The sequence below is a fragment of the Mercenaria mercenaria genome, chromosome 1 (genome assembly GCF_021730395.1).
Source record: "Mercenaria mercenaria strain notata chromosome 1, MADL_Memer_1, whole genome shotgun sequence".
Classification (NCBI taxonomy): domain Eukaryota; kingdom Metazoa; phylum Mollusca; class Bivalvia; order Venerida; family Veneridae; genus Mercenaria; species Mercenaria mercenaria.
In genome coordinates, this window is record NC_069361.1 from 53,417,688 (window position 1) to 53,489,776 (window position 72,089).

Consider the following 72,089-nt stretch of genomic DNA (forward strand, 5'->3'; position numbering starts at 1 on the left):
AAAAAGGAAGCTATTTTTTCTTGTAGAGGGCGTAATATATTTGAATAATGGAAACAAGGAAAATAAACAATTTTTGCAGGTTGTTATTTTTTATATTTTATCTTCCTCAATCTAAAAATGAGAGTCACAAAAGGGGTGTTTCATAAGAGTTTCTGGTAATCATAAAACAGTAAAAGAAACACTATAGGAACGAAAACTACATACGTTTTTTTTTAGGCAAATCATAAGCAAATATACTCACCACTCATCATTGTATAACATGCAATGTTTGCACGGTTTAGCTTGGTCTTTGTTTGAGCTGATTTTAAACTGCTTCTTTGACTTATTCATAATTATAACGGTTAACTTTATTTCTTAAATCTAACATAACACCAATTTTTCTTTTGATTTCATTTACCACTTATAATTAACATTGCAAGTTTAGGTTTTAAACGTTTAAAATGGTCCTACTGTGTACTCCATTTCTTGAAAGATTTTCTTCGTTTCTTTTGGAATTGAAAAGGCCAGCTAATTAACATTTTAATTTAGGTCATTGTATCTGTAACTCACAGAACACGGTGTCAAATAAGAAATGATACGCTTTTTTCACCAATGATATTTTATAAAGCTTTATACGCCACATTTAATTTGACCATGTTGATAATTTTATCTATTCAGCCAAAACATGCTTTTATGACATTTGGATGAAAGGCATGTTTCAGTTCTATGGTTTATGTTTGTTATTTCTCAATATGTGCAACAATTATTGATAAAGCCAGATTATTGATAAAGACATTTCGATACGCCGCTTATACATATATTTCCATTCGTTGAAGTTTGTTATTTACAGCCTCTTACGCATTACCTAAACTTTGATATCCGAGTATAAATGTTAATCTGACATCCACTACCGCATTTTGTTCTTTCCTTGTTTAAGGATATGACACGTCCAAACTCAGCAGCGTCGTTTGCAACGGTCTTGATGTTGATAGCCGTGTGTAAGGGTAATCATTTTCGCGGCGGAACTATAAGCTGGAAGCCAACAGAAAACAATTTAGAGGTTTGTTTACGGAGACAGTACTTTTGTCTTATTTCATTTCAATCAAATTGATTTGCTGTATGAATTTCAAGTTACTATGTAACTGTGTATGTATCAGAACACTACATTTCTAAATACCAAAAATACATTTGATGAACTAGTACTTAAAATATTATCACTAACTGCACATTTTCGTATACTTGAATTGACAACATTATTTGTCTATTTGGTAGGTCGAATTTACATACAAGTTGGGTTGGAGGGAGGGTCGCGGTGCTGGATGCACAAACGCATTAGTGGGCCAGTATGTTAACGGAGACACCTATGAATGGGTCTGTACAGCAGGATGTGGCCGTAGCACCACTATCTCCTCGGCTGGTTACATTTGTAGTTCAGCAAGTATAACACATCGCTGGGAGTACGGAGAATATACGTTCACATACACGTTTCCAAACACCGGAAAATTTACAGTACAGTAAGTGTGTTTATTTTCGTACATTTAAGGTTGAAATATCACATATCCCGATAAGTCAGTAAGATAACTGACTGAATATTGGAATAATTAATCAATCACTTAAAGGCGACTTGAGTAAACGTGTTTTATATTTTACTTATCTTTAAATTACTTAAATAAATCTTGCTTGCAGGAGATGCTGATTGTGAATTATGTTATTTTAGATTCAGTGATTGCTGCTGGATAAGTCTAGATTATGGTTCAGGAGGAAATGATGATTGGAATATTGCAACCGAGGTGGATTTAAGAACAAGGTCAGATACAGGAAGACCAAATACAAGTCCAATTTACACCGGATTTCCGCTATACAGGTATCGAATTGTTCATGTCAGACTCGACGAATATATAAGATAGCGAAGCGTAAAATTCATTTTTTTTATTATCTTGATATACATATAGATTGATTTAACACAATCTTCCTGAGGCTGATCACCGTTTACATCATACATAATAATTTGAACAAACTAATGGCATTCCACGACTAAAATGAAAAAAGCAATATATTCGGAAGTTTTCAATACCCATAAAACGTACTGACACATAAATAGGATATTATAATTTACATGAGGAGAAAAAATTCTCTGTTGTACTTGTCATGAAGTGTAAAGACAAACTGAAATATGTCGACATGCTAATCCTTAAAACATTCAACAACATGATTGCAACAATCGAACTGAACCTTCTATTCTTTGCTTGGTCACATTCTATGTTTCCAAAGTATCTTCATACAGAGTTTATAAAAATAAGTTTTCGTAAGGCGTAAAAAAAATTGTTTGTTTCCGGTATCCCGACCCACCCTAAAGTTTTGGCCCGACCCTAAATGTTTTTATGGCCTTGGAGAATATTTTTTTCAACTTTTTAACAAAAAGATGCAAAACTGCACTTTTTATGCTTTAAACATGGCCAGTGATGTTAGAAATCAACTTACTGATGCTCTAAAGGCATAACCCCCTTATTTGTAATCATTTTTTGACAAAAAAATAATTTCCGAAAAGTCTCCCTTAATAAAAAAAAATTCCAAAAAAAAAAAAATTTCCGACCTACCTACCCTAAATTTTTTGAGCATGTTACCGGAAACAAAGAATTTTTTTTTAGGCCTAATATCAATAAGTCGTTAAGAATATTATACACAATTTTATAGTATCAAATCTGGATGTACTACAACGATAAAACTTCAAGTGTCTGATGCGGACGGTGACAACATACGTTGTAGATGGGCAAACGGCATTGAGTGTGATTCCGCTTGCAATGCAATTCCTTATGCTGTATTAAATGAGGTAACTGGTGCCTTTAATGTATAGAGAGCACACTGTCAGTCTTTAAAAAATGCTACATGATACTTGTCATCAAGTTTATGTTAAAATAATTCTATTTAAATATCTTAAAGATTTATTGTGAACAAGTCATGGATAAATTGTTCTGTGAAGATAAAAAAGAGTGGACATTAGTCTCTAAAGTCTATATACAACGTTTCGTTTTTGCTTTTAGCTATCACTTTAAATCATCTTTTGAACAATGCCATCAAATAAATTAATCGTCAGATCGGTAGACTATATTTGATTCTGAGAATTTGTTTTAAGAGTGCGTGTACGTTGACATTAAATGCAATTCACAAAGCAGGAGGAATATATGCAGTAGCTATTATGATCGAAGACAGACCTCTCTCGACAATCAGACTGGATGGAAGCACATACACATCTACAGATGTTTTGTCCAGTGTACCTGTTCAGGTAGACTTTTTTACTTAAATGTTTTCAATTACAATGAAAAGAAAATAAAACTGTAAGATCAATTGATCTTCAGTAAACGTGTACTTTCTTTATCGATTAAATTTCGTAGGCATGTTTTAAAGAACATCGTTAAAATTCGGTCATTTGGCTAGATACATCTGTGAAGTAGACTTTACACATTGCATTAAAATTATGTTCGTTTGGTTACCTGAAGTATTTTCCAGGAGAAATAACATACAGTTCTTTTGTTTACTTCTTTTCTATTTTATAGTTTTTGGTCGAAACTCCAGACATCCCTTCACGACAGTGTAATGACAGACCCCTATTCGTTGTTCCAACACCTTCAGGAACTGTTGATATAGATGTTCAAGCTGGAAGTCAATCCGTAGTCGCCTACTTTGTAGAATCACGCGGTGCTACGTAATAAGCATTTTAAGATATCTTTGTTTTGTTTGTTTGGTTTTGGGTTTAACGCCGTTTTTCAACAGTATTTCAGTCATGTGACGGCGGGCAGTTAACCTAACAAGTGTTCCTGGATTCTGTACCAGTGCAAACCTGTTCTCCGCAAGTAACTGCCAATTTCCCCACATGAATTATCAAAGATGGAGGACGAATGATTTCAGACACAATGTCTTTCCTCAAATCGTCACGGAGAACATACGCCCCGCCCGAGGATCGAACTCACGACCCCGCGATCCGTAGACCAACACTCTCCCTACTGAGCTAAGCGGGCGGGTGTTTTAAGATATCTATCTATTAATAACGTGTTATTATGGGTGGTGTCTTTTGTGTTAAGTTTATTTGAAAATAGTATAAAAAAAAAGATACGTAAACCATGCAGGACCTCTATCTTCCATGCATACACTTATTCATATGCATATTTATAAATATTTCAGCTTAGAATCATTTGATTTAGCTGGACCTCCTGGAGTCCAAAAATCTACAATCAGTTCTGTAGCCGGACAGTCGGATATGTATACATTTACTGTCACATGGACTCCTTCTAATACTCAAACTGGACGACACGCATTTTGCGCGGTCGCAACTGATTCTTATGGGTAACTGAACCTAATCATTTTACCAATAGTGTTTCTTTTTACTTGCCTTTATATTTTAAATGGCAAACATTCCGTCAACACAATGGGCAAAATTGATGAAGTTTGTCCATAGTTAGCTGTTTTCTTGTAATTTCAGCTGAAAGAAATGAAAACTTGATATTATTAGTAATCAGATAGAATTGGGAAACACATAGGTTGTTAACTAAAATTTCTATCTTGACGGTGCGTATGACCCGTAGCTCACTAACGAGAAGTAAGCATGAAATAAGTAAACTGATAAATGTAACAACCTGAATTACTTTAGAGAAGCATTAAACAAACCTTCAGTATTTTTATAAATACTGATATCTTTGCTTTGCTTGTTTGTGTTGATACTTTAAGTCACATAAACAGCGAATCTGGTGATCTCTAAGTGTAAACCGACTTTGATTTGCATTACATGAACGGATGGATGATGCGAAACTAATATAAGTTACATATATTGGCGAACTTATTTGAATAGATCCTGTTGCTTATAAATTGCTCATCTTCCTTTTACTTCCAGCATTGATACCGGCTCGCACTGTATCCAGATGAATGTATTAGGTATATTGATTTTCGGCATTTGCTTTAAAGATAATGATTCTAGTATGATAGCCTAACACTATGTACAAAGAAAACATATATCTACTTATTTTTAGAATAACATTACGCAAGGTAAAACACACAAATATAGATTGAATCTACAACTCTTTTCCTATATTTTTATGAAATGTTAACATGACAAAATAATGTCTTTATTTCATTGGCGGTATTTGGAATTACATAAAGCGGCATATTCGTAGACATTTCTCTTGATACATTGCTTGATAATTAGCATCAGGAATTATGTATGTTGATAACACATCTGCTTTACTATGAATTAATTAGTTTTAATCATAATTTAAAAAAATGTTAATTTAGCTATTATAATTTCCAATAGTCACACTACTTTATTGTACTTCTTTATGTCTTCATGGAAATTTCGTGATTTTAGATGTGAATCCATGTGATAGTGATCCATGTCAGAATTGTGGCACTTGTACACGTGTCGGTACTACATCTGCTTTCACATGCGCTTGTGCTGACGGTTACACCGGGGTATTATGTGAAACTGGTAATTTATTGCGTTATCTTTCTCCCACGGCTGTATTTTAAGCCTTCAATTGACATTGTATGCAATATTGACCCGAGAAAATGATTAAAACAAGCATGTGCTTCTATCAATTTTTGAATTATCCGTTTTTTTCAAAGTTATGTTCTGAACCAACATGCAATTATACCTAAAAAGTCTTTTAATTATCAATTTCTATCACCGGTTAAGAATACCATTAGCTTTTCTTGTTAACAAGGAGACTAATTAAAATTGCAATAACGAGATAGACAGAACAAGCTGGTATGCAATTCAATTTTTCAAGCAGCGGTGCAGAATGCAATATTCTTTGGAACATGCGAGTGGATAAATATTACACATTAGTACTTCAAAATAGTGCTCTCTAAGAATTATTTTGCCTTCCGTTGAATATTGAAATCTGACTTTTATTGAATTTCAGAATTGAATGAATGTTTGAGTAAACCATGTCAGAACAATGCTACTTGTACAACTATTGTAAATGGTTTCTACTGCACTTGTTCTGCTGGCTTTGAGGGTATACTCTGTGAGAAAGGTAATAATAATAGCTTGCGTTATCCTAGATCGATATCATCTACTGTTGATGTACTAATCACGTTATGTCTATCAGTTTATTATAAAATATTGCAGTTGGGGCCTCCGTTGCCGAGTGGTTAAGGTCGCTGACTTCAAATCACTTGCCCCTCATCGACGTGGGTTCGAGCCTCACTCGGGGCGTTGAATTCTTAATGTGAGGAAGCCATTCAGCTGGCTTACGGAAGGTCGGTGGTTCTACCCAGGTGCCCGCTCGTGATGAAATAATGCACGGAGGGGCACCTGGGGTCTTCCTCCACCATTAAAGCTGGAAAGTCGCCATATGACCTATCATGTGTCGGTGCGACGTTAAATCTACAAAACAAACAAAAATATTGCAGTGTACATCAATGGAATATGTATTCTAACATCGATTGTGAAGAAAAGACTTACATATTGTGTAATTTTTTCTCAGTTACCACTTTTCTTTTGTTTTTCATGTATCGTCTTACGAAAATCATTATATATTATTCAGACATGAAACAGATTGCATCCTTTTTTCATTTTCCATGAATTGTTTACATTCTTTTTTTACCAATTCAGATGTGGATGAATGCAAAGATAGGCCTTGCAAAAATAACGGGAAATGTTTTGATCACGTGAATAAATTCACATGTTCATGCCCACCAGGTTTTACCGGTTCTATCTGCGAAATAGGTAGGTTTTCAGACCTTGTGGACCATCTATGGAGAAACACTGTCGAGGTAAAAAATTCAAACACGACTGGTTTTCGAATGAGGGTTTGTTAGCTGAACTTGCAAAAAAGAGCATGCCAATTCTTTGATGCGAATATGATATTAAGTTAAATCAAGAAATAATATCATAAATGAATGGACCATTCTTACTCCAAAGCAATTCACTTACGTTAATGAAAACCGAGTAAATTATGTGTAATGTATAGCTACAGCATACGAACAGCCTTTCAATTACTTTACTGATAAAACCATGGACCTTGTCAAACGATATTTTGAATATTGGTGATATTTGATAAAATATCAAATTTGTTTAAATATACTTAAGCTAAGTCTTTCTTTGTGTGTAGATTTCATTTCAGTTCAAAATATTTAAATTGTAATTCTGCTGTCGAGTGAACCAAGAATAAAGAAATGCATGTTTAAGAAATAATTCCATGATTATTGTTTTGCAGATATAGACGAGTGTATAAGCAGACCGTGTTTAAACAATGGAACTTGCAATGATGCAGTTAATGGTTACAGTTGTACCTGCAGCCCAGGTTTTACCGGATCTGCTTGTGAGATTGGTAAGACATTCATTAAAGATACAATAAAGTATTATATATGTTGCTTTTCGTCATACTTCCAAAGACTTGCAATGCTGTTGTCTCCTTTTAAACATTAATACGTAACAGGATGAGGCTTTAAAACGAAGTTGGTTTTTTTTTGTTTGTTTACGACTACTTTGGACGTGCACATTTTTAAACTAAAGAATTAATACATTTTCACCTTTTTAGTCTGTTAACAAGTCGTCTTAATTCCACGGTAAATGCTGCAAATTAATTAGTTATCATTATATCGTTCTGAAACGACAATATTATACAGATTTGAAAATAATTTCGCTGTTAAGCCGTAACATGTAACATATTACACAATATTTTCTGTAACATCACAGACATAGATGAATGTCAAAGTACGCCATGTTTGAACAATGGAACATGCCATGATCTAGTAAACGGTTATACTTGTAAATGCGTGCCAGGATACTCTGGGATTGTTTGTCAAACAGGTAGGGCAATTGGTGGCAGTTCTCTTTATACAACAACTAATTTTGCATCTGCATTTAAAAATAATATTGTTGTGAATTTAAATATTTTTAGTTTCATTGAAACAAATTATACGCGAATTTAAAGTACATATGACATACAAGATGGAAGAAAGACATGCATCTGTTTGATATTTATTTGATAAAAATTATTTGAATTGCTAGATAAAGAATTAAGTATAAAGTGATACAGATCAAAAGGGAAAATCAGATATAACCATTCTTCAATGATTGCAAATTTAAGACATAGATGAATGCAAGAGTGGACCTTGTTTTCACAATGGGACATGCTTTGATCTGATCAACAGCTTCTTTTGTGGTTGTGTCCACGGCTACAGTGGAGATCAGTGTGAAATAGGTAATAAATATTTTGTATTGTAAGCTAAATCTAATCTAGAACATTTGCCACCCTTATCTTAGTTCAAAAAAGAAACTGGTGCAAAAACCGTAATTTTTAGAAAACAGAAAAACCTAACATATAGTGTCGGGGAAAAAAGTCTACGAAGAAAATATTGAGTAATATTCATTCTTTAAATAACGTGTAAGATGTTCTTACATTAAAGAAATTAAGTACTTTCACAAGATCCTTTGTTCAATTACCACTTCAATTGCAAAATCAAGCTTTCTCTGCTCTACTCCGTCATAAATGGTTTAATTTGATATTGAACTTCGTTGTATGTTTATCTGTGATACCATCTGAAATAATAAACTGACCACGGCTTTATCTTGTGACATTTCTTCATTCCTGCGCATAAAAAACAAAACCTTCTATTGTAAGAGTACCTTTTCAGATACCGATGAGTGCGTACACGGTCCTTGTTTAAACGGTGGGAATTGTACTGACCAACTGGGCTCATTTAGTTGTACATGCCTACCAGGATTCACAGGAGAAATTTGCCAAACAGGTATATAGTACATTTCTTGCAGAAACATGATTAATGGAGTTATTCTCTTCTTAAATGTTTAGAGGTATATTTTGTTGAATGATTAGCATATAATTCAAATATAGTTATTAGCTTTTAACAAAACAATTAGAAACATTAAACAAATGCTAGGTATGCAGATATATGATCGGTGAGGTTGTTTTCTTCATAAATATTTATAGATGTCTTTAAAAATTTGTTGAATAATTGTCATATGTTACTACAATTAGTTTAATTTGTTTATCAAACTAAGAAGAAATAGAAATATACATTTGTTTATTTAAGGCATAGATCCGTGCAAGTCTACACCTTGTAAGAACAATGGGATATGTGAGAATCATAATGGTACATACTACACGTGCACATGTGTCGATGGGTGGGAAGGGGTGAACTGTGCATACAGGAAGCAAGACGAATCCTTTGTCAATTCGTCTTACATTGTAAGTGACTATAAAGATATGTTAATGATGTCAGCCTCTTGAATAACAAATATTTTGTGCTTGATATTTTACGCTGCATGAAAGGTTTTTAATAATTATACGCTGATTTACAATATTTGAGATCCAACAATAGTACAGGCAAAAGAACCACAAAGAAAAAATCCAAATTTACGGATGATTTCGAAAATAACCCCGGTTAACGTATATATTCGTAACAGAAACATTTTGTCTTTATAAATAGTAAAACGTTAAGGCAGAATCTACGAAAGCATCGGCATATTGAACGCAACCAATATGGAGCCACTTCTAACGTGAAAGCATGAGATGTAATTGACGTGAGTACTGGTACACCAACCAATCTAGAAAGCTAAAATCAAACTAAATATGCCTTTGTAATACACAAACTACTTGTATATTGCATTACATATGACAGACAAGTAGAAACTTGAGTTCTAAGCAAAAACGTTAACATTACTATTGATTAATGTATCTAACACACTGTGCTGTAGTTACATTATATGTGTGAGGAAACAGTATTTAAATTATAGCAGTTGATAATGTGTTTCCTTGAAATGTTGTTTTCTATGTTTTAGGCCAGTTCACATATGCGTTATTCTGAATGTGACTGTTTCCTTGGGCGAGCAAAACAACAGCTATGTTACAAATACAAGATCGGAAACAGCATCGGCTTTGGTGCACTGGGAACAGTTCTTGGCATTCTGACTGTCGTTGGACTTTATGCTTTATCCGAGTTTGTACTCAGTAAAAAATTGATATGTTGTCATGAGAAAGGAACAGATACGGAAGCACCAAAGGTTGATAAAAACTTTAGTAAAGACTCTGTAGATGAACCCAGCGAAGATATTCCAGATGTTCAAGAAATTCCAATTGTTAAAGAAAAGAAAGATAATGGATTAAAGCCGCATGTAGGTGGTCATAAACACAGGAAATGTTGGGCTTGTGAAATAAAATACAATAATGCACCTCCTCCAAGGTTTTGGTAAAATGTTGAAGAACAAAACCTACATGAATAACTATTTTGTTTAAATGTTGTACACAGAATTCAAGATATTTTATTTTCTTTCTTTATACAATAATTATGCTTCAGGGCAAACACAGTGAACAGATCGTCTACAGTTTTAGTTTCGTGTTTTACAAATAAATACTGCATAATGGAAGACAAAATATATTATGTGTAATTTATCTTTTATCAAATCTATACTATATTGTTCTTCTGTATCTTTTTCCGCCAAAGTACATATTATCTATACATACAATTGATTGTGTTCTATGAAGTACATAAACATGAAGTATGCCTTATGTCACTATAACATACAATAAACGGTTGAGTATTGCTATATTTTCTGGCCCGTTGTAATCATGGAGTCCATTCGACGTTTGTGTGAGAATAGAATTAAGCTAGTGTTAGATGACATTTGGACTGTTGTAAATTTCATCATCTCAAATTAACGGACTCAGTCAAACTGAGTCTAATATGTTTTGCTGGCTTGGATGTTATGCTTGCTTCATTTTTACTTTATTACCATAATATTTGCTATGCATGTTCTCACTGTCTTTTAGAACCAGCCCAAAACAATATTAGCATTATAAAAATAAAACACACGATAGTTCAATTAAATAAAACTAAGAAATCAATGATATACATCTATTGTGCACTATAATCATGATACAATAAGTAGAACTGCAAATTAACAGATTAATGTAAGTCCTGATGAATTGCCGGACAATGATGAGCATGCATATTATACACATATTTCTACCTAAAATAACTTATCATTTGACTTGGGCAAAGTCACATTTACAACATATCATGCGCTATTGCAATTCTTTGTAGTATTATCCTGAAAATGAATAATCATCGTATTTTGAATCTCTTTCAGCAGTTAGAGTCAACTGAAGAAGTTTTGATTAGGCACAACTCGTCCCGCATTATATACAGCCTAGATACATTTAAGGAAGCAATTTCATTTCCAACATGTTGGCTTGATGTTATACATCCTATTTAATTTGTTTTCCGAAAGGGTTTAGCGTCACATACTTTAGGTCATATGGCTTTAGGGGTGTAGGAAGACATAAAGAGCCCATCCAAGATTATTTCATCACGGACATTTGGGTAGAACTACCGACCTTTCGTAGGCCAGCTGCATGCCTTTCTCCCTGAAGAATTCTACTACACTCCTGCTTAGTATCGAACCTACAACGGTGAGGGGCAAGGGATTTGCAGTCAGCGTTCATAACTACTCGGCAACCTTACATCCATATTTAAAGAATTCTTTGTTTGTTTGTTTTGCGTTTAACGACGTTTTTCAACAGTATTTCAGGCAGTTAACCTAACCAGTGTTCCTGGATTCTGTACCAATACAAACCTGTTCTCCGCAAGTAACTGCCAACTTCCCCACATGAATCAGAGGTAGAGGACTAATGATTTCAGACACAATGTCGTTTATCATATAGTCACGGAGAACATACGCCGCGCCCGAGGATCGAGCTCGCGACCCAGCGATCCGTAGACCGACGCTCTACCTACTGAGCTAAGCGGGCGGGGTTTTAAAGAATACAGTCGTGCTCTATTGATAATAGTGGGAAGAAGAAGACAGTCGTGTTCTATTGATAATAGTGTGAAGAAGAAGATATGATGCCAAAGCAAGTAAAACAGATTCATTCCCTCAAATATTCTAGAAAATGATAACTTTTCATAACTTACCTAATTTACGAACAAAAATTACGAACGAAAAGACAAAATCATAAAAAATAAATGTATCTGACGGTATACTTACAGGTACGATATGTGACTTATTCACTATGTTTTATGAATTTATTATTGAGTCATTATGACTTCCTGTTTTACAAATAGCAACACTTATATCTCTCTATATAAGTACCTGAATATTTACTATGGTACGGCAGAAATTTGAAAATTCAAACCAGATTTATGATATTAATTCATTTTATCCATGTCAATATTTAATCAAATTTGAAGGCAATAAACTGAGCTGAAAAATACCTGACCAATCAATGTAATACGCTAATCTCATTGATCCTGAAAAGGGAAGTGTCATTCATTTTTTGAGTGTACTTGTAAAACTATATTTTACACAATGATAGTAAAGAAGGAAATGATACAATGACTGCAGTGGCAGATATATTGTATCTTCCTGATTTAAAAATTATTTACATTTGAAGGAAATCTCTAAATATGTATTGTAAATTCACGCATGTCGTTTCATTACATAGTAATAAAATATGATATTAAAATCTGACTATCTTTTCTGAATTGAATCATGTTTAAAATATATCGCCAGTTTCAATTAAGGTTAGGACGACCATTAAATTTATATTGCCAAAACTGTTTGAACAATTCTCATGTAACGCATTTTCTTTCATAATCATTGGGTTGTTCAAGCCATTTGCATAGTACCTTACCATTTATACATCGGTAGAAATGTAGCCTTGATAATGATAGGAACAATGCATTACAAGATCACCACCAAAGACATGTCATATTGACTCTTAAACGTCATCATTTGCAGCTGCCTTTAATATAATGGCTTTTCAAGTTCTTAACTAACAAGTTATATTGACGCTACATTATAGCATCACCAAAACAAAATTATGTAGGTCAAGGCGTTATATAAGTTGGTTTTATGTAGCGAACAATTTGCCTGCTTTTTTGTTAATGTTTAGTAAGTCACCGAAATACTTGCTTTATGCTTCCCTCAGTTAGCGAATTCATAACCGCGCTGACTTTCCATTTTTTTGTGTTGTTCTTTTTTTTTCACACAAAATATGGAATGAAATATTGCAGGTTTCCTTCCAGTTAATGAAGTTGTCCGACAATAATAATAATAATACCTAGTATCTATTTTAAGAGTTGTTGCTGTGATGATTCTATGCTACAGACATTTGATTTGGTGGGTCTTTCCTGAATTCCAAAATCTGCTATCAGTTAAGTAGCTTTGAGATCGTATGTGTATACTTTTTCTGTCATTTGGACGCTTACTATATCTTAAACAGGACGACACGCATTATGCGCTTATGCAACTGATTCTTTTGGGTAACCGATCCTAGGTATTTACCAATTTCGCAGCGTTTCATTTTTTTTGCCGTGTTTCTCTTATTAATGGGAAGTCAAAGATTATGTCAGACCAATTGTTAAAATTGATATTATATATTTTTTTTTTGCCTTTCATCCGAATTAAAGTAAATTTCCTGCATTTGTGTCTGACCAAATACTTTTCGTGTCTGAAACGTCTTGTAGTCAGCCAGATGCCGGAAACATCGTATTTATGCACATATTTCTGTTGTTCTGCATGGCCGATAGGTCCCCGAATTAAAATAGTAACAAGAATTGAAAATCAAGTTGACGACAAAATGAGTTGTAACAAGTACCATAAATCAGACATTTAATATTCACTTCTTAAATTATTGCTTGTTGTTTTGCTATTTAAAATCAGATCGAACACACAGCAAAGCCAGTGCCATTATGTATATCTGGGAATAATTGTATGTACCGGCGTAACTATTTTATAATCATAGAAGCTTTTATTTAGTACTCGTATACGTTCTGTTTACTTACAGCGTTAGCACTGAGCCACACTGTATCCAGACGAATGTATTAGGTATTACTAAATTGATTTCGTTTGATTAAAAGAAATTCACCTCTAAACATACAAAATGTATCTGTATCTGCGTACTTTATAAATGTTTATACGACAGTACTACGGATACATATCGATATATCTAAATCAAAAAGCATAAAACTTTCATAAACGTAGATGTAAATAAATGTAAATAATCACATTCCCCTTGTATATTCTTGACACTAGAATTCTATCATCAATTTTGTATGGTCCATCACACTAAATTTATCTCTAAATTGTTTAGTATTTAATTGATCATTGATTTTTGGTATTAAAAGCGATTCACTTCATTGAAGGCTCAGATTTTAGCCCTATTATTTTGTACAGGTATGACGTTATTAAAGTTTGTTGTCCTGTGAAGTGACCCATGCCTGATTTGCTGCATCTGTTCAGGTCTGGGTAACACGGATGCCTTCGCAAGTTCTTGTACTACTGACGGTTACACTGGAGTATTATGTGAGACTGGTAATGTACATTAGTATTTATCTGCGTTGTGTGCCATTGCGAAAATTGAATTTCAGTCATTATAATGTAAGAATAATGTAACATTCTAAAATTCATTATATAATAAACAGTTTCAGTAATCTGCAAGTCAAGAACAGCTTTAATTAAGAGGTAATGAAGAAAAGCGTAAGCCTAGTCAAAACCATAGAATGGAGGTTAACAGTTACCTTAAATTCAGAATGTGATGTGTTTTGCAACATGGGTTTGGAAAGACACAAGATTATGAGAGCCTTATACTCGTGAGATTGTCCTAGACTTTTCATTTCGCTTAGCGCCAAATAAAAGATGTCCACGTGTATCTGCTTCTGTTGCCATTCCAACGAGACTTCAAAATAAAATGCACTTTTGCGATCGTAAGCAATTTCACATACACAGGGTGTCTGGCCTGGGTATGTTTTCAGATTAAAAAATGTTGGTGTACTTTTTAGGGATTTATATTTGTTTGTTTATCGAAATATTTATAGATCCTAGTGATTATCTCTAATAAGATATTGTTGAGTAAAACCAATGTATGCTTAGGTCGATTTCCCAAACTGTTTTAAGCCAGACAAGTCTGAAATATTACATGAGGTATTCAAAGCTAGTTTAAACAGAAATCGTCATCTATCCATCTAGGACTGACGGTACGTGTACAAAAATCAAAGTTTACGCTGAGATTTCAACTTTTTAACAGCATTGTATAGATTTAAGTCTTATGCTGTCATATTATAATTAAATATATCAAATCATTTTTTAGGAATTTTCAAGTTTTCAACCCCTTGCCCGCCATGACTTGCAATAATATACTATTTCCTACATGCTTGATTATAAGTGTCCTTCCTAAATTCAAACATTGTGTTCGTAATAATTGTCTCTATTTAGTCTGTCTGTAACCTCTCCTTTATTTAGGCCTTAAAATGTTTTGTTTTTAATAAGGCCGAATTCCATTATTTATAAAAAGATTGCAGTTATCAATTTACGGCCATGGTTATGATAACCTTATATTCATAAGACTGTCCTGGAATTTTTTTTTTGGCTAGAGCCAAATCAAAGTGTCATTTGGCAGTGGTTGACAGCTTCTGGTAAATGGGCATGAACAGCTTCAGTTTGGCTATTATAGTTAAAATTTCTTTTATTTCAGAAACATTTTAAACCATTTTTTACCAAATCAAGGGGGGAACTCTTCTTTTACCCAGTCAAGAGGGATAAAATAATATAAAGGTATGAGGAATGCCGATTGGTCTACAGACCGACCGACAGCCATCATCAAACAATAATATTTACAATTTATCCTTCTACTTTCGAAAGGGGGAATTAATTTTCAAACTAAGTCTAGAAGATGTTTTTTTTTTTTTTTTTTTTAGAAAAGCCCCTGTCTCTCCAAATACGCAGTCGTATAGTCGTATTAGGCAAGAAGTCAACAGGGAATACCAGCGAAAGTCAAAGAGACACTAATGGTTGGCTGCAATGGGATCATCTACTTGGCATGTCCAACCATCCTATGAAGGTCAAGTTGTTCTCAAGTAAACCGTTTTTCATGTTCAGGCCCATGTCACCTTGATCTTTGATCGAGTGACCCCAAAATCAGTAGGGTTCATTTATTCTGCATTTCCAATATCTTATGAAGTTTCAACATTCTGGAACAAGTGGTTCTCTAGTTATTGATCGGAAAGAGTGTTTCCATGTTCAGTCCTCTGTGACTCTGTCCTTAGCTCAAGTGACCCCAAAATAGTAACGGTTATCTTTATTGTAATTCCTTTTATCGTATAAAATTTGAAGGTTCTTGGTCAAATGATTCTAAAGTTATTGGTCGGAAACTGTTTTCCGTGTTCTGGTCCCTGTGACCTTAACCTTTGATCAAGCGATTCAGCAATTAATAAGGATCATTTACTTGGCATTTCCAACCAGTCTATGAAATTTCTTCATTCTGGGTCATGTTGTTCTCAAGTAAACCGTTTTCCAAGTTCAGGCCAATGTGACCTTGACCTTTGTTTGAGTGACCCCAGAATCAATTGGGATCATCTACTCTACATGTCCAATCATCCTATGAAGTTTCAACATTCTAGGTCAAGTTGTTCTGCAGTTATTGATTGGAAGAAGTTTTTCCATGTTCAGGCCTCAGTGACTTTGACCTTGGCTCAGATGACCCCAGAAAGAATAAGGGTCATCCATACTCGGATTCCTGTCATCGTATGAAAGTTCTGGGTCAAGTGATTCAGAAATCAATAGGGGTCATCTACTCTACATGTCAAGTCAGTATGTGAAGTTTCAACGTTCTGGATCAAGGGTTCTTACGTTTACTTATTCGTCAGAAACGGTTTTCAATATCCAGGCCCCTATGACCTTGACCTTAAACAGAGTGACTCCAAAGTCAAAAGGGGTCATCTACTTTGCATGTTTAAGCACCCTATGAAGTTTCATCATTCACTGTCAAGTGATTCTATAGAATATAATTGATCGATAATGGTTTTCCATGTTCAGACTCCTGTGATCTTGACCTTGGATAGAGTGACCCTAAAAAACAATAATTCTATGAAGTTTGAAGGTTTAAGGTAAAATGGTTCTCCAGTTATTGATCGGAAATGAAATTTGATGGACTGACGGACGGCCTAACGGCCTTGCGGACGGACAGGGCAAAAACAATATGTCTCCCCCATTTTGGGGATAGGGGTGGGGAGACATAAATATATTCTATCAGTGTGTTGGACTCACCTGACACATAGTAACAAGGTAGGCCTTTGTGATCGCCTTCGTCCGTCCGTCAAAAATTACTTGTAAACACGATAGAGACCACATTTTACAATTGATTTTAATCAAACTTGCATATAACTTGTACTGGCAATATATCTCGGTTCAATTCCAAAACTGGCCAGATCCCATAATAGGTTCCGGAGTTTTCTATTTTCTATTTACATTTTGTATTGTGGTTTGTGAACACGGTAGAGACCACGGTTTGCAATTGACTTTACAGATCCCATGATGCGTTCTAGAGTTTGGCCTCTTAAAAGGGATAAATTTGCTGATTCGGCTTTTGTAGCCGATAGATACTTCTTTTATGGTTTGGGTTGATACCAACTTGCAAAATATCGTTAACAACAACAAATCCTGGATTCCATGATGATGACGTCAGATCCAATCAAAGTAATATAGTCATTCGAGGCTTTACGTTCAGGCCATCCACTAATAAATTTTTTGGTTTGGACTTCGAAATCATGTCTCAGGAGCTTGACGACCTGAAAGCTTACTTCGACAGGAAGTTTACAGAAATAAAAAGGGATTTTTCCACGACGCAGTGTGTTGTGAAACCTGCGTCTTTGAAATCTAAAGGCTTACAAGATCAATTTGACTTTAACTATGAGTAACTATCTCTCGTTCAGAAACTCGAGTGTCTTACAAATCCTTTAGAGAACTGTGATATTACTGACGTTTGTGTTCATATCAGAAAGAAGCTTAATCGACGTATTAAACTAATAAAATTGGCTGAAAAATCCCCGGCCGGCTGGCTCGTGGTCAAAGAATACGAATAAGACGACTTGGCAAGCGACGACGATGACCGCAGAAAAATTTAAAAAGCGGAGAAGTCAGCTCTCGCAATTTTGAAAGAACGAGATGAAAAGAGAAAGTTACTCAACAAGGATAACTATACTTCACGTTATTCTCCTTATCACATGTCTGGGGTATCTGGAAACGTCAAGAAATCCGCTATGGCAACCCAAGCTCAAAGGTTCAACAATTTTCGTCCCTACACGTTCAACTACCAGTGGCGTCAGAGATTCTTCGGTCCAAGGCCAACCGATCCGCAATGTATTCATATTGCTTTGTATTTGGTCTCATTAAATTAGAAAGAGAGCTCCATTTTAGTCATAGTACATAGTTTCTACGCGTTGAAGTGGACACACGACTTTACTGAATTGGTGAGAATCCAAAACAGTCATTTCAGTTTTAAATGCTGATAAAAAGCTTCTAACTTATGACGTCATTTTGAAAATGTTTACTTTATATCCACCCGATGCCGTTGATTGATACAGATTAAGAACATTAACTTTTATTGTCATAGGTTTCGCCGGATTTCTCCGCATATCAGAATAAAGCAACCTGAAATGCTCACACGTTGCATTCAAAGACGATAATTTCGAATTATTAATTCGATCTAGCAAAAGGGATCAACAAAGTAAGGACATATGTAATAATCTTTAAACAGGAATATTACTGTCCGTACGATACTTTAAAGTCTTTATTTTCAAAGGGAAATATCAATACCGTTGAGGATGTTCACCTTTTCCCATTTATCTTACATAAAAGCAAAAACTGTTATTTATTTAAAGAGAAAGGTTGTCTGCCATATACAAGGTTCAGGGAGTTACTAAGGGAGATGTTGTCAGATTTAGGCCTGAATCCAGATGAATATGGAACACATAGCTTAAGACGATTACTGTTTAGCGTACATAAAATATTCTAGGATCTTCTCCGCATATCAGAATAAGCAACCTGAAATGCTCACACGTTGCATTCAAAGACGATAATTTCGAATTATTAATTCGATCTAGCAAAAGGGATCAAACAAAGAAAGGGCAGAATGTAATAATCTTATAAACAGGAAGTATTACTTGTCCGTACGATACTTTATGTCTTTCTTTTCAAAAGGGAAATATTAATACCGTTGAGGATGTTCACCTTTTCCACCATTTATCTTTACATAAAAGCAAAAACTGTTATTTATTCAAAGAGAAAGGTTGTCTGCCATATACAAGGTTGGTTCTAAGGAGATGTTAGATTAGGTGTATATTGGAAAATTAAGGATGAGCTTGTTGCAATGATATTCGGAAACTTTTCAAAACACGAGATGGCAAATGAAAGGCGAAAGACGTATGTATCGAATATTTCTGAGAAATTATCTGTTACAGTTACAAAAAATTTAGGAGTGTAGATTCATAAAACATTTCCTTATGAACGTTATGTAATTTTATATGATGACCGTGTACATGATCTCAGGGAAATACATTATAATTGCCTTTGCCGTAATTGTGTTTATTAGTTTAAAACTTACGCTGATTCAGTGTTGTGCATTTTTGTTCCCGTTCTTTATTTTTTTCGACGCCTTAATGTCATGCCCCTAACCTTAGATTTGTTCTTGTGTTGTTTGTTTTAAGGGTATGAACTTAGGTTAAGGTGTATATTTGGAGATGATAAATGATTTATGCTCGTTTGAGAGAATCGAATTAGAGCATAAATGTATTTATCTGCGGTGCATACACCGTGTCTTTCCTTATATGGTGATTACCAATGATAACACGGATTAGTAGTTTTGGCGCTTATTATGCACGAGGTAATGTGTAAAAGTAATATAGTCATTCGAGACTTTTCGTTCAAGCCATCCACTAGTGAAATTTCCGAAAATATTAGAATATTTTTTATTACTTTTGAACCTTTACAGGTTTTTCCTATCTGGCAATTTTATTTGTGAACTGAATTTCATAATTGTGTTGGTATTTCTTAATCTTTTACCTATGTGTTAAATTTTAGTATTAAACCGATTTTTGATATATCGTTTTGTTTATTTCAGATTCCTCGCACAGTATTTTACACAGACATTACAAACATAATAGACTCTTTGGAGAAAGAAGTTCATTGTAATGATTACTTTATTTTCAGCAGTATGTGATTCTGTTTAAAATTTAAAGTGTTCAGTTTTTGTTAACTCGAAAACGTACTTAATAAGATACGAGATTTAGAATCAAAATTGGGGTAACTTTCAGGTAGGCGATTGAAACAGCCGCTGATCTAGAGCCTCGGAGTTTCCTACCTCCCCCTCCCACGTAGGAGTTAGGGTTAAGTAGCCCACTCGCAGCACATCTGACTTTGGCTTTTCCAAAACTGTTTTAAATTTACTAAAAAAGTAAAAAAGTATAAATATCTTTTGCCAGTATCTACTTGCAAAAATTGCATTTCGGTGATTTAGTATTTCTGGTGTGTAAAAAGAAAGTGCTGATTGTGTGATTATTGACAGTTATTATTATATAGATTTGAGTCGATTAAAATGGATTGTAAAAGGGAAACTTAATAAACGGGACGGCTTAACGGCATGCCCCTAACCTTAGACTTTTTGTTGTATTGTTTGTTTTAAGGTTATGAACTTGTATGTTTGGAGACAATAAATGATTTATGCTCGTCTGAGAGAATCGAATTAGAGTATAACTGTGACTCCACTGTCTATTTGCTTAACGCAGGTTGACTGCACTATCATTTAGCGGAATAGCTGTTATAACGGTGTAATAGCATATGAATGAAATATGATTTATTACTGTGAGTATCATCCAACATTTCATATTACATGTTATGCTTAAAACCTTTTATTATTTATTGTTGGGTTTAGTCGCACCGAACAATTTAGTAAGCGACTTCCACTTAATGCGGAGAAGACCAGGCCCTCCGTGTACAACTTATCACGAGCGCCCTGGTGAACCACGACCTTCCGTAGCCTGATGCTATAGAACTTGATACGACAGACTGTGTCGAATATTTTCCGAGAGGTACAAACACCAGAATTTCGTTATTTGACATTTTTCTTGCAAATATTTCGTAAATATTTAACATGATGCTTAAATGTTGACAGACAGTGTGCATGCTCGGAAAAATATTTTCAGGAATTTTGAGCCATCACTTGATAATGTCACACTTACTCTCCTAAAATATATACACGTGTGTATTATAAAGTTGGCATGGTGCCTCGAAACAATCAGTTAAAGGTTGCAGACTGCGCCGATAAAGCGTAGCCTAGGTTTTAGACATTGCAATATTATTGACACCAGTTGTTTTCGCCGAAGTTTTGCTTCTATTTCCGTTATCACATTAACTCGTTTTTTGGTTTTTTTTTTCAAAGCAAAGACGATATTTGAGCCACGCTATGAGAAAACCAACACAGTGCGTTTGCGACCAGCATGGATCTAGACCAGCCTGTTCGCCAACAGTTTCTCTAATTGCAATAGGCTTTGAAAGCGAACAACATGGATCCTTAACAGACTGCGCGGATGCGCAGGCTGGTCTGGATCCATGCTGGCCGCAAACGCACTATGTTGGTTTTCTCATGGTGTGGCTTATTTGTCCGTTAGATATATTTAATTTTCTGTGTAAGCTTTCGTCCATTTTGCACTTCTGTAAACGGGCATTTAGCCACTCTTAAACAGTCCTTTAAATGTTTCTCTGAACTGACCACTCATCAGACAGTAGACGACAAGATCTATTGGATAACTCAGAAGAATGAAAAAGTTCGATAACATCGCCGTAATATGATAAACATGTGCCGGAAACAGCCTCAGATCGATTGTGTTATCGATGACATAAAGGAACATCAGTATACCAAGCGGAAACTCAACTAACAAAAAGATACCGACAACAGCAACAAGCATCAAGGTTGAACTGTTTCTCTCCATTAGTTTTCGAGACTCTCTTTCCGCTTTCAGAAGTTTTATGCGGATCCTCTTCGCTTTCTGCATGGCAGATATCAACAGCCCATTAAGTATTATCAGCGCTATGCACGGTACAAGATGGATACATGTTATTCTAAACCAGAAGTATGTATTTTTATACATAACCTTGTTATTCATCGCCCATTGTGGTTCATGGAATGAACATCCTTTAAAAGTTTCATTTGGATTCGAATAATTTTGTACAGTAACTTGGACAACATAAAAGTCAATAAACGTCGTGAGATGTGATAGAAAAGCTACTATGTATACAATCACTGTAGCTCTGATCACATTTGCAATTGTACACCACTTAACTGCTAGCTGCGAATAGCATATGCGAATATATCTCTGGGCAGCAAGTACAACCGTCAGCCAGATCGATGCTGTGTGAAATATGGTAGGCAATATAAAGTAAAGCATTCTCAATGGTACACACCAGGAAAAGGATACCAATTTGAAAAAATTGTAACAGCCAGTATGACGTTTGTAGGCGACCTCATGTGCTTTTTCAGTAGAACTGTTAAAACCAGTGTGTTGGATACAACCGTGAGAAGAACCAACACCGGTGCGATGTAACTGTATATTGGAACACTGTATTTCAGGGGGAACCAGTCTTCTAAATGAAGTGGCCATTCTAGTACCTGTATATCATACCCTTCATCTCCGTACATCTCGCTATCTTGAGTCGAGTTGTTACTGAAATATAATTAATTAATAGGTCATATAGAATTAAGCAGTATTGTTGATGTTCACGAAAAGATTAATACTTCAAACGCTGTTAAGATATGATTGTGAACAAGAATCAAGGCCTTTGTGTGTTTAACTGATTTTTGCCATTCTGCTATTATTATACCTCGTTTAAGCTGAAACCTCAAGAAGTGTCTCATAAGTTCGCTACCCTAGAACCACAAATAAAGTTGTCATAGAAGTATACAGGGTCACCAAGTGGATAGATCTACCAATCTAATCCTTTCGAAACTTCGTCACAAACACGATACAATTATACAAATAATGACGTGATATAATCAATTATAAAACTGACCATCGGGTATATTTAATCACGCAATAGCAATTCACCAAATCTAATAGTAATAAATTTCCCCAAACTGAGTTAATTTTTCTGTTTAGATAACCTTATTTTTAAATCAAAAATGTAAATAAGAAGTGAAAAAGAAAAAAATGTATAAGCGAAACAAGTACTATGTGAAACTTCTATCTGAAAAAATTGCTTACCTGTTATGTTCCATTGATTTTTAATCTGAATGCTTAAGGCGTACTTTCAACACAGTTTCTGTTCCCGAAAAAAATCAAAATAATTATGCACAAAATACTGACTGCAAACCTTAACGTAATAATTATACCTGTAACAGAAAAGACGTGTCAATTTTAAAACGTACTTTATTTACACAGCATTTTCACTTTGCAACTTTAATCATAGCAGTAATGAGCAGATATAAAAACTTGCATTATGATCTGTTTGTTTCTGTAGCATAAGCCTGTCCCTCAGTAACCAATTTGTATAATTGTTTCACCATTTGCATGGTATTTACATGGCAATTGCGCACATGTATAACATATAATGATAAGCTGCGGTTATATTTTGCTAAATTAAATTATACTACATGTATGTGATATCAGATTACCATTTAATGTCAGACCAGATCGGAATTTTGTATTTTTTTGCCATATAATATTACGTTAGAGATACGAACTACTTTATTTCTAGCTGTCTACATAGTGTTATTTGTATCAGAAAACTTTGTGCATATTGAACATTCTTAATTTTACGTAATATGTTTTGAAATTTAGATTTTTCTTTTAGTCATATTGGTAGGAAGTGTCTAGCTGCCCGATAACCGAACGCCTAGCATGCGCTCTAGCCGTCCGACGAAATCCTCGGAGGATTTTCTAGCCGTCCTGTAATCGATTTCTTAATGAATAAGTAATGGTCTGATATAACGTTACCTGTCATATACTTAAGATATCAAGACTTATCTGCAAACAAAATTTTGTGTGAATACATACCAAAGTATATTTTAATCGAATAGATTACTACTTTTCAGCCGCCAAAACGAAAGTTTGCCTAAATCAATAATGGCGAAACGAATAGAAAGAGATGGTTATGTCGTTTTCATCTTGTGGTTCTGTAACATATGTGCTACGAATTTGATGGTTTATCAAGCACCCATATCCGCATTTTCCAATTATAAAGTTTTTCAATAATGTATCTATTCTAGCCGTAAATGAAAATAAACTATGGTAATCTGCAAACATTTGACATGTCTATGAAATTTACGATATGATAGCATCGATGTAACCCTAGTCTTGATAATTTTATGCTCTTCTCGTAGAGAAAGTACCTGATCCATTAGATGGTCAATTGAATGTATAACAAAATTGAAAAATATAACATTAATACTCCCTTTGAGCACAGAAAATTATTTTGAAAAAGATCTACAACATCACTGTGTTGTTTCATATGATATGACCATATCATAAAAAACCTAATTTATTTTTGTACAAACATTTCCATATCCTACATATTACCGGACGGTAACCACTTCATATTGAATTGATCCACGTTCTCCCTTTGAGAGTAGTAAAACTATGAATAACTTGCGACCAATAGTTAAAACTTATCCGTGTCGGAAAGACAGATGGTTTATAGTTTGACTATTCGGCAAGCCAATTACAATAATTTTTATATTAATTGCAGTTTTGACCCAAATGTCGTTAGGTAATGCCCTTTGTAGCCTGTAAAAATAGCACAATACTATGAACCGGCGATTTATGTAAGGCGTATAATGAACAGTCATTGTAAAATGGTGAGGTAAATATCCAAAATTATGGACTTGACCAAGGTGAGATTCACCGTGACCTACAGACCGAGTTGAATATCACCTCTGTTACGACCATAAACTTGAAAGATCGCAAATTATTTCAACAGTAAGTTTTTATTACTGCAGTGTGTTAATATCATCAGATATTCATTTGAGCGCACCATAGAAAACCAACATAGTGTTTTTGCGACCACAGCAGTTGGTGGATCCATAGTTCGCTACGCTTTCCTAATTGCAATAGGCTTGAAAGCGACAGTCTATTCGACAACTGCGCGGAAGCGCAGCTGTCTGGTCCATGCTGGTGGCAAATGCACTATGTGGTTTTCCCATGGGCGGCCATTTAGAAAGAATATCCTGTAAGGAAGTCATGAGTTTGATACGCATTTTAAACCGAATGATTGCCTGCGTTGCAAGTGTAAGCTCTAGAATAATGTTCGAAGTTGATTGATAATACAAAATTAACATTTTGCGGCAAATATCTTTTTCTCTATCTTTATCTGACCTCCATTAATAACCAGTTATTGACCAATGAAATTAACGGAAATTATGAATCAAGAAATAAAAAATAATATAACAAAGGTAATATGAATTTGTTTGGATATTTACTTTTGTTCGTAATTGTATCAAATCAGAGGTTGATATATTCACTAAATAGGCTCGTGTCGCATTTTCACATACTCTTGAAATCAACCTCGCAACTGACCAAACTCTTATTTTGTAATCGATTATACTCTCTATCATTTGATTGACATACCGCATTTTCTTTCTTAAACTACTGCATGCTATGAGAAGTAAACGTGAAGTATGATATGATTTGAAAACCAATAGATATGGTTTCAGGCAAACCATGTCATGTCAAACCTTTAGAAGTTTCTGAGCAATAACATTTGTAATGGAATTTCTCACGGATAATGCAACCCAAGGCCAGGTCAGGTGATTTACATCGTGTACCATCCTCTACCACTGCTTTTTATGGGCAGACCTGTACCAACAAACCGCTTGTAATGTCAGTAGGCAGGCAATTTACAATCAACGCCATTATGCGTGACAGATCTGTGACGACTGATCAAGCACGATGATAGTAATAGTTGACAGCCTGTAAGTTGAAATTTAGTGAAAAATCGGCTTTATAGAGAGCGGCATATCCTCTAGTCCCTTTTTACGTACGTCACCTCACCAACGTAATATCGCCAGCAACTTCGCGTCAGGTTGGCAGAATGTAGTGTTAGTGGTGAGACACGTTCATCTTGTAGAATCGCCGTGGACGTATCAGGTCTGAGACTACTTGTCGTAACGCTATGCAAAATTGCGTTCTGCAGCAAAAAGTCCTTACATGTTGTCGGAGTTTTGGTCTGGCCAACCATCCGCATAGGTTAAGTCCAACTCGCCATGTGCAAAGGTAATTTCAGTCAAGCGTTACATCGACCAGATATTACGTCCTGTGTTTGTACCATTATTCGCCAACTCAAGCTTGGTCTTTCAGCATGATACGCTTAACCTCACGTTGTAGTGTTGCAGGAACTTTGTACAAATTAGTTGACAATGAACTTTTGCTTGGCCGTCTGCTCAACGGACTGCAATCCGTCCATAAGCGCTACTGATTGTGTAAGTGAAATTCCTCTGACCAGCCTATTGAAATAAAAGATTTGAAGCATAATGCGACCATGAAATGCTATCGATTAACAATGAATTTTTTGAAATCATCAAATTTGCAAAAAGATTTTGTGCCCCCCCCGCGCCCAGAGTGGGGGCATATAGATTGCTTTGTCACTGCAATCCACGTGCCGCGAAATGATGTAAGTGACTCTCACATATAACGGTATTACTCTTATCTCCTCCTTCATGACATTCATTCAGTTCTGTTTTTATGTGGCCTTTTTTCTCTTATGTGACTGATAGAACTACATAGAGAGAACAATGGGGTCATAATACCGTTCGTTAGAACGCCTCCCAATCCGTCCATACGCGCGAACTGATGGTTAAAGTGACGCATAAACGGACTTTTCCTTGAATTCATTCATTCCGTTCTGTTTATGTGACTTTTTCTTTTTTTATGACTGTTAGAACAATAGAGAGAACAATGGGGATATCACATAAATACCGTTTCGTTAGAACTTCCGTCCATCCGTCCGTGCGTCCGTCCGAAGTTCGTGACGCGCCTAGCTCAAAAAGTATTTGATATAAATTGATGAAACCTTGTACGAGTCTTTATCATGATATGAACTTGCACACCTCCTATTTTTCGTCTGACTCCGCCCCCTATTTTTAGAGTTATGGCCCCTGAACTAGTCAAAAATGCACATTTTCACCTTGTGACACGCCTTACTCAAAAAAGTATTTGATATAGATTCATGAAACCTTGCACGAGTCTTAATCATGATATGAACTTGCACACCTACTATTTTTCATCTAGGTCTGCCCCCTATTGCTAGAGTTATGGCCCCTGAAATAGTCAAAAATGCACATTTTCACCTTGTGACACACCTAGCTCAAAAAGTATTTGATATAAATTACTGAAACCTTGCGTGAGACATAATCATGATATGAACTTATGCACCTCTTATTTTTTGTCTGGCTCCGCCCCCTTTTTTTAGAGTTATGGCCCCTGAAATAGTCAAAAATGCACATTTTCACCTTGTGACAAGCCTAGCTCAAAAACTATTTGATATAGATTCATAAAACCTTGCATTTGACTTAATCACGATATGAACTTGCACACCTAATATTTTTAATCTGGGTCCGCGCCCTATTTCTAGAGTTATGTCCCCTGAAATAGTCAAAAACACACATTTTCACCTTGTGACACGCCTAGCTCAAAAGTATTTGATATGAATTGATGAAACCTTGCATGAGTCTTTATCATGATATGAACTTGCGCACCTACTATTTTTCATCTGGGTCCGCCCCCTATTTCCAGAGTTATGCCCCTAAAATAGTAAAAATATGCACATTTTCACCTAATTATGTGCCTCACTCATAAAGTATTTAATGTAAATTCATGAAACCTTGCTTGAGTCTTTATCATAATGTGACCTTGCACACTTGGCATTCTTCTTGAGAATTTTAGCGTTTATTACAGAAATAGCCAAAATTGTGGATTTTTTGTTTGTGATGCCCATAGCTCAAAAAGTATATGGTATAGAATAATGAATCCTTTTCATATTTTTTTTTAGACTATACCTATTTAGACTGCAAACATTTGAATTATTTCCCCTTATTTGTGACAAATGTACCAGTGGGGGGGGGGGGGGGGGGGGGGGGGGGGGGGCGGGGGGATTCAAGTTCTTTTCTAATTTTGAATCACGTTAAACACGATAATGTACAATGAGTTTAAAAGAGGCGTTTCTTTAACTCGTCAGTGTAATAAAACTATCATTAGTATTCTACAAATAATCAGACGCAGTAAGAATGATTGCTCATAATGTTGACAATACTGAAGTCCAACCCATTTTTATTTGCACACGTTTTTATTACATATCAGTGTATATATCGGTATAATGAAGGTTTGCAAAATATGACTAAACTAAACTAAAACCTTAACATTCACATTCCCCTAGCGCTCATACCCATTATTACATATGCAAGTAAAATGTTAAGATAATTTCATAGGTCGATTTAAAAGACTTGAACTTGAAGTTCACTGATCATATAATTGATACCTGGTATTTCATTGTTGGATACAGAGGCTTGCTTCCAGGCCTCCCGGACGCTTCCAGTAAGTTGAGTCACTACTCCTGTCTTTGCAGTCTTAAGTACGTCAGCTTTATCGAATGACGACAATCTAACAACCTCTCGTTCATCTAGGTAGTAACGTTCAGCGTACCTCTACGAACCTCTTGCACAGTTTTCTACTTCTTCACGCAAAACAATGGTTTATCTCTCATAGATTCGAGATTCTATGCCAGTTAAATTTAAACTAGTTTATAATGTTGCTGAGGTATCGACGGTAACTATTTCTAAGTTTGGAAAATATTTTATACCTGTTTAAGTTCATATTTTGCATACCTGATCTCATTTTAGTTACATTTCTTTCAGATGCGAAGTAACAGAGTTTCTTTAATTTTTCATTACTCTAATATCAAAACATTTCATTTTACTTTCTAAGCTGACAGGTTTGAAAGACTCGAAATATTGTATTTTCTATAAATCATTTGTTTAATATGTTACGGAGACAGATGATAAACTGCAATGCTTAAATCTATATAGATATCCTGTTCTGTTCTGTTTAGTTCTATAAATTGTTAACATTGAAAGTTTGATGTATTGTCAAGGGTTAAGCATGTATACTTGATCATTTTTATACTTCGTATCCTCGGTCAAAGTAATTATGTTAAAGGAAAAATGCACGACGAATTGCGTAATTTTACATAGCGGCCAGACTGCTAGTTGAATATATGTCGAATATATCTTGATGTAGACAGATGGGGTGAAGATCGTGGAGAGATAGGGTCACATTCATACATGCTATGTACGTGAAAATGTTATGTTTAAATTAACAAAAACACTGTTACAGTAACTATGAATAATAAAACTGGTTAAAAGGTTATGATTAATTGTATTAAATGGCCACGCTACGTTACAATCTTAGCATTTATCGAGGTACACCGTACAGTTACTGTAGAAGGTCGTTCCAGTTGATCGCACTTTTTGTTTTATTTGATAAACCTGCTACTCACGGTTACGACTGAGGCTGAATGCCAAAACCACCGTTGTGATACTGATCGGGTTGGGGGTAGTGGTGTTGGACTTGACACATTAACCACCTATAATGGCGAATGGCTGTTGCTGTTGTTGTTGATAGGCCATATCTTATGCACAAAAATAATTTTGAATGAAAGGTACACAGTATTCGCTTATTTAACATTTTCTGCAAATATAACGTTAAACGTGACATGAAGCCTAAATGCTGACAGACTATGCACATGCTCCAAAAATAATATATAGGAATTAGTAATAATTATTATGAGCCATCACCTGATAATCTCACATTTACGCGCCTAAAATACACACACTTGTTATCATCAATTAAGTTGGCTTTGTGCGTCGAAGTTTGCTTAGTTACACCTATAACGTGTTGCATGCCTAAGTTTTAGATATTGCAATATTAATTAAACCACTCGTATTAAAACATTTCGCTGAAGTTTTACTTCCGTTTAGGTTGTCACATTAACTCGCTACTTACAAAGCGAGGTCGATTTCATTATTCGTAAAATATATTTCTTTGAAAGTTCTTGTCTGTTTTAAGCAGGTTGCTTCGTTTGCACTTCTGTGAACGGGAATTTAGCCACTCTTAAACAGTCGTTTAAATGTTTCTCTGAACTGACCACTCATCAAAGAGTAGACGACAAGATCTAGTGGACAACTCAGAAGAATTAACAAGTTCGATATATTTGCCGTAATATCGTAAACATGTGCAGGAAAAAACTCCAGATTGAATGTATTTTGGATGACATAAAGGGTCATAATTATACCAAGCGAAAACTCAACTAACAAAAAGATACCGATAACTGCAACAAGCATCAATGTTGAACTGTTTCTTTCCATTAGTTTTTGTGACTCTCTTTCCGGTTTCAGAAGTTTTATGCGGATCCTTTTTGCCTTCTGCATAGCAGCTATCAACAGACCATTGAGTATCACCAGCGCTGTGCACGGTACAAGATGGATACATATTATTCTAAACCAGAAATATGTATTTTGATACACAACATAGTTATTCAACACCCATGTTCGTACATGGAATGAACATCCTTCAAAATTTCCATCTGGATTCGTATAATTTTGTATAGGAATTGGGACCATATAAAAATCGACAAATTTTGTGAGCTGTGATAGAAAAGCTACTATGTATACAATCACTGTAGCTCTGATCATGTTTGCAATTGTACACCACGTCCTTCCTTGCTGCGAATAGCAAATGCAAATATATCTCTGGGCAGCAAGTACAACCGTCAACCAGATTGATGCTGTGTGAAAAATTGTGGGAATAATAGCGTAAAGCATTCTGAGTGGAACACACCATCCAAAAGGCACCAAATGTTTGTAATGACCCATCGAAAAGAAGTATATATATACCGGTAATGGTATAACACCCGTCAGCATATCACTGAAAGCTATTCCAGCCAGTATGACGTTTGTAGGCGACCGTATGTGCTTTTTCAGCAAAACTGTTAAAACTAATGTGTTGGAGACAACCGTGAGAAGAACCAACACCGGTGCGATGTAACTGTATAATGGAACAGTGTATTTCAGGGAGAACCAGTCTTCTAAATGAAATGGCCTTTCTAGTACCTGTATATCATACCCTTCATCTCCGTACATCTCGCTATCTTGAGTCGAGTTGTTCCTGAAATATAATTATTATTAGATCATATAGAATTTAGCAGTATTGTTGAAGTTCACGAAAAGATTAATACTTCAAACGCTGTTTAGATATGATTGTGAACAAGAATCAATCCCTTTGTGTGTTTAACTGATTTTTGCCATTCTACTATAATTCATTATACCTCTTTTAAGCTGAAACTTCAAGAAGTGTCTCATAAGTCCGCTACCCTAGAACCACAAATAAAGTTGTCATAGAAGTAAACAGGGTCATCAAGTGGATAGATCTACTAATCCAATCTTTTCGTAACTTCGTCACAAACACGATACAATTATACAAATAATGACGTGATATTTTCGTACTAGTTCATTACGTTGATGAAAGTATTCGTGTTGGTAAAATTAATTGGACACGGAAGTAATTTAAAATGAATCTGTAACTGAAATGAATAATCAATTATAAAACTGACCATCGGGTATATTAATCACGCAATAGCCATTCACCAAGTATATTAGTTATAAACCCCAAACTAAATTAAAGTTTATTTTTCAGATAACCTTACTTTTAATTAAATACCTTTTCCTTTATTAGACAATTTCAACTTACATACCTCTGTTTCTTCCTATGTTTAGACACAGAGTCATATAGTATATTTTATTTTGAAAGACCTCTTTGATGATAAAAAAAAACCCTTTCCTCGTAGCAGTGAGGTACTAGCTGGTTCTGACCCAGACCTGAGCACGTGAAAAGTAAAAAAGTGATGAAAAAGCATCTATTAAACCATAAATATGTTTCAATAACATGCTTTTCATGGTGATTTAATCATGACTGATCATGATTACCTAATAAAATAGTCACTGGTAAATAAATCGGATTTTCAAGAAAAACGTGCATGATTTTATTAACATTTCGTCTTACATGTATGCTTGATTAAAATAAAAAAAAAATCATAATTTCCACATAAAGCCGTAAAAGATGAGAGGAATAAATATGTATGTGAAATCAAAATAATAAATGAAAATAAAGAATAACCGCTCTATCACTAAGGCAGACAAAAAAAGTTTTATAATACACCGATTTCCAGCATAGTCCACTCATAACAATATTTTCAGTTGAATAAAGTTGAAAAATTGAATACTAAGCAACACAGATTTTAATTATAAAGGCAAAGGTTGGTTCAGTTTGTGCCTTTGTCCTCAATGTGTTTTATAATTATGAGCATTTCTCAATTGGTGGGTACTATTTATCCTAGGGAGCTTCAGTTAATTAAAACTAACAATTCGGATACTGATGCTTCGTTTTTAGATTTACATCTCTCTATTTATGACAGTTTTATACATATTATTTTATATTTTAACTTTAGTATTGTAAATTTTCCCCATTTGGATGGGGATGTACCTCAGGCTACATTTTTATGGGGTATATATTTTCAATTAATTCGGTTTGCCAGAGCGTGTATCATGTCAAAGCATTTCAAAAGAACGTAATCTACATATTACAGTAAACTTCTTCAGCAAGGCTAACCGTTATTACAAATTGCGTAAATATTTGCTAAATTTTACTATCGTAATTCTGATTTATTTTTAAAATTCAATAGTAATTTAAAGACACTTCTGCGACAAGGTATTTCTAAACCGTTTTTATGGGGATGTGGTTTACAAACTTCGTAAGATCTTGGGTCATGAATTTTCCAAATGTAATGGTAAAATTATAAACGTTTTATTAAAAGAGGTAACGACCCAACGTTTGAGACATACCGCATGTTAGTGTTCAACCCGTTACAGTGACACTACGCTTCCTTCTTTGATTGTGCTGCCGGAAGAGGGGGAGGACTCTATGAAAGCAGTTTTTAAATCCTACCAGGACTGAACTGTTTTGATTCTGTCTTCTGGCCGTTTCGTCGGGCCTTAAGGGTTTCTCTTGTTACTCGTCTCTGAAAAGGCATTGAGTACATACGTTTTGGTTCTAAAGGTTTGCTTCTACATTTTCATACACGAGCATTTTGCGTTTACATGCCAGCCTTTTTTCCATTACGTGTGTTAGAGATTCAGCTGGAGGAGATTACCTTTATTTACACTGTCCCCTGTCTTTGGAACATGGTGGGGGTAAGAGTGAGGTTGGGTGCGCACCATAAACCGGTTTAAGCTCCCCAGTGGTGTTTTTGCCACTGACCGTTCCAAGGCGGTGCCCACTGTGTTCTTTGTTGTCGTTTTGTCCTCTGTGTAGGCTTTGTGTGTGTGCTCGTGATGTGTGTGTGTTCCTTTGTTTGTTCGTTTGTCTTCGTGGTTGGCTTTGTGTGTGTGCACGTGTGTGTGTAGGTGTGTTATTGCGATGGTTGTACACGTCTGCGTGCTGTAGGTTTCGTTTTGGGGAGGCTGCGATTTTGGTGCGTGGCATTCCCTGTTTGATATTTGTCTTTGTTTTTATACTGCACAAGTAATGCTCCATACAATTTTTAAATATCTAGGGATATATCTATTCTATAAAAAGATGTCAGCTGCATTTATGATACGCTGTCACTGCACATTCTCTCATTTACTTCTTTAAATGTGTGAACTATCAAGTCAACCATTTATATAGTTTTCTAGTTATACTCAGGACGATATTTTATACTGAGGATTGCAAAATTAAGGTTCTTTAAAACATCACTTCTTTCAAAGCAGGGGGACCATTTTCGAATCGGTGCCGGACAAGCTTTCTACAACCTTCTTGCCCGGACATGTAGACAAGCGCTTTACGAAAAGAGAATAAAAACGCTGTTCTTTCAATTAGACCATGAACACACTATGTGCATACATTTTAAGGACCACATAATCTACACGTCTGGTATTGATCTTTGAACTACGGGCCTGGGTCTTACGCTTGGCATGTCAGATAAATTTAGCCATAAATGTCAGATTTCTGGTAGAGACACGAAAAAACTACAAAAATGAAACTATTTTTTTACTTTTCTGAGGTTTCAAATTGTCTACAGATATCGAAGAACTGTTTTGGTAGGCAGGCGATTATTATCTTGCATAAACCTTTCAGGTAATATTTGATGGGGTTACATACATTCCCGGCCTTACATGTATACTATTACCACTTCCTACACCTATATAAACTAAAGTACGAGAACAATTATCACGCCATAACTTCTACGAATAAACGATACATTAGTATAACGGTGATGATGATGAAAATAATTGTGGCGATAAATGATGATGAAGGATGATTAAAGAAATAATTGTGATGATGATGATGACTTTCCTGAGCCCCATTGCTTATTTTTAACGTAATTTTCTAAATTTATGATACGTTGTCACTGCAGACCCTCTCACTTACTTCCTTAAATGTTTTCAATAACTAAAGTAACAAGTCAACCATTTACATAGTTCACTATTTTTCTAGTTATACTCAGTATGATCTTTTATTCTAAGAGGATATATTTCAAAACTTGAGTCAGAATCTTTTAAACCTTCCATAACTTCGAATCGGTACCGGACAAGCTTTCTACAACCTTCTTGTCCGAACATGTGGACAAGCTTTTACGAAAAGAGAATAAAAACAATTAGGCCTTCAACACACTCCATACATTTTCAGGACATTATGACCTTTGTTGACCTACACGTGTGATATTGATTTTTGAACGTATGCCCGACAGGTCAGATCAATGTAATGGACACTGAGAAAAGTAATTTTAAAATCCAACCATAAATAACAAACTTCTGGCAAGGAAATTGTGTCCCGTTTGTTCCATAATAAGCTGCTCAGGAATGTCCTCCTGAAACAGACTTGTGGCCATAGTAGATACGATTATATGGTGCTAATTATACACCATGCTTTGGACGAGATTTGTGTGACCTTTGTCAAATTATATCAATGTTCTTCATTGACGCTTAGAGTAAAAGTTTTTAAACAGTTTTGACAATGTCTTTTGTGTTTTGTCACAAAAATGTCCATAATTTGCTCTACAAAAATGAAAGTAATTTTTACTTTTCTGAGGTTTCATATTGCCTACGGATGTTGAAATACTGTTTTGGTGGTAGGCATGCGATTATTATCCTGCATAAATCTTTCAGGTAATATTTGAAGGGGTAGTTCTTTTACCACTTCCTACACCTATATAAACTAAAGTAACTGTACGAGAACAATTATCACGCCATAACTTCTACGAATAAACGTAAATTTCTAAAAGTAACATAAATTCCTTACATGTATTATTCTGTTTCGGGAAACTCTTTCTGTCTTTAAGTTCATATTTAATTCCTGTGATAAAATTTCGTCAGAATCGTAACCGCTGGACATTTTGAGAAGGAATGACGTTATGTAAGTCGGATATCGACCTCGTACATCGACCTTTCTCTGTAGGAAAGACCTCGTACTCGGTCGATATCCTATACATCCGAGAAGTAAATAAGAAGTAAACAAGAGCTGTCTCCATAGGATGACACATGCCCCCGATGGCACTTTGAATGAATAGTTATGGCCGATGTTAGAGTTTAGGACCTTTGACTTACGGACCTGGGTCTTGCGCGCGACATGTCGTCTTACTGTGCCACACATTCATGCGTAGTTATTTTAAAATCCATGCATGAATGACAAAGATATGGACCGGACACGCCCATCAATGCACTATCATGAAATATGACCTTTAACGTCTGAGTGTGACCTTGACCTTTGAGCTACGGACCTGGGTCTTGCGCGCGACACGTCGTCTTACTGTGGTACACATATCATGCCCAATAATTTAAAATCCATGCATGAATGACAAAGATATGGACCGGACACACCCATCAATGCACTATCATGAAATATGACCTTTAACGTCTAAGTGTGACCTGACCTTGAGTACAGACTGGGTCTTGCGCGCGACACGTCGTCTTACTGTGCCACACATTTATGCATAGTTACTTGAAAATCCATCCATGGATGACAAAGATATGGACCGGACACGCCCATCAATGCACTATCATGAAAAATGACCTTTAACGTCTAAGTGTGACCTTGACCTTTGAGCTACGGACCTGGGTCTTGCGCGCAACACGTCGCCTTACTGTGGTACACACTCATGCAAAGTTATTTGAAAATCCATCCATGGATGACAAAGATATGGACCGGACACGAAAATTGCGGACAGACCGACAAACCGATAGACGGACAGACGGTTCAAAAACTATATGCCTCCCTTCGGGGGCATAAAAACAAAAATTGTATAAGCGAAACAAGTACTATGTGAAACTTCTATCTGAAACATTTGCTTACCTGTTATGTTCCATTGATACTTAATCTGAATGCACAATGCGTACCTTCAACACAGTCTCTGTTCCCGAAATGAAGTCCAAATGATTAATCACAAAATATGGACTGCAAACCTTAATGTAATTATATCTGTAACAGAAAAGACATGTCAATTTTAAAACGTACTTTAATTACATAGCATTTTCACTTTGCACCATTAACCATAGCAGTAGTAAGCAGATTAAAAAAACTTGCATTATATCGAAGTCGACGTCTTCTTCGCCAAGAATGACAAGATTAGATCTAAATAATCTGAGAAACAAAATTTTAACATTTTTCGTCTCATAAATTAGTCAAATTTCTTAATTGTTTAAGTAAAAACGATTGTTAAAAAAATAAAAAAAAAATTTTTAAAATCAACATGCGCTGTTTGAAAATGTGGTCGCCAGGGTGCTTCGGATTAAAATAAAGCAGAAATTGCACTAGTAATTATTTCGTATCAATTAAGTATTTTTTAAAATGTTAATAATTTATAAAAACATCAATAAAAGTTTTGTTTTATAAATTAAATGAATATTAAACGTAAAAATTTAAGAAATGTAAAAAATTTTTTTGATGTCTACCTTGCAATGGAGCTGTCGTGAAAAGAGAAAGTTCTAGAGATCGCTTTACTTATATAGAGGATGAGTTGTCTCCCTTGAAAACTCTCTTACACAAAAAGAAATCTAAGGAGGCCCTTATGAGATATTTGGTTCCGGTGATGTGTTGGATAAAATATTTATCCTTAAGTTAAACGAATAAATAAAGTAGTATATCGATTTTATTAGCATAATTATATAGATCCTGTAACTCAGTAACCAATTTGTTTGTTTTACCATTTACACGGTATTTGCGCACAATTATAACATATAACAATCAGCTGCTGTTATAGTTTGCTATATGCCATGGGATATCAGATTACCATTGAATATCAGTCGTGTCATAGTGCTATCTATCGGAATTTGGTCTATTTCCCATATATTAATATTATGTTAGAGATACGAAGTACAATTGCTGGCTGACTACATAGAGTTGTTTGTATCAGAAAAAGGTTGTCGAACATATCTGCGCATACGGAAAATTCTTATTTTTAATTATTTTTTGAAATTTAGGTTTTTCTTTTAATCATATTGGAATGAAGTGTCTAGCAGTCCGGTAGCAGGACGCCTAGCCTGGGTTCTAGGTTATAACACACTAAATAGTTTTGTCCTTTATTCTATATAAAATTGACCTATTTCAAATGGCCGCAGCACACACCAGGACCCATTTTAAATGTCTGTAACCTACATTTTCTTAAAGAATATTGTTAGTGCTAAAGAAAAATCAAAATAAAAGTGGGGGTCATATTTGATGCAAGAAAAATAATTTCAGTCAAACACACAAACTGCAAAATCAGCTAAAAATGAGACCCCAAATTATACTGGTGGTGTATGATCTAAGTTTCCAAAATTTTGTCATGTTGTTATTTCATTATGAAAATGCTACCTACATGTCAAGCATAGATATGTCATGTGATTTTAGCAAAACAATTGCAAAGAAAATAAGGAAAATAGCTCTTCAGAGCAAAAAAAAACTGAGGACTATTTGTATCCGCCATTATGCGACTACCATTTATTTCGCGCCATTTTTCTATTTAGTGTCTGTATGCCTCTAGCCGCCCGGTTACAAATCCTCGGGGGATTTTCTAGCCGTCCTGTAATCGATTTCTTAATGAATAAGTCATGGTTTGATATAACGTTACCTGTCATATACGTAAGATATCAAGACTTATCTGCAAACAAAGTTTTATGTGAATACATACCAAAGTATATTTTAATCAAATAGATTACTACTTTTCAGCCGCCAAAACGAAAGTTTGCCTAAATCAATCATGGCGAAACGAATAGAAGGAGATGGTTATGTCGTTGTCATCTTGTGGTTCTGTAACATATGTGCTACGAATTTGATGGTTTATCAGGCAGCCCATATCCGCCGTTTTCCAATGTTATAATAGTTTTTATTATTAATGTATGCATATCTGAGACATAAATGAATATAAGATTCTTTCACTGGTTATAGGTGCAGATGGGAATATCCGGCCTCTAGGGTAACTGTTTAGGCGGTAACGATGTTCCTACCTAGATACCGCCTAAACAGTTACCAGAGAGCCGGATATTCCCATCTGCACCTATTACCAGTGACAGAATCTTTTTCTTGCATACCGATATCAAGATATAATAATAAAAATAAAATCAGTCGAACGGCTTTCTTTTTAGAACTATTTCTTATAGCAGCGTATTTAAACAAAGCGCGGGAAATCAACGTCCGTAAACAGGAAAGACGTCATGACGTTTCAAAGACAACACTGTTTAGTTCTGGTTTTGTTTTATCAGTTCCAGCGTAACGTTATGTTTTGTTTTTTTTTTTGGATAAAATAACGTGTTTTGAATCGAAAAATATACTATCACGAACAAAGAGGAACTGTCAAGGTATTAGATATTTATTCCGTTTTTTCGAAATAAAATATAAATAACTACATAAATCTTCTGCATATATGTAGTTCGTAATACGTCATTTAAAGCCAGGGTGTAAGATGGATTTTTCAAGCACCGGTAAAAATACCGGAAATCCCCGTCTGATATGCAAGAATAATTAAATCTATGGTATCTACAAAACATTTGGACACCATCTTATGACAATCGTACGATATTGATTAGCAACGATGTAACCCTAATCTTGATAAATTTATGCTCTTCTCGTAGAGAAAGTATCTGATCCATTAGATGGGCAATTGAATTTATAACAAAATTGAAAAATATAACATGTATACATCCCTTTGAGCACTGGATAAATTGTTTTATAGTGAAGATCCTTTACAACAACTCTGTGTTGTTTCATACAGCATATGATAATGATACAGTATTCATAAAAACTTAATTTATTTTTTCTGTACAAAACAATTTCCATATTCCTACATATTTACCGGACGGCTAGACACTTCCATATTGATATTACCAAAGATCCCACAGTTTACTTCCTTATGAGAGCAGTATACACTTATTTAATAACTTGCCGATCAATAGTTAAAACTATATCCCGATGTCCGAAAGACAGATGGATTTATTTATTTAATAACTTGCCGACCAATAGTTAAAACTATATCCCGATGTCCGAAAGACAGATGGATTTATAGTTTTGACTATTGACGGGCAAGTTATTCAATAAGCGTGTTATTGATAAAATTTCCCAGTTTTGACCAAAATGCTCGTTAGGTTATTGCATTTTTAGCCCTGTAAACATAGCACAAACCATGGACCAGCGATTTATGTAAGGCGTATAATGAACTGTTATTGTTCAATGGTGAGGTAAATATCCAAAATTATGGACCTGACCAAGGTGAGATTCACCGTGGCCTACAGGCCGAGTTGAATATCACCTCTGTCAGGACCATAAACTTGAATAATCGCAAATATTATCATACAGTAAGTGTTTTATTTTATTACTGCAGTGTAGTTAATATCTCAGATTATTCATTTGAGCCGCACCATGAGAAAACCAACATAGTGCTTTTGCGACCAGCATGGATCCAGACCAGCCTGTGCATCCGCGCAGTCTGATCAGGATCCATGCTGTTCGCTACCGGTTCTCTAATTGCAATAGGCTTTGAAAGCGAACAGTCTGGATCCTGTTCAGACTGCGCAGATGCGCAGGCTGGTCTGGATCCATGCTGGTCGCAAATGCACTATTTTGGTTTTCTCATGGTGCGGCTCATTTAGAAAGAATATTCCTTGTAAGGAAGCTCATGAGTTGATTACGCATTTATAGAAACCAGATATGATTGGCTGCTGTTTGACAATTCTGTAAAGCTCGAGAATAATTGTTCGAAGTTTGTTTGATAATACAAGAATATAATATTTTGCGGCAAATATCTTTTTCTCTATCTTTATCTGACCTCCATTAATAACCAGTTATCAACCAATGAAATATACGGAAATTACGAATCATGAAATAGAAAATAATATAACTAAGGTAATATTAATTTGTTTGGATAATTACTTTTGTTCGTAATTTTATCAAAACTAGAGCTGTCTTATATATAATCACTAAATAGGCTCGTGGTCGCATTTTTCACATACTCTGGAAATCAGCATCGAGAAGTTGGCACTGACATGGAAGATCGAAAATCGAAATTAAATTTCTAGCCAGCTTTAAACTTCGAGCCAGGCCGAAGATCGAAATTCAACATTGAATATGAATTTCGTGCTAGCTTTTAACTTCTAGCCAGCTCGAAGATCGAAATTCAAGGTAAAATTTCGAGCTGTGATTGAATTTCGAGGCAGCTCGAAGATCGAAATTCAGATTTTTAAAAAGTTGAATTTCGAGCTGGGGTTGAATTTCGAGCCAGCTCGAAGGTCGAAATTCAGATTTTTAAAAAATTGAATTTCGAGCTGGGGTTGAATTTCGAGCCAGCTCGAAGATCGATATTCAGATTTTCAAAAAGTTGAATTTCGAGCTGGGGTTGAATTTCGAGCCAGCTCGAAGATCGATATTCAGATTTTGAAAAAGTTGAATTTTGAGCTGGTGTTGAATTTCGAGCCAGCTCGAAGATCGCAATTCAAATTATCAAAAAGTTGAATTTCGAGCTGGGGTTTAATTTCGAGCCAGCTCGAAGATCGAAATTCAAATTATGAAAAAAGGTGAATTTCGAGCTGGGGTTGAATTTCGAGCCAGCTCGAAGATCGAAATTCGAATTATCAAAAAGTTGAATTTTGAGCAGGAGTTGAATTTCGAGCCAACTCGAAGATCGAAATTTAGATTTTGAAAAAGTTGAATTTCGGGCTGGGGTTGAATTTCGAGACAGCTCGAAGATCGATATTCAGATTTTGAAAAAGTTGAATTTCGAGCTGGGTTGAATTTCGAGCCAGCTCGAAGATCGAAATTCAAATAATTTCGAATTATCAAAAAGTTGAATTTTGAGCATGAGTTGAATTTCGAGCCAACTCGAAGATCGAAATTTAGGTTTCGAAAAAGTTGAATTTCGGGCTGGGGTTGAATTTCGAGACAGCTCGAAGATCAATATTCAAATTTTCAAAAAGTTGAATTTCGAGCTGAGGTTGAATTTCGAGCCAGCTCGAAGATCGAAATTCAGATTTTGAAAAAGTTGAATTTCGAGCTGTGGTTGAATTTCGAGCCAGCTCGAATACCGGAGTTCAAATTAACAAAAAGATTTTCAAAATCTGAATTTCGATCTCCGAGCTTACGCGAAATTCAACCCAGCTCGAAATTCAACTGTTTGATAATTTGAATTTCGATCTTCGAGCAGGCTCGAAATTCAACCTCAGCTCGATATTCAACTTTCTGATAATTTGAGTTTCGATCTTCGAGCTGGGTCGAAATTCAACTCCAGTTCGAAATTCAACTTTTTCAAAATCTGAATTTCGATCTTCAAGCTGGCTCGAAATTCAACTCCAGCTCGAAATTCAATTTTTTCTAAATCTGAATTTTGATCTTCGAGCAGAGCTCGAAATTCAACCCCAGCTCGAAATTCAGCTTTTTCAAAATCTGAATTTCGGTCTTCGAGCTGGCTCGAAATTCAACTCCAGCTCGAAATTCAACATTTTCATAATTTGAATTTCGATCTTCGAGCTGGCTCTAAACTCAACCCCAGCTCGAAATTCAACTTTTTCATAATTTGAATTTCGAACTTTGAGCCAGCTCGAAGATCAACCCCAGCTCGAAATTCAACTTTTTCATAATCTGAATTTCGATCTTCGAGCTGGCTCGAAATTAAACCCCAGCTCGAAATTCATTTTTTTTTAAGATTTTGAAAAAGTTGAATTTCGAGCTGGGGTTGAATTTCGAGCCAGCTCGAAGATCGAAATTCAGATTTAAAAAAATTAAATTTCGAGCTGGGGCTGAATTTCGAGCCAGCTACTAGATCGATATTCAGATTTTCTAAAAGTTGAATTTCGAGCTGGGGTTGAATTTCGAGCCGGCTGGAAGATCGAAATTCAAATTATCAAAAAGTTGAATTTCGAGCTGGGGTTGAATTTCAAGCCAGCTCGAAGATCGAACTTAAAAAAAATATATAAAAGTTGAATTTCGAGCTGGGGTTGAACTTCGAGCCAGCTCGAAGATCGAAATTCAAATTATCAAAAGTTAAATTTCGAGCTAGGGTTGAATTTCGAGCCAACTCGAAGACCGAAATTCAGATTTTGAAAAAGTTGAATTTCGAGCTGGGGTTGAATTTCGAGCCAGCTCGAAGATCGATATTCAGATTTTGAAAAAGTTGAATTTTGAGCTGGTGTTGAATTTCGAGTCAGCTCGAAGATCGATATTCAGATTTTCAAAAAGTTGAATTTCGAGCTGAGGTTGAATTTCGAGCCAGCTCGAAGATCGGAATTCAAATTATCAAAAAGTTGAATTTCGAGCTGAGGTTGAATTTCGAGCCAGCTCGTAGATCGATATTCAGATTTTGAAAAAGTTGAATTTTGAGCTGGTGTTGAATTTCGAGTCAGCTCGAAGATCGATATTCAGATTTTCAAAAAGTTGAATTTCGAGCCAGCTCGAAGATCGTAATTCAAATTATCAAAAAGTTGAATTCGAGCTGAGGTTGAATTTCGAGCCAGCTCGAAGATCGAAATTCAAATTATCAAAAAGATTTTCAAAACTCCAGCTCGAAATTCAACAGTTTGATAATTTGAATTTCGATCTTCGTGCTGGCTCGAAATTCAACCTCAGCTCTATATTCAGCTTTTTGATAATTTGAATTTCGATCTTCGAGCTGGCTCGAAATTCAATTCCAGCTCGACATTCAACTTTTATTAAGTCTGAATTTCGATCTTCGAGCTGGCTCGATATTCAACCCCAGCTCGAAATTCAACTTTTTCAAAATCTGAATTTCGAACTTCGAGCTGGCTCGAAATTCAACCCTAGCTCGAAATTCAACCTTTTAAAAATCTGAATATCGATCTTCGAGCTGGCTCGAAATTCAACCCCAGCTCGATATTCAACTTTTTGAAAATCTGAATTTCGATCTTCGAGCTTGCTCGGAATTCAATGCCAGCTCGATATTTAAGTTTTAGAAAATCTGAATTTCGATCTTCGAGCTGGCTCGAAATTCAATTCCAGCTCGAAATTCTATCTTGAATTTCGATCTTCGAGCTGGCTAGAAGTTAAAAGCTAGCACGAAATTCATATTCAATGTTGAATTTCGATCTTCGAGCTGGCTCGAAGTTTACAGCTGGCTAGAAATTTAATTTCGATTTTCGATCTTCGATGTCAGTGCCAACATCTCGACGCTCTGGAAATCAACCCTGCCGGCCAACTTGTCCAGAACTCTCTTTTTGTCCAGTCGGATTACTACTTCTCTTATCATTTGGTCGACATACCGCATTTCCTTTTCTCTAAACTTACTGACAGAATGCTATGCAGAATGTAAACGGTTGAAGTATGATATGATTTGAAAACCAATAGATATGGTTTCAGGCAAACCATGTCATGTTCAACCTTTAGAAGTTATTAGACAATAACTTTTAGTATTTTTGGTATTATTTCTCACGGGAATAATTGCGAAACCGAAGGCCTGTCACGTATATTTACACCGGTGTACATCCTTACCCAACTGCTTTTTATTACAGACTGTACCAACCTGCGACGGACTGACAGACGGACGGAAGGGACGCAGTCAATTTTCTAGGCACCCTTTCTTTTCTTCGAAAAAGGCGGGGGACAATAACCGAAAACCATTTGGTTAAAGCATCTGGTCACTTTGAAACAGCTTGATTCTCTTATTTAAACTTTTGCTTGAAGTACATTTTTGATTCCACATGCCCCTCAGCTTTATTTTTTATGTTACCGTATTTAATCAGACATATTTAATCACACAGAAATACTACATTGTAAGAAATCGATTCTTTAATAATGTAAAAAGGTTATGCTCATTTTAGCTTGTACTGAGAGATTTCAACGGAAACCATTTGTAAAAAGATACTTTCATTAAGCCATAAATGCACAAACATAATAACATAACACGTCAAAAGCAAGCTAGGTAATGCTACGTAAGCTGGTGAAAGAAAAATTCAGGTTCGACACTTATTATCGAGATATGCCCAAGTTATAAATCCCCCGCCACGAGTTAAACCCCTCTAAGGGTTTTCATGAAACTTGAGTTGAATGGTCACCTCATCAAGACGATGTGCAAAACTTAAGGTTTGAGCCTTACATTTAGTGTCCGCTCTGTATCTCCTAAACGTTTTGAAGGATTTTCATGAAACTTGGGTCAAATAATTACATTATCAAGACGATGTGCAGAACGTATGAGGTCAAGGTCACACCTCAAGGTCAAAATTTTGAGCCTTCCGTTTGGTTTTCTCTCTTTATCTCCTAATCTCCTTGAAATATTTTTAAGAAACTTGGATCAAATGATTCCCTTGATAAAGATGATGTGCTGGAACCATGAGTCAGTCATTTCGGCTCATGGTCAAGGTCACAACTCAAGGTCAAAGCTTTGAGACTTTCATTTTGTGTCTGCTCTGTATCTCCTAAGCCCCTTGAAGGATTTTAATATGACTTGGCTGTATTATTTGCCTTATTAAGACAATGTGCAGAACTCATAATTCATCCATACCAGCTCAAGGTCAATGTCACGATTCATTTGTTAAATGCTTCCACCCAGTACCATCAACCCTTTCACTATCCATAACAGCGGTGGGGGATATAGCTGTCTTTTAGACTGCCTTGTTTATATAGGCCTAGATTAAGAAAAAACAAACACATCGTGGATTGAGCGCGAAACTGTTGCAACTGTCTATGAATAAAAGGACAAGACACAATAGTTTTGCGCTCAGCCCTCGATATGTAGATATTTCATTATACAAACAAAACTCCTCTACATTAAGGTAAATTGTTAGCTTCCAGGAGTCACAGTAAATGTCATTTGAATCAATTATCATTCACAACAACTAAGTTATAACCTCTCAATATCGCAAAAGACAGTAAAGATAGGGTAAAAGAAACAGCCGTGTTGTTAATAGAAAGATACCTAAAAACCAGTTAGCTGCAGAACACCGCCCTATATTCGGCTGTGACTCATAATGTTCTAAAGGTCCATAATACGCCCGCTCACTTAGCTCAATAGGGAGAGCACATGTCTACGGATCGCGAGGGCGTGAGTTTGATTCTCGGGCAAGGCGTATGTTCTCCGTGACGGTTTGATGAAAGACGTGTCTGAAATCATTCGTGCTTCACCTCTGATTCATTTGGGGAAGTTGGCAGTTACTTGTGGAGAACAGACTTGTACTGGTATAGAATCCAGGAACACTGGTTAGGTTAACTGTCCGCCGTTACACAGGTGAAATACTGTTGAAAAAATACGGCGTTAAACCCAAAACAAACAAACAAACTGACAAATATCCAGTAGTATGGACACAGCCTGATCGGGACGATACATGCATAAGAATATGATTTAAGTAAAACAATTAGACAGGGATATGGAAACAAAAAAGGTACACATTGTTACCACCACTTTTAAACGGTCACGTACACTACTGGGGAGTGTAGAACGATTTATGCCGCGCACACATAGCCATGTTCGAAAACACAGGCTAGTGTCAATAATAATACAAGTAACTCATGAGAGGTAGTGAAATAAGCAACGTCTCCGGCGTTGGCTGAACTGTACTGCAGAAACTTCTTAAACAAGGTCTTGTGCACTCCGCATACGTTAGATGTAGTTTATAAAATACAAAAAATATAAATTAAAAATAAACATAACATTGGTAATAATCAGATGGGACTACCGTGATTGAGTGATTAAGATTGCCACTCACTGCTTTGAATTAGCTTACGTTTAAAAGCCATCCGAACTCGACTGGCTCATGGCAGATAGGTGGATCTATCCAGGTGCCCGCCCATTTCTAAAATAATTCATGATGACACCGAAGCACTTCCTCCACCATCAAAATCTGGAAAATCACTATAAAACGTACAATACGGCGTTTAACCCAACAAAAACAAAACAAAGAATCAAATACATTTACTTGTAAAAATATGTTACAAAAGTTAGTAAAAGAGGATACAATAAAGCAATCGTAAAGAATCGTGCATGTTTGGTAAGTGACCCATTTACAGTTAGTCAATACACTTTCATATCTATAACTACTCCGGTATCAGGCTCAATGATGATTTTTTTTCTCCTAAATCCACAAATTACCAAGTCGTTCCTATTGAAGTTATGCTCTCAGACAAGTTATTTAGTGCTATAATGTACTGACACCTCGGATTAATGCTACCTTGTTTCTGAACACGGAACAAAAAGACCGCATTCATTAACGCATAAGTCTGACATTTAGATTTTACAATGCAAAATATCCATTTTCCACAACTTTATAGATACAGTAACTTAAGGATATCCCGGACATGGCGTCATTGATTCTCTATCTCTGATCCATATTTCGTGTGGAGAATAAGGTGTACCCATAAGGATTAAAAGAACACTGACTGTCGTTGAAAAACTGTGTACTAATCCTAAATAACAACAACAAAACATGAATAAGCAGTTCAGAACTCCATGGGTATACATGCAATCACTATTAATCTGAAAACAGCATTATGCCATCTGATTAATCTAAAACCACCAATCTAATCAAATTGATCTGAAAACGGAATATGTAGTCAGATTAATCTGAAAACGACATATGCAGTCAGATTCATCTGTAAACAGCATATGCAATCAAGATTAATCTGAAAACGGCATATGCAATCAGATTCATCTGAAAACAGCATATGCAATCACGATTAATCTATAAACAGCATTATGCCATCAGAGTAATCTGAAAACGACGTATCTAATCAAGTTAATCTGAAAACAGAACACGCAGTCAGATTAACATGAAAACGACATATCTTTAAGTTATCAGATTTATCTGAAAAGGACATATGGAAACATATTGGTATGAAAACGACATATCTAATCAGATTGAGCTTGAAACGACATATTTGAACATATTAATTCGAAAACAACATATGCAAACAGATTAATCGGAAAACGACATATCTATTTAGATTTATCTTAAAACGACATATGCAAACATATTAATCCGAAAAGAACATAATATTATGCAAACAACATAATCTGAAAACGACATATGCAAATAGAATACCATATCAATGACTCATGCAGTCAAATTAATATGAAAACGACATATCTAATCAGATTAATCTGAAAAAATAAAATCAGATTAATATGAAAACGACATATCTAATCAGATTAATCTTAAAACGACATATGCAAACATATTAATCCGAAAAGAACATATATAAACAAAATAATCTGAAAACGACATATGCAAATAGATTAGATCTATCAATGACTTATGCAATCAGATTGATATAAAAACGACATATCTAATCAGATTATCTGAAAACAACGCATTTTTCCTGTCCAAACGATTAGCTTTCCACCTGATAATCCTACACATGAACATAGATCCCTGTCCAAATGCATTGTCTCTTGTTTTGATACTTGTTTTGATATGAGCGCGTGTAAACAAAGCTCGGTCCTTGTTTGGTCTGATACTAGTCTGTCTAGACGAATTATGACAACGTGCTTGGGATTTTTGTTGTTGACATTTAACATGTGCAACATTAAGAATTTCTCTACACAAAGTACAATAGACAAAAAATTATTATTTCTCAATGTAAGTTTTAGATTCTAGCAGAACATTTTTAACATGATCATTTTCATTTCCTAATTAATTTCCCGACAATTTAATCATAATTTTAAAGTTACGCGACATGTAACCCTAGTTTAAACTTTAATGTTAATACGTTTGTTCAGATAAGCCCTTAATTTATTATCGAGTTATGATATAACATGCTGTTCTTCTATAAATAGAAACATTTTATCTCGTATCGCATACTTTAAAATAATTTACAGTGGTAAGGAAAAACTAAAAAATATCCTGTTTTACTGGTGATAACTCATTAACCCAAAATCAATATTTAGTCAAATTTATTGGCAATAAATTGAACTGAAAATATCCCTGACGAATCAGTGTGAAGTTGCATATACTTATCTTTTTAAAAAAGGAAGCGACTTTTCTTCTTGAGGGCATAATATATTTAAATAACGAAAACAAGGAAAATAAACAATTTTTTGCAGGTGGTTATTTTATACTGTATCTTCCTCAATTTGAAAATTAGAATCACAAAAGGGGTGTTTCATAATACTTAATAGTAATCATAAAATGTAACAGAAACACTATAGGGGAAAATTGCAAGCGCGAGTATTCCCTGTTCTAAAAGCCATATTCAACATAGTCAAGAAGCTCTGTTTCTATACAGAAACTAAAAAGTCAAATTGCGGTCTCGGACTGGTGTAGAACACCTTCCTTGCTATCATTACTATATCCCACTCACTTAATGGCCATTTTGGTAGAAGTTTCATCGTGAAATGACTGCACTGTATAATCCATCATGCACTGTTTAAGACACCATAGAAAACGTTTTGGTCTCTTTGAGCTGATTCCAAAATGTTTGTTTGACTTACTAATAATTTATTTTTCTTGTATTAAACATAACGCCCACTTTTCTTCTGTTTTATTTTCCACTGCAGATTCAGGTTTAACAGTCCCGGTGTGTACTCCAATTCTTGACAGATTTTTTTCTTCACTTTATACAAAATTAAGAAGGCCAGCTATTTTAACATGTTAATTCAATACACGGGATCTGTAACACCATATGACACGAGTAAAAAAAAGATATGTTTTAATTATGTGCCATGCACCACATTTAGTTTGATAATTTTGTCCATTCCCTGCGCAAAAAGATTTTAATAGAATCTACAACATTTGAATATAGTTCTTAAATTTGCCATTTGAATAATTAGGTGATAAAATGCATCAATCGGTTCTACAGTTTATATTTTCAATTTCTCAATACCCTACATGACAAAGCTAGAATCACGAGTTTTGGATACACCCCTTATACATATATTTCCATTTGTCGAAATTCATTATTTACAGCTTATTACGTAGTACCTCACATTGATATGTGAGTATAAAAGTAAATCAGACATCCACTACCGCATTTTGTTCTTACATTAGTAAATTAAATTTACATAAGAATATGGCACTTTCAAACTCAGCAGCATCGTTTGCGACTTTCTTATTGATGATGATAGTCGTGTGTAAGGGTGATCATTTTCGCGGCGGAACTATAAGTTGGAAGCCTACAGAAAACAATTTAGAGGTTTATTTTCTGAGAACATAATTGAGCCACACCATGAGAAAACTAATATAGTGCATATGCGAAAAGCATGGATCCAGACCAGCCTGCCCATCCGCGCTGTCTGGTAAGGAGCCATGCTGTTCGCTTTAAAAGCCTATTGTAATTAGAGAAACCATTAGCGAACAGCATGGATCCTGACCAGACTGCGCGGATGCTGGTCGCGAATGCACTATGTTGGTTTTCTCATGGTGTGGCTCATTTTTTGTCGTATATCATTACAGATTATTTTCAGAAAGTATATTTTCCATGCACAAATTATCGAGTAAAAGATGATGATTTACCGAGTAAAAGATAATGATTTACCAATGAACTATTAGATAGATAAGCTATATTTCTGACAGTTAGGTAGTTACTAGACAGACTTACCTGGTTGTTGCACTGTAATATGAATATTATCAGAAGATAGCAGCATGACAGTTTGGAAAAGAAAAAAAATAAAGTTAAATGTTTCATTATATGTAACATGTGACCTTTTTCTTTTAGTATACGATTATTATGTAAACAACTTAGGAGACATGTAGATAATGGGCAACTAAATCTAATTTAATTGTACAATTTAATTGATTTGATATAGCTATTAAAATGTGTATGTTAAAGAACAACACATTTTTGAATATGGAAAAATACATTCAATATACGAGTACATCAAACATGTTTAGTCACTGCAAAATTTTATATACTTGATATTGTTACAACGTTTGTCCATTTCGCAGGTCGAATTTACATACAAGTTGGCTTGGCGGTATGGTCGCGGTGCTGGCTGCACAAACTCATTAGCGGGCCAGTACGTCAACAGAACAAACTTTGCATGGGCCTGTATTGCAGGATGTGGCTATAGCACCACTATCTCGTCGGCTGGTTACATTTGTAGTTCAGCCAGTATAACACGTGACTGGGAGCTAGGAGAATACACGTTCAAATATACATTTCCAAACGCTGGAAAATTTACAATAGAGTATGAATGTTGTTTATTATAGGTTTAAAATTTATGCTTTATAGGTCTATCTCCCAATAAATCGGTGTAATTAATCTGTCACTTAAAGGCGACTTGAGTTGTTGTATTTTACACTTATCTTTAAATTATTGGTATAAATCTCTTTTGCTGGAGTTGCTGATAGTGAATTATAATGAGCCGTGCCATGAGAAAACCAACATAGTGAGAAACTGTAAGCGAACAGCATGGATCCTGACCAGACTGCGCGGATGCGCAGTCTGGTCTGGATCCATGCTGGTCGCAAACCCACTATGTTGGTTTTCTTATGGCACGGCCATTATTATTTTAGATACAGTAGTTGCTGTTGGATAAGTCTTGATTATGGCTCAGGAGGAAGTGGGTGGAATATTGCAACCGAAGTGGATTTAAGAACAAGATCAGATATAGGACGACCAAATACAAGTCCAGTATATACCGGATTTCCGCTATACAGGTATCGAACTCTTCACTTGTAAGAACTGAGGGATATATAATATAGCGAAGCGTAAAATTCTTTAAATTCAAAGGTGATTTTTTTATTAGGATATAGATTGATTTAACACGGTCATTATTAGACAATGATCACAATTATGTCCCTTTGCGTCTAACAGAATATTTTAAAACAAAATTATAGCATGCTCTGATCAAAACGAGACATTCACTGCTGCTGATAGAAATATCATTTTGGCAATGTTAAAGCAAAATATTAGACAATTTTCAGTTTCATAAAAGGTATTCACAAGAGGCTGAGAAGTTTCGATAATTGAAAAATAAATAGGATATTGTGATATTATATGTGGAGGGAGAAAAGGTCTTATTAATATATATAATACGTGTAATGGATTTTTACAACAAACTGCAAATGTAGTTAAGCTAATCGTAAATAATTTATATGAGCCGCAACATGAGAAAACCAATATAGTGCATTTTCGACCAGCATGGATCCAGACCAGCCTGCGGGTCAGGATCCATGTTGTTCGCTAACGGTTTCTCTAATTGCAATAGGCTTTGAAAGCGATCAGGATGGATCCTGACCAGACTGCGCGGATACACAGGCTGGTTTGGATCCGTGCTGGTCGCAAACGCACTATGTTGGTTTTCTCACGGTGCGGCTCATATATTCAACAACGGGCTTGCAACCGTTAAACGGACAAAACATCAAACTGAGCCTGCTGTTCGTTTGCTTGGTTGCATTCTTTGCTTCGAAATCATCATCTTGCACATGTTTTAATAAAAGGTTATAATTATAATATCTAAACATGTTATCCAAATCACGGCTGCGAGTATTTGTGAAGTCTAACAAGCTCGTTACAAACGTTTTAAACATTTTTACAGTATCAAATTCGGATGTGCCACCACAATAAAACTTCAAGTGTCTGATGCGGACGATGACAACATACATTGTAGATGGGCAAACGGCACGGAGTGTGGTTCCGTCTGCAATGCAATCCCAAATGCTGTCTTAAACGAGGTAATTCGTGTCTTTGTTGATATAGAGAGCACACTGTCATACTTTATTCAATGCACCATTATACTTGTCATCAATTTTATATTAACTTTGAAATAGTTCCATTTCAGTATCTTAAAGATTTATTGTGATCAATATGTTATGGATAAATTGTTTTTTGGAGAAGATGAAAAAGATTACACATGAATCCATAAAGTCTAAATATTTTAGTTTTCAGCTGTCACTTTAAATCCTCTTTTGAACAATGCCAAAAATGTCAAATAAATCGGTCATCTTCGGTAAACTATTAAAATAGTGGATTCTGAACATTTATTTTAAGAATGCGTGTACGTTGACCTTTAATGCAAATCATAAAGCAGGAGGAATATATGCAGTAGCTATGATAATTGAAGACAAACCACGATCAATTATCACCCTGAATGGAAAAACATACACATCTAAAAATGTTCTGTCCAGTGTACCTGTTCAGGTAAACGTTTTCTCTTTGTTAAAGGCGTATAGCCTTGAATTCGGAGCGAAATGTAGAATTTCTTCAAACTTTGGATATTATATTGAAGGACAATCATCTAAGAAACAAAAATATGCAATAAAAAAAATCACAGGCCATTGGCACTGAAAAATAGTTATCTGTCCTTGAAAACGGCATATTTGAGGAAAATGCCGTTTTCAAGAGCAGATTTTTTTTTCAATACTGGTGACCTATGATTTTTATATTTTTGCATATTTTTATTTTTTAGATGATTGTCCTTCAAAATCCTAAGTTTGAAGAAATGCTATTTTTGGGGAAAAATTCGGCCCGAATTCTAGCGTACGCCTTTAAATCTTTCGCAAAAAGTTGCAGGAATAACGTATTTGCAATAGTGTGTGTATTTTATTCAAGTATTTCTTAAATTTAAATAATAAAATACCTTTCTGAATGACTGGCAAATTTACATCAGTATACTTTCAGTAAACTTGTACTTTCTCTTTCAGTTAAAGAGTACGCATGTTTCGAATGAAACATGTTGGTTTTTAGTCATGGGCGCCACATGCTTAAGTAGACTGTACACATTGCAGGTGTGAAAAGATGTTCTGTACGGTTACATTAGGGCTAATTAGCAGTAGAAGTAGTATTTCCATGAAACGTAACACACAGTTCTTTTATTTTGTTCTTTTCTGTTTTATAGTTTTTGGTTGAAACTCCAGCCATTCCATCAAGACAGTGTAATGACGGACCAGTATTCGTAGTTCCAACACCTTCAGGGACTGTAGATATAGATGTTCATGCTGGAAGTCAGTCTGTAGTCGCCTACTTTGTGCAATCACGTGGTGCCACGTAAGAAGTGTTTCAAAATAGTTATTTATCCGTAAATTACTCATATTAGTAAGTGTTCCCTGATTTGATATGATATTTGTAGAAAGCTGCTGTTTTTAGACAAGTCTCCATATTTCATGCATAACTTTGTAAACGAATAAATGACCGAGATGACTTTGCATAGCATAGATTTATTTGTTTGAATGAGTTTTTATGACATGACAAGCATTCTTATGCATATCTATAACGATTTCAGGATAGATTCATTTGACTTGGCTGGTCCTCCCGGAATGCAAAAATCTGCAATCAGTTCTGTAGCCGGACAGTCGGATATGTATACATTTACTGTCACATGGACTCCTTCCAAAACCCAGACTGGAAAACATGCATTATGCGCTGACGCAACTGATTCTTTTGGGTAATTGACCTTAAACTGTTTTTTTACAAAAACAGTATTTTGTCACTTGGCTGTACATTTTAAAAACCAACTGTTACGTCAGATCAATTGGTTAAATTGATTAAATTTGTTTGTAGTTCAAGATTTTCTTGTATTTTCGTCTGATTGAAATACATGTAGATACATTGCATGATATTACTCAAGTTAGCTATACTTTAAAAACAATATATTTGAAGGTGCGTATGGCCCGAAGTTCCCAAACTATATAAAACAATCACACTTACAACGGAATAATTTTAGCTATACTAGAGAAGCATTAATCAGTCGGATATCTTAAATTTGTTTGGTTTGTTTGTGCAAATCTGGTGATCTCCTAGTGTAAATCGACTATAGGTGCATTAAATGAACGGGCGGATGATGAGATGAAGTAAATACAAATTGCATGACATGCAGATCTTATTTTAATAGTTTCTACTGTTTGTAAATTGCTAAGAGATCTGACGTTTTTCTTCCAGCATTAGTACCGGCTCGCACTGTATCCAGATGAATGTATTAGGTATATTGATATTAAAAAATTTCTTTTTTAAAATCGTCTTAGTACGTACGGCCGTAAATATTTACGAACAAATTAAACATGTCCAAAATCTACTTATTGTATAGAATAGAATGACGTAAAGTCAAAAGCACAAATATAGATCTAAAATGAAAATTACAACCGTTTTCCTAAAAATGATTTTATGAAATGTTAACATAACAGAATGATGTCTTGATCGGATGTGTATGGAATTAGTCTAAGTTATAACGGCGTAATATTCAGGCATTTTGCTTGATACATTTCTTGATAATCAGTTTGTGAATTACGTAAAACTATGTTGATAAATCTTTTGCTTTAATATATGTTTTAATCGTATTTTTAAAAAGTCATTTAGGTTTTAAATTGTCGCACTACTGTATGGTTCCTCTTTATAGAAGATTTTGTGATTGTAGATGTAAATCCGTGTGATAGTGATCCATGTCAGAATTGTGGTACATGTACCCGTGTCGGTACTACAGGTGCTTTCACATGCGCTTGTGCTGACGGCTACACTGGAGTATTATGTGAAACTGGTAATGTATTGCGTTATCGTTCTTCCTCGGCTGTTTTGTAAGCCTTCATGTTGAAAATTACAATTGACATGATATTTAATAATGACCCGAGAAAAAGATTAAATTTAAACATGTAGTTCTAACATTCTCCATTTCTCACAAAGTTATTAACTAAACGAAAAATGCAATTTTATCTCAAAAGTCTATTGATTATCAACAGTTAATGAACAGCATTGATGAACATTGTTTTCCACCAGGTAATTAAGACATACATCATTTTTGGGTTAACAAAGAGCCTAATCAGAATTGCAAAGGCCAGATAAACAGTTATGCCAGAACAAACTTGTATTCAATTCATTTTTCAAGCAGCAGTTTAGAACCCTGTCTTCTTTGGAACTTGCGAGTGGATAAATATTACAATTTAGTATTTCAAAATACCTTTATTGACAAATAGAGCTGCCTAAGAAATGTTATTGTCTTCCGTGGAAAATTTCGAAATCTGACTTTTATTGTATTTCAGAACTGAATGAATGTTTGAGCACACCATGCCAGAATAACGCCACTTGTACAACTATTGTAAATGGTTTCTATTGCACTTGTTCTGCTGGCTTTGAGGGTACACTCTGTCAGAAAGGTAACGATTTACATGAATTACACTAAGCGTAATGTTTTATTACGAGTGGACTTAGTACGTTATGTTTTATTATCGGTTTATTACAGAATGTTACACCGTATACAAATAGAATGTTTAGTCTAGCGTTGATCATGTAGAAACGGCTTACGCGTTGTGCAATGATTGCTCAAGTCACTACATGAGTTTTGTACTCATTTAATGTATTGTGAAAATTATAACATGTTGCTCATGTTAATAAAATAACATATTTTATGTTACATAAATAGATAACATTCTGTTTCCAATTCAGATGTGGACGAGTGCAGGAATAGCCCCTGTAAAAATAACGGCACATGTCTCGATCAAGTGAATAAATTTACATGTTCATGCCCGCCAGGATTTACCGGTTCTATTTGCGAAAAAGGTAAGTTTTCTGACCTTGTGACTGCATGATACAAGACCATCAATGCAAAAAGGATTTACAAGATTTAAAGTTTAAATATGACTGGTTTTCGAATGCGGGTTTGTCAGCTGGACTTGCAAAAATGAACATGCCAATTATGATTGGGTTCAAATATAATATTGAGTTAAAAGCAAAAAGTAATATTAAATGATACTACTCTTTCGCTAAAGCAACTCACTTACGTTAATGTGAAAACGAGTAAATTATACATGATGTATAGATAGTTTACCAACAACCTTTCAATTAAATGACTGATAAAACCATGGACTTTGTCAAACGATAGTTTGAATATTGGTGAAATTTAATAAATTATCAAATTGATTTTGATATACATAAGCTATGTCGTAGTATGTTTGTACATTTAATTTTTGTTCAGAATTTAGTAATTTGAAAGTTATGTCAATTGCAACACTGCTATCGTGTGAGAAAAACCAAGAACATAAAAATGCATGGTTTTGAAATAATTCAATGATGCAATGCATTAAATTTTCCATGATTATGATTTTGTAGATATAGATGAATGTATTAGCAGACCCTGTTTAAACAATGGAACTTGCAATGATGAAGTTAATGGATATAGTTGTACATGCAGCCCTGGCTTTACCGGATCTACTTGTGAGATTGGTAAGACATTCATTAAAGATACCTTTCTTCATAATTCAAAAGCCTTCCAACGCTTTTGGCTCGTTTGAAAAAAAAATATATAAATGAATGAGAGAATAAAATGAAGTTAAAGTCTCTTTTTTGTTTCTTTAAGATGGACGTACACTGTTTTTGAACTAAAAGAAGTAACTGCATTTTCACCTTATTAGTCTGTTAACAAGTCGACTAAATTCCACGTTTAATGCTGCAAAGTATATGAGCCACGCCATGAGAAAACCAACATAGTGGCTTTGCGACCAGCATGGATCCAGACCAGCCTGCGCATCCGCGCAGTCTTGTCGGGATCCATGCTGTTCGCTAACAGTTTCTCTAATTGCAATACACTTTGAAAGCGAACAGCATGAATCCTGACCAGACTGCGCAGATGCGCAGGCTGGTCTGGATCCATGCTGGTTGCAAAGCCATTATGTTTGTTTTCTCATAGCACGGCTCATATATGTTATCATTATATCGTTCAAATATGGGTATAATTTCGCTGTTGTGTCTTTGCACGGAACATATTACACAATGTTTTCTGTCACATCACAGAAATAGATGAGTGTCAAAATGCACCATGCTTGAATAATGGAACATGTCACGATCTGGTTAACGGTTACACTTGTCAATGCATGCCAGGATACTCCGGGACTGTTTGTCAAACAGGTAGGGCAATAGTCGGTAGTTCTTTTAATAAAGCAACTATTTTTACATTTATAAATTATTGTTGTGTTTTTGAATATTTATCACTCTCAATGAAACCAAATTTATGTGAACAATGCATGTTTATGAATCATTATATGACATACAAGATAGATGAAATGACATGCATCTGTTAGATATTTACCTAATAAGAATTACTTGAATTGCTAGATGTAGATAAAAGATAAGTATAAATTGATACAGTCAAAATGAGAAAAGAAAATATAACCATTCACCTATTATATTTGCAAATTTAAGACATAGATGAGTGCAAGAGTGGATCTTGCCTTCACAATGGAACATGTTTTGATCTTGTCAACAGCTTCTTTTGTGGTTGTGTCTACGGCTACAGTGGTGATCAGTGCGAAATAGGTAAGGTGTAAATATAATTTTTAATTGTAAACAAACGGTAATAGATTATTTGCCACCCTCATTCTAGTTCAAAATAAAAATTGATTAAAAAAGTTAACATAATTGTTGGAAAACCGGAAATACTAATACATAATGTAAGAAAAACGTCTACGAAGAAAATTTTGAGCTAAAATCTGTTCATTTTTGAATAAAATGTAACATCTGCGTACCCGAAAGAACAAGATCCTTTGTCCAATTACAACTTTAACTACAAAACCAAGATTTCTCTGCTCTACTCCGTCATAAACGGTTTAATCCGATATCGAATTTCGTTCTATGCTTACCTTTAATACCGTTTCGAATAATAAACTGACAACATCTTTATCTTGTGACATCTTTTCATCTCTGCGTATAAAAATAGAAACTTCTATTGTTGAAATACCTTTACAGATATCGATGACTGCTTACATGGTCCTTGTTTGAACGGAGGAAATTGTACTGACCAGCTAGGCTCGTTCAGTTGTACATGCCCAAAAGGATTTACTGGAGAAATTTGCCAAACAGGTATGGCTTGAAATGAAAGTGAATGGTCTTACAGATACATTATTAGTGGAGTTACATTCTTATGAAATGTTTAGGGTATCTTTTGGTGAATGGTTAGTATATAATGCAATAAATGGTTTATTTTTTGTATCAGAAACAGTAAACGAAATGAATTAGGCAATGATTGTTACATTTTTGTATTTAAGGCATTGATCCATGCAGTTCTACACCATGTAAGAACAAAGGGATATGTGAGAGTCGGAATGGTACATACTACACGTGCACGTGTGTAGATGGATGGGAAGGGGTAAACTGTGCATACAGACAACAAGATGAATCGTTTGTCAATTCGTCCCTCATTGTAAGTGACATATAAACTTATGTTAATGATGTCAGTAGCTTGAATCAAAAGCATCTTTTGCTTTACTTTGTTACTTTGTTAAACAATATTTGAGATAAAACAGCAGTACAGACATTAGAACCACAAAGAAAGTACAAATTTACAATTGATAACAAAGATAACTCCGTTTGTAAAAGTACGTATTTGTAATAGACACATTTTGTCTATAAAAATAGTAAAACAAAAACTTAAGGTAGAATCCACGAAAACATAAGCAAATTGAACGTAACCAATATCATATAATGTAAATGAAACCTCTTCTAAAGTGAAAGCATAATAGATGTAATAAACAGGAGGACTAGTACACCTACCATCTTCTAACATTTTAGACAGATATACGTTTTTATAAATAAATATAAAAAGGCTGAGGGTAACGATCGTATGAATCACACACATCTAATACATAACAAATAAAGCTCTATGAAGATGAAGAGACACGGTAATATTGAAAGCTAAAATCGAGCTAAATAAAATTATGCAATCGTAAAACACAAACTACAGGTATATAACATATCATATTACATATAACAGATAACTAGAGACTTGAAATTTCTGAGGCTAAATCATTATCACCCATACAACTTCATAAATTGACAAGTGGTACATGTATCTGAAACATTGCAGTTACATCTTATGTGTAAAACTAGATAAGTTGATATTACGTTTCCCTGAAATGTTGCTTTTCTCTTTTTAGGCCGGTTCACATATGCATTATTCTGAATGTGACTGTTTCCTTGGGCGAGCAAAACAACAGCTCTGTTACAAATACAAGACAGGAAACAGCATCGGCTTTGGTGCACTAGGAACAGTTCTTGGCATTCTGACTGTCATTGGACTTTATGCTTTATCCGAGTTTGTACTCAGTAAAAAATTGATATGTTGTCATGAGAAAGAAACAGATACGGAAGCACCAAAGGTTGATAAAAACTTTAGTAAAGACACTGTAGATGGGCACAGCGAAGCTATTCCTGATGTTGAAGAAATTCCAATTGTTGAGGAAAAGAAAGTTGGTGGTTTAAAGCCGCATGTAGGTGGTCATAAGCACAGGAAATGCTGGGCATGTGAAATAAAATATAATAATGCACCTCCTCCAAGGTTTTGGTAAAATGTTTAAGAACAAAACCTACGTGAATGACTATTTTGTTTCAATGTTGTACACAGGATTCAAGATATTTTATTTTCTTTCTTTATACAATAATTACACTTCAGGTCAAGCACAGTGGACAGATCGTTTACAGTTTTACTGAAGTGCTTTATTACTAAATACTGCTTAAAGACAGACAAAACACATTATGTATTATTTATTGTTTTACCAAATCTATTTTATAATGTTCTTTTGTATCTCTTTCCGTCAAAGCACATATTATCTGTACATACAATGGGGTTTGTACTTTGACAGTATATACAATAAAATATTAAACTATAACCTATACTATACGGTTGATCATTGTTATATTTTCTTGCCCTTTAGGATTGCATGTTATGCTTCCAAGGATCCTTTTGTAGATGTTATTACCACCAATACTGCTATAATTCTTGTTGTCCTATAACATTTAGAACCAGCCTTAGATTCGCATGAAACAATAAACAAAATAAAATTAGCCATGCGGGGCAAAGTAATGGAATCAATGATATACAATAATAATAATTCAATAACTCCAAATACAAATTTGTGGAGATTAATGAAGATCCTGGTGAATTGTCGGACAATGTTGAGAATGCATATTATGCACATGCTCTTTCTACATGTACTAACTTATCATTTGATTTTGGCAATACCACTTGTCATCATAAATTAAAACTTTACTCATTATGCACTGATGTAGTTCTTTATTCATCGTTTATATGACTGAAAAATTGTTGAAAAAGACGTTAAACCCGAACACACACACACGCACGCACGCACGCACGCACGCACGCACACACAGAGTTCTTTAAAGTATTATCCTGACATAAATCTTATTTCAAATATCTTTCAGAAGCAATAAGAGAGTCAACTGAAGTATTTATTATTATATAAATTAAGTTTAGGCACAACTCGTTCCGCATTATAAACAACCGAAAATGATTTAAGGAAGCAATTTTATATCCAAACATGTCTGCTTGGGTTTTGAAATCCGTTTTCATTAGGCTTTAACGTCACATACTTTTAGGTTATAATTATGGCTTTTGTTGATGGAGGAAGTCCCAAAGAGGCCAGCCAAGATTATTTTATCACGGACCCTTAGGTAGAAAAACCGACCTTTCGTAGCCAGCTAAATGACTTCCTAAAGAACATGAAGAATTCTTTACCCCAGCTTATTACCGAACCTACAACAGTGAGAGGCAAGTGGTTTGAAGCCAGTATTCTTATTCACTCACCTTACATCCGTATTTATACAGTCGCGCTTTATTGCTTATAGTGTGAAGAGGCGAAGAGGAAGACATTATGCAAACGCTAGTAAAACAAATAAAACGCTATTTCTATATTGCTCAGACACTACGGCTGTTCGGTCCGCTAAAGATATATTACACAAACACGCTTTATCATCTTATACGCTGTTTGACCATTACTTATTTTCAAAGCTTAACCGCGACACCCGAGTTTAAGCGATCTGGTATCTGTAACATTTTTTCTGAATAGTATATAGAACTATTCAACTATAAACATGAAATACGTATTCTAAACAGTAGTTGTAAAGAAATGTTTTCAGTGATGTAGGTACCGTCCGCCTGGAATAACCAGGAGAAATATTCTGCCCGTAATTTGTTTGGTTTAGGTTTAACGCCGTTTTTCAACTGTGTATTTCTCTTGTGCAACCGTAACTCAGTACCAGTACAAACGTGTTCGTTGCAAGTAAGTGTCAACTTCCCCACATGAATCACATGAAGCAGAAGGGGAGGACGACTGACTTTAGACACAATGTTTTCTATCAAATCGTCACGGAGAACATATGCCTCGCCCGGGGGATTGACCCCACGACCCCGCGACCCATAAATTTGCGCTTTCCCTACTGCGTTAAGCGGGTGGTAGGGTATCAAACATTATTGGTTAGGTTAACAGATAGCATATATAACTGAAATACTGTTGAACTCGACCGGCTTTAAATAAAAAATCAAACAGACAAACCTGTTAGCAGTTCAAAACTTTAGAGGCCTATTTGTTATCTGTATGAGCTAGAAATATGTCATTGATTCAAACGCTTAACATGTGACTTAAATTTATAACCGTGAAGTAATTTTTTTATAGACTGACAGTCTGCAGTCCTGTCGAGATGCGGTATCTCTGTTTTAACATGTTTATGTTAAGTCTCAGTCACACTACACCGTTTAACGTTAACGGACGTCCAACGTATAGCAAAATTTTCAATCCGCTCGTTTCCGTTCGCATGCTTTTCTTTTCCGTTTCTCATGCGGTGGCTGCGCTCCTTGTCCGGCGACGTTTGTTCCATCCGGTGGAGATTTTGAGCATGCTCAAAATTTAGAACGTACACCACCGGACAAAGTTGTCCATTAGATCTACGGTAACAATGCGCTTATATGCGCTTTTTGTTCGTTACTCGTGCGTTCTCTACTCGTGCGTTCCCTTTTCTGTACTTGTCCGATTCGCATCTGTTCTTGTCCGGTGGGCCTGATTCACGGACGGACTACTACCGGATATGCAACGGATGTAACGCATGCTCAACGGACGATAACTGACAAGAACGTTTTGTCAGTTTCTCGTGCGTTGTGCTTACGTTTTACGCGGTACAAATCTGTTACTAGTTCGCTGATATCCGTTTATTGAACCTTAGTCGTCCTATGTATGTGCGCTTATTTTGCGGTCATTGTGCGTTTTATGCGCACCATACACTGATCGCGAGAGCATGGAGGAGCAGCAGGGGATGCCTTTCGTCACCGGATAACTTTCTGCCGCAATGTTTCTATACGTTTGGCGACCGTTAACGATTTACGGTGTAGTGTGACTGACACATTATAAAACATCGCTGAATAATTCACCAACTACGTACTAACACTTGTTCTGATACCTATGCATTACTAGTATCGACATTTGACTCAATATGTTTAACATCGGGACTAGCTTTTGGCTAGATAAAATGATGTTACTATTTCACCTTTTAATTTTTGGATGTTGCAGACTATTAAATAACGTAGAATAACTGTTCATTTCCTTCACTATTCAAGAAAATGACAACAATTTTCATAACTTATCTCATATACAAACGAAAAGGCAAAACGTAGGTATTTCAATCATCAAAAGTAAACGTATGTAACAGCATAAATAGTATTAAACTGCAGTACGATTTGTGGCCTTATTCAATATGTTTTATGACTTTATTATCAAGTCTTATCATAACAAACACTAATATCTCGAATATTTACTATGGTACGGAAGAACTTTAAAAATTCAAACCAGATTTATGGACATTAATTCATTAAATCCATGTCAATATTAGATAAAATTTGAAGTCAATAAATTGAAGTGAAAAAAAAACGAATCTGCTGAATCAATGTCATTCGTTAATCTCATTGATCCTGAAAAAGGAAGTGTCATTCTTTTTTCGAGATTGCTTGTAATGTTATAATTTTTGACAATGATAGTAAACAAGGAAATGATACAATAACTGCAGTAGTATTGTATCTTCCCGAATTAAAAAAAATATATATATTGACATATGAGTGGCGTCTCAAAATATGTATTGTAAATTCACTTCCTTCTGTCGTTTCATTATATATTAAAATATAATTACTAATTACCGGAGTGCTATTCCTAATTGAATCAGGTCTCAAAGAATGATTCTAAAATATATCGTCAGTTTTAAACAAGTTTATGACGTTCATTAAAATCGTTTTGCCTGTTGCAAACTGTTTGAACACAAGGGTAGGACGTTCATTAAAATCGTTTTGCCCTAACTGTTTGAACAATCCTCATAATATAACACATTTTCATTCATAAGCATTGCTTGTTAAAGTCATTTGCGTAGTGCCTTACCATTTATACATAGGAATTAATGTAACACGGAGTGAAAGTAACGACGAAGATCACCGAAAACATGTCATATCGACTCTTTAAAAACATCGTTTTCAGTTACCGTTTTTATGATACTTTGCTATGTTTCCGAGTTTTGTTATGTCTGTGTTTATTGCTCCTACGGTCTTTTGAGTTTGCATAATTATGTATATGTACGCAAGAGTAAGATTATTGATATGGAATGGTGTATGGGTGATTGCGTTATTTGAATAATGTTTCGTGTTGAACTAATTTTCTTGGATTTTTTACATGGTCTTAGATTTAATATAATTTCAAAATTTAGTAAGGCGTAAACCTTATCGAACACCTTTTAACTGACTTTTTTTATTAAATTTGTTTTGTGTTATGTCGAGTTTGCATGACATGGTGCAATACAATGCAATTACAGAAAGTAGGTAGAGTTAAATATATACAATATGAAAATGGCAGGTCAATGCTGTACTCCCAGACTTACGAAGTTTTTTTGAGATCAAATAATCTGTAATAATAGTAATTTCTTTCTTCATACTGACACTGGTATTTTCTCAGAAAGCCATATGTCTAGGCTCATATCAAAAGACTAATGAAATGCAATTCCGAGGTTAACATCATGAAGAGAGATTAGTACTACTTGTCGATAGCCACCCCAAACTGACCGGCAGCAAGATTTATTGAAGTATTTCAAATTACCACTACCAGATGTTTGATTTTTCTCTAGCCTTTACCACATTGTAAATTTCCTGCAGAAGTATGGTTAAGCGTTTATAGTTGCTGAAACGCCCGGCTCCCGTCCCTATGTTTCTATTTATTTACGTATAACAGTTTTCTTCAATAAGAGGGAAGTAACTCCAGCAAGTTGTTTCTACATTCACATTTGTATTGCCCCTGGCTCCAAACAAAGGTTCATGGTTCAGCCATCAGATAAGATTGTGCTATTTTAGAGGCTTACAATTTTCTTATAAAATGTTTCCGGTATTTATATAAAAAGTAACCATGCAGCCAGGGAGCCAGGCTAATTGCTGAATAGCTGATGTCGAACATTTTTTTAACATTCACATCTTTCGAAATGTTTTTTTTTTTTTTTTTTTTTTTTTTTAATGTTTACTTTATTGTAGAAAATATGACAGAAGTTTATGTTTTCAATATAATGTTACAGGGAGATGGCTAGTGAATAAGAAATCAGGTGGCAGAATATACTACATATCCTGCACAATAATGCAGTGGAACGTCGCGAAACCACCCCCGCCAGGTCGATAAAAATGGACTATTTATAAAATATTTTATTGAATCTATAGTTTATATTAACCCCCTCTGCACCCCACCCCCTCCCCCCACCCCCACAACCCATTAAATAAAGCTCTATATAAGTTTATGTGCAATATTAGGGGTAGTGCTCTTCTAATCATGTAAGTACACATAACATCTATTTGGAAAGCAGTGTTTCATCTTGTTTTAAGATAAAAGGGAGACAGAGGCAAGAGATAATGTATATTTTTAGAAAGTGCTATCAGAGAGAATTAATTTTATGGCCAAGTGCTTTACATTTAATACCTCTAACGACTGATGTATTCCCTCTGATTCAAAGTCATACCAACACAATACTGATGTTCCACCTTCTGATTGTGGATCAGGAGTAATGGTTTCCGTTTCGGGGATTATCTTTTTGACCGGTAGGTACTCGGGCAACACCACAGACATTTCCAACCGAGTATATCTTTGTAATACAAGTACCTAAACCAACATTTAAGGAAAGATTAAAATTACTCTTTTAAAGAAATGATTATGCAACATATACCACTAGAGAAAAACAGAAATATAGTACGTATTTACTAAGTAAATAAATAATTTATTGCTAAGAGAATGTTTTTGTAACAATGCCGTTTTATTGTTGGCAAATAGCAAACTTTTGAGGGTAGCCTGCAATAATTTAGCAATAAATCAATGCGAGCTGTAGAATTGTGAGGATTATGGTGCTCGACGAGATCAGGTAAATGCTACCGTATGTTGGCATAAATTGTCGTGAGTCTGGCAAGAAAGGGTATTTCGTGGGGAAAAGGATTAATACATGTCATTTGAGAATATGCATCGGCTACAACACCTTGTTTACAATTTTTTGAGGTCTAAGTAGAGTATTGTAAATAGTTGTCACGTTCTTATGTATTTTCAAGTTTAGGCATAGACAAGGGACAGAGTGGTCATTGTCACAACAATGAGACATGCCTTGATCATGTCAACGGCTTCTTCTGCGATTGCAAAGGCGGTTAGAGCTTGAATGTTCATTGCACTGCGTTCGTTTAGTAAATAGTAAATAAATCTGACTTATATTTCGAAGTAATCAGACGAAAATATAAAATCTCAAAACTAATTAAAATGAATTTTAAAAAAACCTTGTCAAAAGAGTAGATGCAATGTACTGTGAAATCATTAATATTCGTGAGGGACTAATTTTCGTCGATTTCTTGGTTGAGTCAATCCACGAAATGTAACCCCAACGAACAAGTAAAATACCTTTTTATTTAGTGTTCAGAAGTTGAAAACTTCGAAATCTCTTGCCCACGAAATTAAATGATTTTACAGTAATTGAACCGTATCTGTTAATTGTATTTCGTGTTATTTAATGTTAAAGCTGCTGCAGTCTTACGTTCATTTATATCTGTCGCGTCAAGCAACATTTTTATCGAAGTTCGATTAGTTTGGTTTGGGTTTAAACTCAACAGTATTTAAGTTATGTAATGTTTGGCGGGCAGTTAACCTAACCAGTGTTCCTGGATTCTCCTTGATTCTGTATAAGTACAAACCTGTTCTCCGCAAGTAACTGTTGAGGTCACAGTGGAGGATGGATGATTTCAGACGCAATGTTTTTTATCAAATCGTCACGGAGAACATACGTCCCGCACGGGGATCGAACTCACGAGCCCACCATTTGTAGATCTGCGCTCTCCCTAGATAAGCGGGCAGGTATATCGAAGTTTATAGCACATGTCCCTCCTAATGTATTTTATATTGAAAGAAGGAAAATACGGATATTTTATACTTTTCAGTGTGTTTCGCTTTCAGTTTTCCATAGAAGTCATTTTGCACGCAAGCTTTCTCATATAAGCTTGAAGCATACATGTATAATTATGTCGCGGGACTTATGTGTTCACGATGCATTTTCTCTCATTTGTAAAGAAATTTGCATGATAATGGCTTTTCGACGGATTAACTGCCATTCTCTTTATGATTAAAATGGAATACAAGTAGTCACCTTAGCGCAAAAAGTGAATATGTCCTTCTTTAAGTCAATGCAGTTATCCACTTCTTGCGCTGAGGTGACGAAGTGTTATTCTATTAGCGGAATATCAAACACAGTACATGGTATCATATTTACTTTAACATTTCAAGTAACCATTTCTCTGAAATTCTTTTCAAATCCTTTTATTTCTGAAGTACGCAATACGTTCGTTTTATTTGCATTGATTTAAACAAATATCAAAGCTTAAATACATATAGCAGTATACACCTTATCCGACATTTTTATGGGCAATTCATAATTGCAATTATTGTGTTCATGGATAGTGTTGAAATGCCGATAGAAAAACTGAAACTGTGTTCCTTAAATAGATCAGTTTCAACACCTAGCCACGGAGTTCGTTTCCACACCTTAGCTTTCGGTTGGGCATGCGCACATACACTTTGGTTGGGCATGCGCACATACAATTGTTTACTAATAGGTAAACAACCTCCTTAAATATATTTATATGTAACATTTATTGAGTGACATTTAAAATTAGAAGTTTACAACCATTTTGTGGAATTTCGATGGGATATTTATACAAGTATGCTCCACATTATGCATACTAACACTGTAGAGAAATTGTGTTAAGTATTTTAATCGAATGTTTTCATTAATAAATACTGCATAAAGGCAGTTAAAACATTGTGTCATTCATATTTACCAAATCATATATCACAATACTATTTTGCATATTTTTCCGTCACCGCTCATTTTACTATACATTTTTACTTCTGAAGGTAACAATTGCTTATTAATTTACTAAAATACTAAAAGTAACAAAGAACAACAAAACATCCAAGTTTCTTTACCAAGAACAGAATTCATTTTAAAAAGTAGCATTTCAAATATCTTCAAAATATAAACTAGCCGTAAAGTCGAATTCAAATATGCAAGAATAGTTCCTAATTCTGTCCTGGTCAAATTTAAATCCAATCAATAATAATTCAAAATTCAGAACAGAATTCAAACTGAAATTAATACATTCAAATCCTCTCAAATATTTTTTTCTTAAATGTAAATCCATCAAATGTTAAGAATCCAAACTGGTTATATTGTGTTAAGAAATACTGGAGAGTAACATTTGATAGAACCTTACAGAAATGAGGACTCTGGAAAACTCCAAAACACTCCAGACATTAAAATAATAACACCTTGTTTATCAGTGTTTGTGATGAAACCTTCTAAAAAAACAAACAATATAAATAACTTATTGACATGCCCGATTTCTCAAACTTGGACAGGCTTTAAAGTAAACAATGGGTCATTAAAATAGAAAAACAACGAAGTGTAGAATAAGAGGAAATGACATATACATTACAACAGGTTTTGTGCTTTCACTACATTTACAATAAGACTTAAATATGCCTTATCACACTTAAGATAATACTGTTACAAGATGAGAAAAATGTGCAGCTAGACTGGGACTTGAACCAGGGGCCTCGGAATACCGGTCCGGGCTCTACCGACCTAGCTTCTCGGTCGCCTACACATTTTCACCCCGATTTAATATTTAAGTCCCATACAGTGACAATGCTATACACGGTTTAACACTTTTTCGGATGAACGTGTTGTCCTAATGTAAATGTATTTACAAAATTCGCGTTATAAAGTACACGAAATAATTCCATTAGATAAAACCATTGATACAGGACGTAGTTATTAATATTATACATGTCTTGTACCCGACAATAATGTAATTCAAATTAGTAGCAATCAATGTTGAGATCAATATGTGTATATATGTGACAATTTGTCGAACAATAATTAGTAGTTCCAACGCGTATATCATACATGTACATGTGTTCCTGTCTAAAATGACTATTCACTTTGATATCTCTAATTTGAACCTGTTTCGTGTCTTTATATGCACATTTCAGTACGTCACATCCTGCAAAGTATAAATATTTCATTTCAAATTTCAAATGTCTCCCAGCAGTAGTCAACAGAGTCGACTTTAGGTTGTATGATCATATTTATTATATTTAGGCATAACTGGTTGCGAATCTATAAATATAATATATTTATTATATTGAAATACACGACTTTCTGTTTTACAACTGAACCAATAGTGTTGATCTTATATACAGCCACACGTGCTTGCTCGTGTTTAATCAAAGTCATGTGCAATTGTTATGGAAGACGATATTCAAAAGTAAATAATGTATGTAAACCCCAATTACATTACAGCCATTATGCACACACAGGATATATTACACCGATATACTTACTTCATCATTCTGTTTGCTCTGTGAACACTACACTTTTAGATACATCTTGGTATTAAACCCACACATAACGGCGCCTAAGTAAGATAAAAAGATGCAATGAATACTCATTGAATTCTTTTATTAGAAAGTTAACAGTATGTATTAACTAGATCACAGTTCTGTGACACGTCCATACGTAAGAAATAATATTTAAATTCTAGTTATTCACATACTTAACATTGCAATACCAACACAATGCCTGTTATATGTTTTACTCATAAAAATTTAAAACTTTTAGCAATATAGGTCTCAGTTTCGGAAGAAACTTATGACTTTCTACTATCTTAATCTAGCATCTTATTTCACTTACCAGTATACCAGACTTATTACGGATAATAACACTGTATTTGGTCATATACGCTAGACAGTAATAAGAATAATGAAACAGAAATAAAACAAGAAAGGCAGTGAAACTAATCTTGCATTTTCTTAATGTTGTGAAAACTCATGATTTATGCAGCAGTGGTAGACTAAGGGTTACAGGAAATCACAGTCGTATGTCGAATATTACCGACGTCAAAGATTGTCAATGGCATTATGCAACCGAACAAATCCTTTAAAGCGTAATTGAAGAGCTTTAGCAAAATACTTGTGTATCGGAATATTAACAAAATTTTAAAAATTGAGCTTTTTCTTGAATTAATGTTTTGTAATGATTAATCGAAAATAAGGGTATTTAGTAGTGCTTTGTCTCCCTTTACTTTAAACTGATTTCAACGTTAAAACACGCCTAGTGGGCTTAATTTATATTTACCTTTTACAACTGCTAAATCTGCCTGGTCTGGCACTACAACGTGCTTCCCTGGAAACGACAACCTTACTTCATTTCTCAAAATTTCAGAGTTCGCAAGTCCTCCAGTCATTATTATCGTTTTAACATTTTTCAACTCTGGATTATCTCTAAATATCTCCCTCAAGTGTCTGACTAATTTCTCTTTTGATTCTCTGTACATTTCAATGACAAAGTCATTGCTAAGGTACATTTTCTTCCTTTTTACATGAACAGACATAGCATAGCTGCTTTCTGCAACACTTTTATAGAAGGCGTAACCATTAGCATTCTTAAAAATGTCCAGAAGTGTAGCGGGTACCTTTAGCCAAATTTTAAAGTCCTCCTTTTCATTTTCTGGATCTTTACACTGCCTTTTCATCATTTCTGTTGAATGTTGCAGCTCAAGCACATCAATCTTAATCCGTCTGAATTCCTCCATTACGTCCGTTCCAAATAGTCCTTCTAGAAATGCGTTGACTTTTGAATCTACAAGGCATCCTCCCCATGACCCATCCATAGGGGACAACACGTCTGAATAAAGGATTTCCATCATTGTTCCATCACTTTGTACTTCATGGGTTGTCACCTCTACAGTTTGACCTGAAAAGTTTAAAATTAAAGTATATGTATTTCCAATGTGTGCTGTTTGCAGAACTAGCATTATATTCCAGCAATATACCAGAATTAGAAGAACGCAATTACGAAATTGAGTTGACAAATCCTGCATATGCATTTTAAAACTTGTTCAAATGCTACCAATCTGGCATAAAATATATCAAAATTCTTATTATTACGAGCATGGAGGTAAGTATGATAGTGTGTAAGTATAAACAAGAGGGCCAAGATGGCCGTAGGTCGCTCACCTGAGTAACAAAACAAAACAGTGTAAACATGTTTGACCTAGTGATTTCATGGAATCAAATATTCTGGCCAATTTTGATTACGACTGGATCAAAAATGTGGTCTCTTCAGTTTAAACAAGTATTTTCTTAGCTATGACCTAGTGACCTAGTTTTTGACCCCAGATAACGAATATTCAAACACGACCTAGATTTTATCAAGGTAATCATTTTGACGTAAGTTTATGAAGATCAATTGAAATATACAGCCTCTATCGCATACACAAGGTTTTTCTTTGATTTGACCTAGTGACCTAGCTTTTGACCCCAGATAATCCATATTTAAACTTGACCTAGACTTTATCAAGGCAATCATTCCGACCAAAATTCATGAAGATCAATTGAAAAATACAGCATCTATCGCATACACAATATTTTTCTTTGATTTGATCTATTGACCTAGTTTTTAACCCCAGATAGCCCATTTTTAAATTTAACATAGATTTTATCAATGCAACTATTTTTACCAAATTACATAAAGATCAGTTGATAAAATACAGCCTCTATCGCATACACGAGGTTTTTCTTTGATTTGACCTAGTGACCTAGTTGTTGACATCGGATAACCCATTTTCCAACTTTTTCAAGATTTTATCAAGGTTATCATTCTGACAACATTTCATGAAGATCAGTTGAAAAGTATAGCCTCTATTGCATACACGACGTATTTCTATGATTTGACCTAGTGACGTATTCTTTTGAACCCAGATTACCCATTTTCGAACTTGGCTTAGTTTTTATCAAAGAAATCATCCTGTCCAAAAGGCATGAAGCTCAATTAAAAAATACAGCCTCTTTCGCATACACAAAGTTTTTCTTTGATTTGACCTAGTGATTTTGTTTTTGACCCAGATGACCCATTTTCCAACTTGGCCTATATTTCGTCGAGGTAATCATTCTGACAAAATTTCATGAAGATCAGTTGAAAAGTACAGCCTATATCGCATACACAAGCTCAATGTTGACAGACAGACGACAGACAAACGACGGACGCCGGACATCGAGCGATCACAAAAACTCACCTAAAAATAATAACTCAAACTTTAATAGTTTTAACATCCTAAGTGCTGTTGAAAAATAATAAACAGAAAAGTACATTGATGTTATCGTTTATGAAATGTGTTTAAATAATATGTAATTAAACTGCTTTTTACCTCCAGCGTCTAGAACAATGAACTGTGCCCCAGGACTGAAGTATGTTGAACTCTTAGTCTTTCTAAATTCAGGTTCATTCGAAGATAGAAATTCTTTGCAATATATTGCTGCCGCTTCTGGTTTCAATACGAACGTCAAGCTCTCGTGTGACAAACACGCCTAATATCAAAATATATAACCATATTTTTATTTTGGTGTAGTAATTATCGACTTTTCAGAATTTTTGTAAGTTTATTGTCATTTTAATTTCAAATCGTCGCCCTAAGGCTATGTAACCTGAATTTTTTTTCGTTTCAGCGTTAGACTCCAATGCATCTT

General features: G+C 35.0%; 5 protein-coding genes across 5 annotated transcripts in view; 2 read left to right on the top strand and 3 right to left on the bottom strand.

Annotated features, from left to right (window-relative positions):
- The first annotated feature begins 907 nt into the window (after positions 1 to 907).
- Positions 908 to 10,567, top strand: LOC123537577 (integrin beta-like protein C). Its single transcript, XM_045321397.2, has 17 exons — positions 908 to 1,039; positions 1,252 to 1,493; positions 1,697 to 1,843; positions 2,674 to 2,809; positions 3,113 to 3,262; positions 3,534 to 3,682; positions 4,159 to 4,320; positions 4,865 to 4,905; positions 5,336 to 5,455; positions 5,892 to 6,005; positions 6,587 to 6,700; positions 7,191 to 7,304; positions 7,673 to 7,786; positions 8,067 to 8,180; positions 8,614 to 8,727; positions 9,031 to 9,185; positions 9,779 to 10,567. The coding sequence occupies exons 1-17, from the start codon at positions 920 to 922 to the stop codon at positions 10,187 to 10,189; spliced, it is 2,517 nt and encodes an 838-aa protein (XP_045177332.2). The 5' UTR covers positions 908 to 919; the 3' UTR covers positions 10,190 to 10,567.
- Positions 10,568 to 21,495: 10,928 nt separating this feature from the next.
- Positions 21,496 to 22,428, bottom strand: LOC128558414 (sex peptide receptor-like). The gene has a single exon (XM_053547475.1). It carries the CDS (start codon positions 22,426 to 22,428, stop codon positions 21,496 to 21,498), a length of 933 nt encoding a protein of 310 aa, XP_053403450.1.
- A 1-nt stretch (position 22,429) lies between these two features.
- On the bottom strand, positions 22,430 to 36,212 carry LOC128558423 (sex peptide receptor-like). Its single transcript, XM_053547549.1, has 3 exons — positions 36,199 to 36,212; positions 30,107 to 30,978; positions 22,430 to 22,491 (listed from the first exon to the last, which is right to left on the bottom strand). The coding sequence occupies exons 1-3, from the start codon at positions 36,210 to 36,212 to the stop codon at positions 22,430 to 22,432; spliced, it is 948 nt and encodes a 315-aa protein (XP_053403524.1).
- A 13,101-nt stretch (positions 36,213 to 49,313) lies between these two features.
- Positions 49,314 to 59,516, top strand: LOC123537617 (integrin beta-like protein C). Its single transcript, XM_053547610.1, has 15 exons — positions 49,314 to 49,443; positions 50,196 to 50,437; positions 50,766 to 50,909; positions 51,791 to 51,926; positions 52,243 to 52,392; positions 53,090 to 53,238; positions 53,474 to 53,635; positions 54,130 to 54,170; positions 54,602 to 54,721; positions 55,221 to 55,334; positions 55,624 to 55,737; positions 56,287 to 56,400; positions 57,376 to 57,489; positions 58,218 to 58,372; positions 59,106 to 59,516. The coding sequence occupies exons 1-15, from the start codon at positions 49,321 to 49,323 to the stop codon at positions 59,514 to 59,516; spliced, it is 2,289 nt and encodes a 762-aa protein (XP_053403585.1). The 5' UTR covers positions 49,314 to 49,320.
- Positions 59,517 to 67,253: 7,737 nt separating this feature from the next.
- The window catches only part of LOC123537584 (heat shock 70 kDa protein 12A-like), an 18,170-nt gene continuing 13,334 nt past the window's right edge, over positions 67,254 to 72,089 (bottom strand). The window contains exons 5-8 of the mRNA XM_053547945.1: positions 71,771 to 71,930; positions 69,700 to 70,317; positions 68,907 to 68,980; positions 67,254 to 68,566 (exon numbers count right to left, since the gene is read on the bottom strand). Coding sequence (XP_053403920.1) covers positions 68,934 to 68,980; positions 69,700 to 70,317; positions 71,771 to 71,930 — 825 coding nt within the window. The 3' untranslated portion in view covers positions 67,254 to 68,566; positions 68,907 to 68,933. The remainder of the gene's footprint in view (positions 68,567 to 68,906; positions 68,981 to 69,699; positions 70,318 to 71,770; positions 71,931 to 72,089) is intronic.

Excerpts from the sequence above, each read along its gene's own strand:
- LOC123537577 (XM_045321397.2), top strand. The coding sequence starts at position 920 with ATGACACGTCCAAACTCAGCAGCGTCGTTTGCAACGGTCTTGATGTTG. Across the intron at positions 1,040-1,251 it reads CAACAGAAAACAATTTAGAG|GTCGAATTTACATACAAGTT; the intron begins GTTTGTTTACGG and ends TCTATTTGGTAG. Across the intron at positions 8,181-8,613 it reads TGGAGATCAGTGTGAAATAG|ATACCGATGAGTGCGTACAC; the intron begins GTAATAAATATT and ends GTACCTTTTCAG.
- LOC128558414 (XM_053547475.1), bottom strand. The coding sequence starts at position 22,428 with ATGGCCACTTCATTTAGAAGACTGGTTCCCCCTGAAATACAGTGTTCC.
- LOC128558423 (XM_053547549.1), bottom strand. Across the intron at positions 22,492-30,106 it reads GTTAGTTGAGTTTTCGCTTG|TAACAACTCGACTCAAGATA; the intron begins GTATAATTATGA and ends ATTATATTTCAG.
- LOC123537617 (XM_053547610.1), top strand. The coding sequence starts at position 49,321 with ATGGCACTTTCAAACTCAGCAGCATCGTTTGCGACTTTCTTATTGATG. Across the intron at positions 50,438-50,765 it reads GCTGGAAAATTTACAATAGA|ATACAGTAGTTGCTGTTGGA; the intron begins GTATGAATGTTG and ends TTATTATTTTAG. Across the intron at positions 53,239-53,473 it reads GTGCAATCACGTGGTGCCAC|GATAGATTCATTTGACTTGG; the intron begins GTAAGAAGTGTT and ends TAACGATTTCAG.